The 71,778-nt window shown below is 43.4% G+C and overlaps 2 protein-coding genes across 4 annotated transcripts in view; one reads left to right on the top strand and one right to left on the bottom strand.

Moving 5' to 3' along the window:
• Positions 1 to 27,772: 27,772 nt before the first annotated feature.
• PLAT (plasminogen activator, tissue type) lies at positions 27,773 to 50,471 on the top strand. 2 transcript variants are annotated; one of them, XM_004441199.3, is made up of 14 exons: positions 27,773 to 27,871; positions 38,354 to 38,451; positions 39,412 to 39,454; positions 41,147 to 41,284; positions 41,671 to 41,781; positions 42,158 to 42,332; positions 43,009 to 43,100; positions 44,311 to 44,485; positions 45,014 to 45,099; positions 46,441 to 46,636; positions 46,749 to 46,885; positions 47,058 to 47,198; positions 48,076 to 48,242; positions 49,571 to 50,471. In XM_004441199.3, exons 2-14 carry the CDS (start codon positions 38,377 to 38,379, stop codon positions 49,727 to 49,729), a joined length of 1,695 nt encoding a protein of 564 aa, XP_004441256.1. In that variant the 5' UTR covers positions 27,773 to 27,871; positions 38,354 to 38,376; the 3' UTR covers positions 49,730 to 50,471. The 2 variants fall into 2 exon arrangements, with proteins under 2 accessions (XP_004441256.1, XP_087274705.1); XM_087418579.1 differs by lacking the exon at positions 27,773 to 27,871 and adding an exon at positions 36,595 to 36,728.
• A 2,744-nt stretch (positions 50,472 to 53,215) lies between these two features.
• The window catches only part of AP3M2 (adaptor related protein complex 3 subunit mu 2), an 18,883-nt gene continuing 320 nt past the window's right edge, over positions 53,216 to 71,778 (bottom strand). The window contains exons 1-8 of one of the 2 annotated variants that reach the window (XM_087418580.1): positions 71,248 to 71,778; positions 67,858 to 68,029; positions 64,861 to 65,013; positions 59,126 to 59,211; positions 58,476 to 58,609; positions 56,987 to 57,194; positions 56,572 to 56,716; positions 53,216 to 55,401 (exon numbers count right to left, since the gene is read on the bottom strand). The exon at positions 71,248 to 71,778 is cut by the window's right edge and continues 320 nt beyond it. In XM_087418580.1, the coding sequence (XP_087274706.1) occupies positions 55,301 to 55,401; positions 56,572 to 56,716; positions 56,987 to 57,194; positions 58,476 to 58,609; positions 59,126 to 59,211; positions 64,861 to 65,013; positions 67,858 to 68,029; positions 71,248 to 71,520 (1,272 nt within the window). In that variant the 5' untranslated portion in view covers positions 71,521 to 71,778 and the 3' untranslated portion in view covers positions 53,216 to 55,300. The remainder of the gene's footprint in view (positions 55,402 to 56,571; positions 56,717 to 56,986; positions 57,195 to 58,475; positions 58,610 to 59,125; positions 59,212 to 64,860; positions 65,014 to 67,857; positions 68,030 to 71,247) is intronic. The other variant, XM_004441198.3, reaches the window with a different exon arrangement.

Genomic DNA, 71,778 nt, shown 5'->3' with positions numbered 1-71,778 from the left:
GGAATGGGGAGTTCTTAATTAATGGGAACTAAGTTTCAGTTTTTCAAGATGAAAAGAGTCCTGGAGATGGATGTTGGTGGTGGTTGCACAGCAATGTGAATATTCTTAATATGACTGAACTGTACCCTTAAAAATGGTTAGAGTGGTAAATTTTTTTTTTTTTGATGAGGAAGATTGGCCCTGAGTTAAAAATCTGTTGCCAATCTTCCTCTTTTTGCTTGAGGAAGATTGTCTGTGAGCTAACATCTATGCCAGTCTTCCTCTATTTTTTGTATGTGGGATGCTGCCACAGCATGGCTTGATGAACGATGTGTATGTCTGTGCCTGGGATCAGAACCCGCAAACCCTGGGCCGCCAAAGCGGAGTGCGTGAACTTAAGCGCTATGCCACCGAGCCGGCCTCAGGATGGTAAATTTTATGTTATGGATATTTTACCACAATTAAACATTTTTTTAAAGTCCATGCTAGTTCTCCTCCAATGTAGGGCCTACCTTGTTTCTCAAAAGTGTGCCCCATAAATCATTAGTTTCTTAAAAGTTCAGATTCCTGTGCCTCATCCCCAATCTATAGGATCAGACTCTAGGCAGAGGAGCCCAGGAATCTGCTTTTTGATAAGTTCAGATGATTCCTAAGCCCACCAGTTTGAGAACCACTTCCCTACAACCAACTGGGGAACACAAGCGATTTCTAACATACACCCCTCTGCCCAGGAAAAGTGAGGGCTAGGACTTGGAAACAAAGTGAAACACAAAATCATCTTGCTTTTGCACCACAGACATGGTCTGTCCACAGCTAGCTCCCTGCCTTCCCCGCCCTCACCTGGAGGTTCAGGATGCTCCTTACAGCTGGGCCTTGTACACAGCTGACCTGAGTGTCCGGCCTGGTTCTTATGTGAGGTCAGCCTCTCTAACCTGATAAAGTGGGGGGATAACAATTGCCTCACAGGGTTGGCATGAGGTTGAAATGAGACATACATACAAACTCTGCTTTAAAGTAGTATGTAAATATAAACTATTATTTTCTTGGAACTGTGAATAAATCATTTTGGCAACAACACAGTCTCAGACCAGTCTCTTGAATGCAGCGGCAGACCTTCCTCAGTAGAGTATCAAGTAGCGTGCAGGGAGGGCGCTGGTGCGCAGGCCACCTGGTGCAACGGAGGAAATCGTCCTGGTTGTGTTGCCTCAACCCGGGTGCGGCCCTCCAATCCCTGGCTCGAGTACAAGGAGCAGCCCGGGGTGGCTGGATAATCCATTGATAGCTCACAATTTAACATAGAAAATTAATTGTAAATTACTTTTTTAAATCATTGTTAATCCAACACAGGAGTATAGTAAAGAAGATTAAAAGAAGCAAAGGAAACTTGGCACATTAAATTCAGGCCTGTTTGCTCAAAATATAACCTGCAGCATCATATGTGTCAGAGGCACCGCCTGTCCAGTCACATGTCCAACAGCCACAGCGCTCAGAGTGCCGAGGACACGTTCACCCTTACTTTCTAAACAGGAAACACTATGGACTCTGTTTTACTATCTTCTTCTTCCAATCAGGATAATTAGCCACCTTGTGCAGAGTGGGGGTCAGACTAGAAAACTACGGAGCTTGGAGGAATTAACCCACTCAAATAAAATTACCCCACCAATGTGACAAACAGATGGGGCTGGATTCCACATTTTGGATGGATGACCTCAAAGCATGACAAAACTCCCAAATAAAATAATTAATACATTTTATGAAAAGTGTCCATATATCATCAATGGAACCAAAAGCTGATTGCCAGAAGTAGTTACCCCGTGAAATAATAGAAAACCTGTTTTGGAGTTTAAATAGACAATAGGGTATACAGCCTAGACGTGAGATTAGAATACCCTGATGGGGTAACTGCTAACAAAGCCAGATATGCTCAATGATTGAAGTCCTCCATCATATGAGTTCAGCCCAGTTTCTATCTATATTCCAATTTTTCCAATATGAATGTATTAATTTTCCAAAATTCTAGACCACATACAATTCTAACAGCTCAAATATTACATATCCAACTACAGATACTCTTAAAATTATCAACTAAAGAACCAGGGCTGTTTATTCTTATTTTAATGTTCTGAACACCAGTCCATCACCATATTCACTTGCAGTTATAGACCAGGTTCCTGTCATTACCGAAGTTGCTAGTTGTCTAGTTACTAGCATTGTCTAGTTACTAGTTGTGAAGTTACTAGCATTGTCATGAAGTTATGCTAATTGTCATTCTGCTGTCTATCACATTAATTAACAGTTATTATTATTATTATTAATCCTAACCACAACTCAGGGGAGTGGGGGGACATAAACACCCCAGACATGTTCTGGGCTTCTGAGAACAGAGAAGACCCGTGCCTACGTCCTGAGTGACCTGCCCATCGTCAGCAAGCCTGGTTCCACAGCAGTCATGTGAAAATGGCAACTAGGTGTGTCCTGTCCCCAGTGTCCCTCAGCCGTCCTGGAGAGCATCAGAAGTAACTGAGAGAGGCTCTGAGGACCAGCAGGAGTCTCTCAGCAGGAATGAGGGGACACCATTAGCAGATGTGGCACTCGCTTTATAAGCCAGAGGCCATGGAACTGTGGGCAGCAGCAGCAGATGGTGCAGAGAGTGAGGACAATGACCAATGACCAAACAGAATGGGTTGACATCTTTGAGGAGGGTGGCAGAAAAGAGTATGGACCAGAGTGTGCCCCCTCAAACTCAGCCACAATTAATTGACCGATCACGTATATAGAGCTTTCACTACACCTTTATTATTTCTCATAGGGGCCCTACCTCCTTTGTACATCCACTTGATAGCATCTACCTTAATATCTCTAATTTTTCTGTTATTTCAGTGTACAGTGCTGCTGTAAGATGAGGCTTGCTAAAAATGGCATTTAACACTTGCAATATTGGTTCTGTTCAAAATCTTAACTGTTTTTCAAAGCTAGAAATTTTTATCCCCCCCACAGGGGTAATGCACTAAACCATCCTTACTTTAAATTGACGCTCATCATTTTGTCAGATTAATGAGCCTCTCTACCCCATGGAAGTAAATCAGCTATCTGATCTAAGCTCGAATGCCACCCTGCCCAGTGCCACCCATTCTCTCTCTTCTGCTACCAGTAGTCACAGCGTTACTTTTTCCCTACTGCTTATAAGCAGATGAGCTTATATTTCCATATTAATTCCCCCATAGTCCGCTACAATAGCTGAGCCTTCCTGTTTTTTTTTTTCATTAGTTTTGGATGTGTTTGTAATCACTCACTGAAGCACTTTTATGATAACTGCTTTAAAATCTTTGTCAGATGATTCTAACATCTCTGTCATCTCCGTTTTGGCATCCATTGGTTGTCTTTTTTCACTCAGTTTGAGATCTTTCTGGTTCTTGGTATGATGCGTGATTTTTTATTGAAACCCAGATATTTTGGGTGTTATATTATGAGGTTCTAGATCATTTTTAAACCTTGTGTTTTAGTTTGCTGCCTCTGACAGCACTCTGAGAGGAGAAGATGCTGTCTCATTACAGCCAGGAGGGGGTACAAGTCCCTCTCAGCCCATTTTTCTCCTTATTTTGAAAACAAAAGCATTTTATGGTAATTTTCAAACAGAAGCAGAGAAAACAATGTAATGTACCACATCTACACATCACTCAGCTTCAACCTTGACGACATTTGGCCATTCTTCCGTCTACTTCTCACATCTCTCTCTCCCTCTTTTTTTTTTTAAACTTGGATTATTTTAAAGCAAATTCAAAATATCATATAATTTCACCTATAAATACATCAGAATGCATCTAGACAGATAAAGCCTTTAAAAAACATAATCACAATGCTATTATAACACATATAACAAAATTAACAATAATTTCTTAATGTTCCCTAAAACCCAGTCTGTGCTCAACATTGCCCAATTGCATCTGAAATCATTTTTTGCGTTGGTTTGCTTGAATCAAGATCCAGATAAGGTTCATATACTGCATCTGGTTGATATCTTAAGTCTTTTTAAAATTGGTAACAGTTTCCGATTCCCATCTTTTTCCCCAGGTCATGTATTCACTTAATAGAACAGGCCATTTGAACATAGATTTTCCTTTGATGGATTTGACTGATTGACCCCTTGGGTCATTTAGCATGTTCCTCTCTTCCCTCTATTTTTTTTTTATTGAGATGTAACTGACAAGTCTCATTGTATTAGTTCAGGTGTACAACATAATGATTCCATATATGGAGGCGTTGCAAAACGATCACCACAGTAAGTGTAGTTAACATCTGTCACCACACATAGTTACAAATTTTTCCCACTCAGCCAATATTGATTCCGGAGGGTGAGACTCTTCTTTACTTCTGGGTGGGATGGGAGTTCCAGCTCCCCACGTGGTCGCCTGGTCTCCACTGACACCAGAGTTGGTGGGTTGAGCTTGTTACCACTGGGTGGTGGAGAAAGTCCTTTTCTTCACTATGCTACACTGACAGCTCCCAGGAGGGAAATGTAGGAGTACCTCCTTCCAGCTGCGGATGGGAGAGGTCTAGGATCCCGCTCAGCCTTTGCTGGTGTGGGTGGGTGTGGGTCCATAGTTTTTCAGTGATGTTTGGCTAGGGTAGAGGTATTGTCTACAGGTTTTCCATCTTACTAGGCTGCCCCTTCCCTGCTCCTTTGGCTATAGAGAGCAGACTATTTTTTTTTTTTTTCTGTCTGCACCCATTGGCATTTCAGGGTAGCTCACTTCTTCAACTCCAAATTGGGGATATTTGAGGCAAAAAGAAAACCCAGGGAGGGGGGCTGACCCAGTGGTGTAGTGGCTAAGTTTACGAGCTCCCCTTCGGCAGCCCGGGGGTTTGCAGGTTCGGATCCCAGGCGCAGACCTATACACCACTTATTAAGCCATGATGTGATGGCATTCCACATACAAAATAGAGGAAGATGGGCACAGATGAGGAAGATTGGGCACAGATGTTAGCTCAAAGCTAATCTTCTTCAGCAAAAAGAGGAGGATTGGCAATGGATGTTAGGTCAGAGCCAGTCTTCCTCACACTCATACACACAAACCCAGGGAACCCACCACCACCATGTTGTTCCTTGGGGCTTGATCTCCCTAGCCAGTCTGTCCCTTTAAGTTTGTTTTATATATAATGTCCAGAGTTTCTAGTTATCCAGGGTTTCTAGTTGTACTTAGCAGGAGGAAAAGGGAGAAACACATCTACTCCATCTTCCCAGAAGCAGAAGAACTTGCCCGTTTTTAATACTGCCCATAAGAGATATATTATAACAAGACTGAAAGAAAATCACAAATGGCTTCTTCATCAGCATCCGTAGCAGCAGCACTAATTCAAGTATATGAAGATTTATAGGGGCAAAAGCTCTTATAATCTCTCACGGTTTAACTTTTATATTGTTTATTTGGTACTTCAAATCATAAGGAAACTCCTGGTAGTACTATTTATTTGTGTGAGGATTATGAATATTACTACCAGTTGACTTAAAAACCTAGCTTTTTTCCTCCTGTTAATCTAATTGGAGCAAACTTGTAACTAATGCTTCTTTCTTTTAATCAAGCATTAATGTTTTACTGATAGGTCCAAATTTAGCAATTACAGCTCTTTCTAATCACAGAGAGTCATTATAATAGAAAATAGCATATGTATATGTCATTTTAATTGCACTAACCCATTTTTTCTTTTTTTTTTTATAATTTTATTTATTTATTTTTTCCCCCCAAAGCCCCAGTAGATAGTTGTATGTCATAGCTGCACATCCTTCTAGTTGCTGTATGTGGGACGTGACCTCAGCATGGCCGGAGAAGCGGTGCGTCGGTGCGCGCCCGGGATCCGAACCCGGGCCGCCAGCAGCGGAGCGCGTGCACTTAACCGCTAAGCCACGGGGCCGGCCCTAACCCATTTTTTCTATATATACATACATAAATTTATAGGTAATCTCTCTTCTACTCTGATAACTTAACCCTAAGATTATTTTTGGGTTCAAGTACTATACATACAATTTGAATTAAACCTTGGGTTGTGATTCTACTAAGAGAAGCTTATTATTTCTTATCTACTAAGAAAGATTTTAAGAATTTCTATTTCCTGTTACTTTAGGTAATAGTGGGTTTTTTTTAGACTTTATATATGGGTAGTTATTTTTTGGTCTTAGGAGCCAAAAAGTAGGTGGTACTCCAAATTAAAAAGTATTAATATGTTTAATATGTTAATAATAATAACCTGATGATCACTTTTCCTACATTATCCACACATTCAAACAAGTCATATCAATATTAAAATTATCTTAAAGTAACTATTTCACATGACTTTATTTATTTATTTTTTAAATAAGATCCAGCCTTTATTTTGAAGGAAGATCATTTCTTTTGTGTGTGTGTGTGTGTGTGTGTGTGTGTGTGAGGAAGATCAGTCCCGAGCTAACCTCTGATGCCAATCCTCCTCTTTTATTGCTGAGGAAGATTGGCCCTGGGCTAACATCCATGCCCATCTTCCTCTACTTTGTATGGGACGCCGCCACAGCATGGTTTGATAAGCGGTCCGTCGGTGTGCGCCCGGGATCCAAACCTTCAAACCCCGGGCTGCCAAAGTGGAGTGCGTGCACTTAACTGCTGTGCCACCAGGCTGGCCCCTCACATGACTTTATAAGCAGTCTTGTCCCTGGTCTTACATTTACTAATGCAGGTCAGATGACCATCATTTCATTTTTTTTTTTTAATTTTTTGTTTATTGCAGTAACATTGGTTTATAACATTGTATAAATTTCAGGTGTACATCATTATACTTCTATTTCTGCATAGATTACATCATGTTCACCACCCAAATACTAATTACAACCCATCACCACACACATGTGCCGAATTATTCCTTTTGCCCTCCTCCCTCCCCCTTCCCCTCTGGTAACCACCAATCCAATCTCTGTCTCTATGTGTTTGTTTATTGTTGTTATTATCTACTACTTAATGAAGGAAATCATATGGTATTTGACCTTCTCCCTCTGAAGATGAGCATCATTTCAAATCTGCATTGACCAATAATCCAATTATTAGGCTAATCATAAATGTTAAATTTGATTATATTTCAGTAATCTTTATTCCTACTGCCCTTTTAATAACATAGTCAATTCTGAAATTTTTGAAATACTTAAATATTAAGCAATTACTTAAAAAATTTACCCTCATTTATCATCACTATATCAAATTACTCCTAACAATATTTTCAAACTTTTTATTGGATAAGAAGGCATAGAAGTCAGGTCATGTTGTTAATTGGTTAATGATACAGTCAAACAGATGCAAACACAGCGTCCCCTCCAAGCAGTTCTCTGTAACCATTTTGAAAAAGTCAGCTTTGGGCCAGCCCCGTAGCTTAGCAGTTAAGTGCACGCGCTCTGCTACTAGCAGCCTGGGTTCGCATCCCGGGCGTGCACCGACGCACCGCTTCTCCGGCCACGCTGAGGCCACGTCCCACATACAGCAACTAGAAGGATGTGCAACTACGACATACAACTATCCACTGGGGCTTTGGGGAACAAAAAAGGAGGAGGATTGGCAATAGATGTTAGCTCAGAGCCGGTCTTCCTCAGCAAAAAGAGGAGGATTAGCATGGATGTTAGCTCAGGGCTGATCTTCCTCACACACACACACACACACACACACACACACACAAGTCAGCTTTGAATCAGGTGTTGAAAAATTTATAATTAACTCTATTTCATAAGTTGTTTTTTTTTGTTTTTTTTGTTTTTTTTGCTAAGATTCGCCCTGAGCTAACATCTGTTGCCAATCTTCCTCTTTTTTGCTTGAGGAAGATTAGTCCTGAGCTAACATTTGTGCCAATCTTCCTCCACTTTGTATGTGGGACACTGCCATAGCATGATTGGTGAGTGATGTAGGTCTGCACCCAGGATCCGAATCCAGGAACCCGGGCCGCTGAAGTTGAGCATGCGGAACTTTAAACCCTCGGCCATGGGGTGGCCCCTCATAAGCTTTTAACTAATGTTTATAATCAACCCTACTTGGCTACCCACTTTAGGATTACTTGAAATACCTAAGAAATCACCCCAGTTTGGCCTTTGGACACGACTGCCTGCTACAGTAGAAGTCTTCCACCATTCACAACCTTACTGCTTTCCAGTAAAAGAGTAGGAACAGGGTTTGTTTACACTAATCTGAATCTAATATCTCCTAGAGAAAATGAAATAAAAACAAAACACTTAAACCCTAAACCTCTGTTTGTGAGCCCAGGCAACACTATTTATGGCAATCTAAGTTCTATAAGAAAATAGTTGCTTTTTCAACTTTTGACCTTCTAGGAGTAGAAATAATTCCAATTAGAATTAATCAAACCTAAAAAGATGTCCAGATGGCAAATAAGCATAAAGGCATTGCAAATTAAAACAACAGTAAGATACCACTACACATCTGTTAGAATGGCCAAAATCCAAAACATTGACAACACCAAATACTGGCAAAGATATGGAACAACAGGAAATCTCTCATTCATTGCTGGTAGGAATGCAAAATGGTACAGCCACTTTAGAACACAGTTTGGCAGTTTCTTTTAAAACTAAACATACTCTTACTGTATGATCCAGCAATCATGCTCCTTGGTATTTACTGAAATGAGTTGAAAACTTATGTCCACACAAAATCCCACACCGGATGTTTATAGCAGCTTTATTCATAATTGCCAAAACTTAGATGCAACCAAGATGTCCTTCGGTAGGTAAATGGATAAATAAACTGTGGTACATCCAAACAACGGAAATTTATTCAGCACTAAAAAGAAATGAGCTATCAAGCCATGAAAAGACATGGAGAAACTTAAAATGTATATTACTTAGTGAAAGAAGCCAATCTGAAAAGGCTACATACTGTATGATTCCAACTATGTGACATTCTGGAAAAGGCAAAACTATGGAGGCAGTAAAAAGATCAGGGGTTGTCAGGGGTTAGTAGAGGGGGAGGGATGAATAGGTGGAGCACAGAGGATTTTGGGGTAGTGAAACTATTCTGTATGATATTATAACAGTGGATACGTTTGTCCAAACCTATAGACTGTACAACATCAAAAGTGAACCCTACTGCAGGGGCTGGCCCAGTGGCGTAGTGGTTAAGTTCAGCACGCTCCACTTCAGTGGCCTGGGTTTGTGGATTCAGATCCCAGGCACAGACCTACACCATTTGTCAGCCATGCTGTGGGGATGACCCACATACAACATAGAGGAAGATTGGCATGGATGTTAACTCAGGGCAAATCTTCCTCAGCAAAAAAAAAAAAAAAAAAAAGGGAGGAGGGGAACCCTCATGCAAACAATGGACTTTGGGCAATAATGATGTGTCAGTATAGGTTCATCGACTGTAACAAATGTACCTCTCTGGTGGAGTATGTTGATGGTGGAGAGGGGCTCTGCTAGTGTGGGGGCAAGGCATATATGAGAACTTTCTATACCTTCTGCTCAATTTTGCTGTGAACTGCTCTAAAAATAGTCTATTTTTAAAACATTTTAAAGAAACCATTGGTTTTTCAACTCTCTGCCTGCTAGGACTAATAATAATACCAATTAGAATTAAGCCAATGTACTTAAAATCCTTTACATCTAAACATGGTTTTTTTCAAAGCGATTTTGTCCATGTGCTTGGCCTCTACTAATCACAGCTTTGATGATGAACAAGACGTTTGTAAGCGTGAAGGCTTATTCTCATCCTTCCTTTTTACTGTGTCATCTTTAGTAGCTGACAGCCTTGCTTTAGTTGAATGCCTTTTCTGGTACATTTTTAAAAATTATAAATATTGAAATATTTCAACCTCTAGGAAAGCAGAGAAAATAATATAACAGACAGCTATATATCCACCACTAATTTAAAAAGAGATGTTGCCATTTTGCCATATCTGCTTCATTTGCATTTTTAAAAGACAAAGTACATTACACTTTTGATGGGACATATCACACACTATTTGTAAGCCTTATCACTGCGTGTACCATCTCTACTTTTTTTCCTTGCTCAGCAAACTCGTGAAAAACCAGCAACCCTGTTGGAGAAGATTCTTCTTGGTCCTGATCCCTTGTTCAAAGCAGTCTCTAAACTGAATTATAGAGAGCTGGTATCCAGTTCTTTCTTTAAGATCATGCAACCTAAAATTGCACTTAATTCCTCTTCAATAAAACATCATGACAATGAATTCATGACTACTTGGTCCATAGTCACACATAACTGTGGTTTTATCAGTTGGGTATCTTTTGTTTTAGTGTTTTTTTTTTTTTTTTCCTGCAGGGAAAGATTCACCCTGAGCTCACATCTATTGTCAATCTTCCTCTTTTTTTTTTCCCTCCACAAAGCCCCAGTGAATGGTTCTATACCCTAGTCCTTCTAGTTCTATGTGAGCCACCACCACAGCATGGCAACTGACAGACTAGTGGTGTGGTTCTGCGAATGAACCCAGGCCACCAAAGCAGTGAGAGCGCCGAACTTTAACCACTAGGCCATCAGGGCTGGTTCTGTTTTATTTTGTTTTAATGTAACCTTAACACACAGACAGAAAAGTGTATAAATTATAAGGGCATAGCCTGACAGCACCCAGATCACATGGTATCTTATTAAATGAGGGAGATGCTGTAATCCAGATACGGCCACAAAAACCTAAATACGGTTTAAGAACTCGCAGCATGTAATCTATAAATGCTACTTACTTAATGTTTGTGAGACATAAAATAATATAAATCCTTGTTTTATCAAAAGTAACATATAATAAAGATATGCACATGGGCACAAATGCACGTGAGTTAGTTAAGTATAAACTAGAAATAAATATAAAATTAATTTAATTTAATTAGTTTACTGCAAACCCTCCCACCTCCCTAAATTACCTAGCCCTATTACTTTTAATATCTTGTTAGACCTCTAAAGTAAGATTAATATTTACAGAAGCAGTAGCTATTATCCTGTATTAAAAAAGATATCTCCAAAGAAGATATACAGATGGCCAACAGACACATGAAAAGATGTTCAAAATCATTAACTATCAGGGAAATGCAAATCAAAACTACAATGAGATATCACCTGATGCCCGTCAGAATGGCTATAATTAACAAGACAGGAAACAACATGTGTTGGAGAGGATGTGGAGAGAAGGGAACTCTCATACACTGCTGGTGGGAGTGCAAACTGGTGCAGCCACTATGGAAAACAGTATGGAGATTCCTCAAAAAATCAAGGATAGAACTACCATATGATCCAGACATCCCACTGCTGGGTATTTATCCAAAGAACTTGAAAACACCAATTTGTAAAGGTACATGCACCCCTGTGTTCATTGCAGCGTTATTCACAATAGCCAAGACTTGGAAGCAACCTAAGTGCCCATCAAGGGACGAATGGATAAAGAAGCTGTGGTATATATACACAATGGAATACTACTCAGCCATAAGAAACGATGAAATCCAGCCATTTGTGACATCATGGATGGACATTGAGGGTATAATGCAAAGTGAAATAAGTCAGAGGGAGAAGGTCAAATACCGCATGATTTCCTTCATTAAGTAGTAGATAATAACAACAATAAACAAACACATAGGGACAGAGATTGGGTTGGTGGTTACCAGAGGGGAAGTGGGGAGGGAGGAGGGTGAAAGGGATAATTCGGTACATGTGTGTGGTGATGGGTTGTAATTAGTATTTTGGTGGTGAACATGATGTAATCTATGCAGAAATAGAAGTACAATGATGTACACCTGAAATTTTTACAATGTTACAAACCAATGTTACTGCAATAAACAAAAAATTTAAAAAAAATAAAAATAAATAAATAAATAAAAGACAAATTTTAGGTATAAATAATTATAATAATAATTAATTATAATAAATAATTATAATATAAAAATAAAATAATTATAATAATAAATAATTTAAAAATTACTAAAGTATCCTATAGAATTTTTACCTTGGTTTTACATTTATGTAAATGACCTGATTTTGCTTCAATACAGACACAGCATACAACAGCTTCCCGAGTTAATTTAGCTTATATTAAAGCCGGGCACCGGAAATGTCCAGAGCGGCTTTTACAGACCAACAAACATAAAGGTTGGGCCTGATTTTATTGCTGTCAGCAGAGTTGCATGGGCAAGAATCCACACACCAGGAAGAAGAGCCTGTAGGTCACTGAAAGGCCCTAGCGCATAGAACACCATAAGGAACTCACCACATCCTATTTGACGACGTCCCCATGGAATCAGCAGTGCTTTTTTAAAAATCAAGCAACAAATGAGAGTTTGACTAAGCTGTCCTTAGAATGGTAAATTTCATCCTAGCAATTGAGTTCATACAATTGACTAAACCAATACTCCCCAGTGTAAAGCATGTCTAATATTTCAAAAGTAGAGTTAAAATTCAACTGAATTGTGGCTAGCTCCAGCTGAAATAAAAATGAAGATGCTTAATTTTTTCCTTTTTTGGGGGAGGGTGGGGAGATTTCAAACATACAGAAAAGTTGAAAGAATGGTGCAATGAAAATCCATATCCTCTCCACCTAGATTAAACAATTGCTAATATTCTGCCATATTTGTGCCCTCTGTCTCTTTCTCTCAGTCTCTCTCTGTCTTGATAGATTGATCAATCCATAGATAGATAGATATGCAGTTACCTAATTTATGTTTATGTTTTGCTATGTCATTTGAAAGTGAGTTGTAGACATTGGGACCGGAGGACAGGTCATCCCTAAATATTCCAGCAGGAATTTTCTATGAATAGGAACGATCTCCTACATAACTACAGTACTATTATCACACCTATCACACCTAAACAAACTAATAATCATTCCATAATAACATCTATGTACAACCATATTCAAATTTCCTAAATTGTCCAAAAAATGTTTTTATAGCTGTTGTTGCTTCATCATTGCTTGTCACATTTTCTTCAGTCCTTTTGGTCCAGCAGTACTTTCACCCTTTTTTTTTCCTCAATGACCTTGGCTTTTTGATGCATCCAGGACAGTTGTCTTGTGGGGTGTTCCATTGTCTGGGTTTGCCTAGATTGTCTAATTGGTCTCTTGATGTCATTTAACTTTTTCTCCCTCCCCTGTACTTCCTGTGAACTGGAAGTCTGATCAACAGCCTTAATTTAGACTCAGATTAAATATTTTGGACAAGAAATACTTGATGGGTGATATTGTGTGCTTTTTGCATCACATTAGGAGGCACATATAGTCGGGTGGTCCCCCTATTTGTGAGGATAATTTCAATCACTTGATTAAAGTGATGACCACCACTCTTCATTTTAAAGGTACATTTTCTCTTTGCAATTCACAATTTATCTGTGGATGGTACTTTGGTGCCATGAAAATACTCTGTTCACTAATGATCTTTCACCTGATAGGTTTAGCATCTATTGATGATCGTTGATTGAATAAATTATTACAATTGGGGTTGAAAATGGGTGATTTTAAGAAAATGACTTTAATATTAGAGACTACATAAGTCAAGACCCTGACAAGAATTAGATACTTTCCCATGCTTCATGCTAAACTAACAGACAAAGCCTGTTTTTGCCAGGAAACTGCTGGTAATGGCTTAAAACACAAATAATGTGTGCTTCTTCTATCTCTCTGAGAGTCTGTCCTATAATTGATGTTCTCCTGTAAACCTCAGCTTATTTACTCTCTATATCAGCAAAGTCTTAGTTGAGTAGAAGAGTAAGCACAAGTATAGTCATAAAACTGTGAGGAAAGGCACAGTATTTGGGTTAAGAATAAACAAGCTACATTCTCTAGTTTAGAATACGTGTTTACGAAAGTCTTGGTTAAATAGTCCAAAGGAGATTTAATAATTAATAAAAACAGTCTATAAAGCACTCATACACCACCCCTCTCTCTCTATGAAAAATCTATAATTCATAATGTAATGTATTTTATTGGAACTTATGGAGGAGATGAGTCAGAACGTGGCAAACAGATTGAAAGGTACACTTGGATGAATCCAACTATAGCTCAACCCAAGCATTCATTTTACTTGGGGACATTTTGGGGGACACCTGATTACTCTGAGCTCACTCTAGTCCTTTCTTTCTTTTTTTTTTTTTTTTGTGAGGAGATCAGCCCTGAGCTAACATCGTGCTAATCCTCCTCTTTTTCCTGAGGAAGACCGGCTCTGAGCTAACATCTATTGCCAATCCTCCTCCTTTTTTTTTCCCCAAAGCCCCAGTAGAGAGTTGTATGTCATAGTTGCACATCCTTCTAGTTGCTGTATGTGGGACGCGGCCTCAGCATGGCAGCGTGTCGGTGCGCACTCAGGATCCGAACCCAGTGCCACCAGTAGCAGAGCACGCGCACTTAACTGCTAAGCCACGGGGCCGGCCCTCTAGTCTTTTCCTAAATCTAGTTAAACTGTGCTTAACATTTCCTAAAACATTCATGTGCACTCATAGAAGTGAAAAAACATGGGGGATTTTTAAAAAGTGCTAAAAGAAAAGGATAAACAATCAAAGTAATTATAAAAGTTAGCAAAGACCAAAACTTACATCTTTGGCATAAAAAATTAACCAGAACTATACACCCCAGATCTTATCAGTTTAAAATCCCGTAACTAAATGAACAACTCATGAACAATTAACAGAATGAAGTCACCTATGTTGCAAAATCATGAGAGGATTTATTAGTAAAGGGGAGAGGCCAACTCTACCTCTAAATAGTCAGTTGTCTAAAACAGAATTAAGGTTAAACTTTAAATACGCTTTTAGCAATAATAACTTCAAGGTTATTATGACAGAAAAAGAAGGTACAGTTCTTTCGAAATAGGAAATATTCTTTGTTAATAAATAAAAATATGAAAAATTCCTACTAGGCATAAGAGAAGGCATCAAATGGCTTAATTTCAGTAATTAACCAGCACTCTTAACAAAGTATTGGACTAATCTACATATTTTAGAAGAAATAATACTTACGTAAGTTAGAAATAAGAAAATCAGATTTCTTAGCACACTGTCATTTAGAGGAGAAGTAGGATAGAAGGCTGGAAAGGTACAATGGGGACCAGATAGGAAAAGCCTTGAGTTCTAAAGAGTTTGCACATTCTCCCATAGGTAGCAGGGAGCCAATGAGTGGTTTTGAGCAAGGTGACAATATGAAAAAGGCATTGTTGGGAGATGATTGGGAACAACTCTCTGAGAAATAATGACTAATTTGGAGCATCCAATATGTGCCAGGTTCTGGTGGATAATCTTTCTCGAAGCTTCACAGTCATTCTGCAAAGTGAACATTGTCCCTGTTTTACAAAGTGAAGAACAGGTTCACAGAGCACATATCTTACCAGAGGTCTCACTGCTGGCAAACTGTGGGACTAAGATCACAACAAGCACATTGACCCTGAAGCGGGCATTCTTTCCTCTACTCCAGGCAGTGGTGTGAAGAGAGTACCGGCCACAGCTAGCAGTGCAGAAACCCTGCCTTCTGTGCAGAGCCTGCTGGCCTGGCTGAGGACGAGGGCCGTAGGATTTCTGCTGTGGTTCCAGGGACAGTGGTGCAACTAGGGGTCCTCTTCCTCCTGCCCCATCCCTTGCCACTTTGCTAGCTGTGTGACCCTGCCTTCCCTCTAAACCTCTAAAGGCTTGGCAAAGGAATGAAGAAATAGACCACAAGATATACTTAGCCTACGTAAGATGGGAATTTCAGGGGTGAGGTATTTGGCTCTGACCCTCAAATGTGTCATTTAAAGATTTTTCTACTCTCACTTCCTTCTTACCTATCCAACTAGCATCACCACTGAAAGTCTACCTATCCAACTAGCATCACCACTGGAAGTCTACCTAGCCAACTACCATCACCACTGGAAGTCTACCTAGCCAACTACCGTCACCACTGGAAGTCTACCTAGCCAACTACCATCACCACTGGAAGAAGGCATGGGGCAGATTCATGCAAGGGAAAGAATTGGGAAGGGGAGAGATTTGTGGGAGTTGATAATGTTTTCTGGACTCAAAATATAGCTGGATTCAGAATATATAAAGAATATTACTTTAGAGGTTATTTAAGGAACGGAAATGGGGTTAGTGATCATTTCTGAGTAAAGTTACAAAATCATGTTCTGGTGTTTCTCAAACTTAAGTATGCATCTGAATCACCTGGGGCTTTTATTGGAATAAAGATTCTGATTTAGTAGGTCTGGGGAGGGGCCTGAGATTCTCCCACTTGGTGCCCATGCTGCTGGTCCAAGTGCACACTGTGAGTAACAAGGAGCCGGACTTCTGTAAAGGACAAACCTCTGTCAAATGGCTTCAGAAGGCCTTGGTGTGGAGCAAAGGTGAAGACCTAAATAAAAGACATTTGTATAAATGATATACTTCAATAGTAATTATTTAATTCAACAAATATTTATTGAGCACCTACCAAATGCCTGGCATATTTGGTGCAGGAAAAAGAGGACTGTTCTTGCAAATTACTCTAACTTTCAGAGGGTGGAATTAAAGTACCAAAATGTTCAGCAACTAAGCTACCAAGTAAACTTGGCAGAGGGAGGAGATGAGCCAGGGATGACTCCTCAGCAGGAATCTGTGGAATTCCTCTCACGTCATGACCTCAGGCCTAGAGAACAGAGCACTCTAGGTGGGCCTCGGCCAAGGTGAATGGAGCAGAGCAGACAAATACTCTGCCCCAAAGGCACTCCCTTCTCCGCCCAGGGAGCCAGGCCCTCCCTGGCTCACAGCCAGCCACGTGGGGACGCTTCAGTGCCCAGAGGGGCTGGTGGCCCTCCCTGCCTGACCAACGGGGTGAGCAGCTGACATCCCTTCTCCTTGAGATCCCCTCCCCGAACCACCCAGGATTTGACGTTCTTCCCCATAACCGTTAAAGTCCCGTCAACTCCGAGAAATTGTGGCAGGGGGAGGCCACCGGCCTCGGACGAGGGAGGAAAGGCTCCTTGGCGCCCAGGCCTACATGGGGCAGCAGTGTGGACAGAGCCAACTGCCTTCTCTATTACTACACACTTGTTCCCCTCACTGGACTGTGAGCCACTTGAGGGCGGAGTGAGCGTCACTTGCCTCTACACCCCTAGCACGTAGCACACTGCCTGGCACATAGCAGGAATCCAGGAAATGTTTGAGGAGTGAAAGACCGAACACATAAATAAATGAATGCACGTGTCTTCTTCTGTCTTCTGTCCCCCACACCCACTGTGCGGCTTGGATTTAGAGGCATAGGATTTGTGTGATCGACTCCAGGTTTCCTGGAGCCCAGTAAGTATATCAGAGCGAAATGGTGAAATGGTGAAATAAAGCAGCTTATCTGGACCATGAAAAGCTGGATCGTGTATGAGAGAGTCACCCTCTCTGGAAAGTGCTCCTGAGGACGGCTCCTAGAGCTGTAGACGGACTCTACGCACAGGAGACCAGCAGAGGCACCAGGCAAAAGTTGTGTGTCCCTGCTGCTGTCTGAGGAGGAGTCATACAGCCAGGTCTTGCAAAGAAGGAAACAAGTGGCCAGATCAGTCTGTCATGAAAGTGACAGCGACTTCAGTCCTTCAATTGGTTGGGGCTTTTTATACCTATTTTTGTGGTAGGGTCTTAACTGAGGCTTTCTTCAGATAGGGAGCATCTCTTACAGTGCAGCCATATTGAAGTTCATCTGATGTCATGTTGTTACCAAGCAAGGGCTGTCCGCCCAATGCGCACAGAAGCCGACACCGTGGTGCCCCAGTCTGTGAGGGAAGAAGCAGTTTATTATGCGATTGAGTGGTAAGGAGACGGACGGAAAGGCTCTCAACTCTGTCTCCCAGACCGGGGGAAGGGGGCAAGGTTTAAGGGATCAGGGAGGGCAGGCTGGTATGCAGAAGTGCTGGCAAGATAAGTTTCGATTGGCAAATCAAAATTTCCTTGCTGCCCCTGAAAAGTAGCTTTATCATTCTTTTGTTAAGATGAGGTCAGCACAGCAAACAAGGGTAAAGTTGTTCTGTAGATTTAAATCAATGTTTCTCTACTGATAAGAGTCTAGAGATTTAGTCATCCTCTCCTTCCTGGCACAGAGAGGGAGACACCCTTATAAACGGAGATTTCTCTTATAAATGTAAATTTCCCTTACAAATAGGTAACTTCTAGGTTTTCAGAGCTTTCCCTGTGTCTGTTGTTTCTTAAAAATAATCAGCCTAAAACGATTCTTATGCCAAAGAGGCATATTTTGGGGTGGCAAATTCCGTTCCTGGTCCTGTGGTTACAATGCCTTTGGAGCAGTAAGGTTTATTTCATGGTGTTCCAGAGAGAGCCCTGGGGTGGGTCAAGGACCCTGCGGTCCCAGTTCTACGCCAAGTGGTTGAGTACCTGTGGGTCCAGAGAAGTGAAAGTGCCACGTGTGGGCTAAACCAAGTGAAACTGAAGGCTTGTTCTAGTTCTCTAATTCTGCAAATCTGATTTGTTCTAGCTTTGGCTTTGGGAGTACAAGATTCCCTCCCATTCATGGGACTACGGTACAAGGATCTCTGTGCAGAGAGACTGGGGTGTGACCTCAGGAGGTAGCATGTTGTGTACACTGTTTTTGTCTACCTTATACCCCTTTCTGCTTCTTCTGGTAACAGTCCCCATTCCCCAAGCCACAGAGGTAGACACATGACCCAGGCTGGGCCGGTCCCCAGGATCTTTCTGCGGTCATGGACTGTAATGTCTGTGTTACCCAGAGGCGTGGAGCGCCAATCTGAGAGGAGCTGTCATGCAGAGAGAAGGGAGAGATGGCGAGCCAAGACTCAGGGTCTATGGCCCATCAGGCCAGCTTACTGGTTACCTCGGCCAATAAACCGCCTTCTCTGCTTGAGTTGGCTCATAGGGGGCCGTACCTCACAGCACATGGAAGAGTCCCGGCCTTTCCACAGCAGTTCAGGCAGCTGCCTACCTTGGGCCTAAAGTGCCACCCTTTCTAACACCCTTTCCATTCTCTCTCGGAGGTGTCATCTGGGAGCTTATGTCTTTACCAGGCAGTGTGACATTGAGGTTGCACAGGCAGACTCTGGAGTCAGGCTGGATTAGATCCTGGTTCTGTCACTTACTAGTATAGCAATGGGCAAGGGACTTCAGCTCTCAGTGTCTCTATTTCCTCACCTCCAAAATGGGGACAATCATATCACCTGCCCCACAGGATTGGATATATGTGAAGCACCTGCACATGGAAAGTGCCACGTGGGAGGGGACTGTTAATACTCTCCATCGTAACCCGATCCTCCTTTTAATAAAACTATAAAAATATTTTTTAAAATTATGGTCCGATCAAGGGAGCCAGAGGTGGTGAAATGTTTGAAAGCTTGGCAAGAGGGGTGTCAGTGGTCGCTCTGTTGGTTCTAGAAAGAGGCAGGACCCCGAGGCAGCCATTCCTTCCATATCATCAAGGGGTGGCGCGGCAGACCTATACAGAATCACAGAACTGTGCATTTGCAAATGGCCTAAATCCACTGGGAAATAAAAATGCAGTTTCCTAGGTTCCTGACACGCTCTCTCCAGTGGGACGTGCTGAGGTGCATTGATGGGGGACTCACGGACCTTTGACATGCGTCGCAATTGAGGAAGTTTAGACCATTGATCGAAACACGGTCTCCTTTCAGCACAGGAGGGCATGAGTACCTTAATAAACAATTGTGTTCAACTTTTTGTCCAACTCTCAGCCAGATAGGGCCACTTCAGATGTATTTTTATGTATCACTTTACCTTGAATCATTTATAGGAATTCAGCACTCAGGCACCATTTCCTGTTTGGGACAGGCAGAAGTGTTAAGGGAAGTGGTGCTGGTTCGCCTTACTAGCCCTCCGCTCCCTGTGCTGTTGACACCGCCTGCCCCCGGCCTTCCTGTAACCCCGCCGCCTGTAACCCCGCCAGCATGGCTGGATGATGCCAGAGTGGCCTGAATAAAATCCCATGAGGCCGAGTTGCCGGTGGAGTGTGCAGAGGTGGCTCTACTTCCGTCCCCACCTTCCACACCCCGACCCTACATCCTGGTGTACATTTATGAAGGTACTTCACAGGGAATAATGATGTAACTTATGTTTGCATAGCAAGGTCTCACCGATTAGCATTTGATCCTCCAAAACCCCTCTGAAAGTAGGTAGTGTTGGATTTCAGTCCCATTTTACAGATGAGGAAACTGGCTGGGGCACACGGCAAATGGCCTGGAGCATAGTTTGACCTCTGGACTGTGTCAGTGCTAATACAGGCTGTTGGAGCCTTTGGGCAGATGTGTCCTGGAGGTGAGCCTGTTTATCTCACCTGCCTCCTGCTGCCTCTCTCAGCTGGAGAGCAGCTTCCCCAGCCTGGCCCCGTGGCAGCAGGCAGGGCTGCTCCCCGAGGTGGAGCACATCATCCTCGGGCTCCCACATCCCGGCCGCTCGCTGAGCACAGGCCAGGGGCACCCACCACCAAGGGAGTTGCGGCCCAGTGGGAGGTCGCATCTACAGGGACAACGTTATGACTCTGGCAAGGGCACGCCTTTGGCATCTCTGGGGATGGAAAAAGAGTGATCTGTCCCTGGCCAGACAGGGCGGAGGCTGAGCTGCAGCTGCAGCTTCTCAGCGTTGATGCCCTCCCCCAACTAGGGGGCTGTGGCCATTTCAGACCAGGTTCCTGGGGGCCTGGGGGTTTCTGACTGGGGGTAGCGGGTATCTGAGAGGCCCAGGAGGAGAAGGGAAGGCGGCACAGGACTAGGGGAAGGGGTGTTCTCTTCCTACCAGTGAGGGAGACGAGCAAGAGGAAATACAACACACAGTCTCAGGAACATTCTGTGGAGACAAGAGCCTGGCTTGCTGGCTCTGCCTTGAGGACATGAGGAGCACAGGGGTGGCATATGCTACAGGAAGCCACTTGGCGTGTGAACCTACCACAACAGGATCCCTTCTGGCCAACACATCATGCGAATCTGTTTCTGATGTGGTAGCAGGACAGACAAAAACATCAACAAACTTAATCCTCATTTGAGTTGCCTCCTATGAGAGCCGATGTTGGCTTCTCCATTTGCCACCGACAGGCGGCCTGAAGGAAGAGTGTACCTCTGCTGGGTGGCGTCCCAGCTGGAGCCCAGAGTTTATTTCGGTTGACCTTGTTGGGCTCCCTCATACACTACTGAGCAGTTCCATGGCCACCGCCAAGTCCTCTCTGGGCCTCAGTTGCCTGCTCTGCGAATTGGGTCTAACGCCTTCTCTGTCCCTCTCGTAGGAAATCACATCTGTGAAGAACAGAAGTGATCAGGTATATGAAAGAGCTCTGTAAAGACGAAGTGCTGTATAAAGTTAGTCATTCGCCATGACCACAGGGTGTCTGTAAGGCAGGCTCGCCCTGGAAGCATTTGGCTTCTCCTTGTTTGAAGTCTCCTTCCTCTCTCTATCTTCTCTACAAAGAGTTGCCGTCCCCTAGGTATCATAGCTGGGCATGGTGGCATGAAGAGCCACACCATCAGCACCGCCCTTCAGGAATAATTTCTACCTTCCTTGATGACTCAGGTTACCTTTCACTTCCCCAACAAGCCGCTTCCTTCCCAGCTTCATGTTACCCCCCATAGCCTTCCCCGTTCCCCTCCTCCTGGACCTCAAGTCCCTCTGCTCTTCAGCACCACTCCTCCCTCTCCCACACCCCTTTGCCCTCTGCCAGCCTGGACTCAACGACCCATTTCCACAGTCCTGCTAACATGCTAGAAACTCACACTTTCTTTTTCTAAATCTGAGGTTCAGACCTTGGTTCTCTCAACACTCTCCTCTGAGGAACTCGCCCACTCCCTTGTTTCAAATATTATTTCAGTGCAGTTGCCTTTCAGATCTTCAGCTGCAACCTCCCCTAGCTATGAACTCTTTGCGGAGAGTGTGTGTTTTAACAGTTGGCGTCAAAGTGTTTTAACCTGATGTGTTCTTCACATTCCAGAGTAATTTCCATATTAGCCCAAGCACATCGAACAGTAATTTGAGAAGAGTAATTTGAGAAAAGCACAACTGACCTGTTACAGTTGTGGTGGTCATGACAGGTTGGTAAGCAGGTGTTCACAAAGGTCCTTCTTTTAAATCGGAGGATACGTCAGATTATTCAGATCAACAAGAGCTTGCTCAGTGCTCTGAGTTTGGCAACTTCCCTCAATTTCTAATAAAAGCTGTGGACTGAGCCACTCCTAAACCAACACAGTGATATAGGACAGTGTCATTTGGAGTGTGACTGAAGCCATCAACCTGAAATCAAACAGGAAGCCCTGTGCCTCGTAGATAAAGGAAGGCTGGGGAAAAATTGATCTCACCTTCGTTTGGATTGGTGCAAACCCCTTACAGGGGAAAAATGTACAAGTCAGTCAGGATGAGGTAAAAGAGCATCTCACTAAACGTGCATCACTTCCCTGGGTGGAGGAGAGGGCCGTGGAAAGCTACACCAGAACTGCATTCACTGGGCAAAAATGCCTGACTCAGGAAGAAGGCCATGCAGCCGGGAGTCCTGTGAGGCTGCAGCGGGAAGGTGGGTCCAGTGTAAACAGTGTGTTCCTGTCACCCCGAACGTGTGCGGCTCCCCAGCTGGTAACTAGGGATGCGAGAGCCTCCGCTGCGTAAGTCCCCACACCCGGAATCCACCCCCGGTATCAGGGATGAGCTCATCGCTGACATGAGGAGAGCTTTGGCGGCTCTCTCCACGGAGCACTTCCCAGACACAGCAAGGACCTAACCCTTTGGGGTCAGCAGGAGGGCAGAACTGATTGGGTTACCTGTGTCCACTTGGTTTTGGTTATTGCCGCTGTCGTTATTTTAAAACAAAAAAGGAATGACCACAAAGGCTGCAGGGAAACAAGTCAAGTATTTCAAATGAGGCTGCAAGGTTTGGTGACACTGGGTACAACAGGACCTGGCTTACAGAAGCCGGGGAGACTGGCGTTCCAGTAGCGCCTGGCAGCGCCTGCCCTGCGACTTGGGGCGGCCACGTGTCAGTGTCCTCGAGTGTAAAGTAAAGGGATTAGAAGAGCTCAATTTACTGAAACTTAACTGACCACAGACACCCTTAAGTCATAAGATGCTGATAGAATACTTATAGATATTGATTAGATAGGCTGTGCCTGGATAGAAGTAGATGGCCATAGATGGTTTCATAGATCAATTAATCTCTGCAAAAAAACCAGGGGCCGGCCTGGTGGCGCAAGCAGTTAAGTGTGCGCCCTCTGCTGCGGTGGCCCGGGGTTCACCGGTTTGGATCTTGGGCGCACACTGACGTATTGCTTGGCAAGCCATTCTGTGGCGGCGTCCTATATAAAGTGGAGGAAGATGGGCACGAATGTTAGCCCAGGGCCTCCTCAGCAAAAAAAGAGGAGGATTGGCAGATGTTAGCTCAGGGCTGATCTTCCTCACAAAAAAACAAACAAAAAAACCATAAAAATTAGATTCTTATGTATAATATGTATACATAAATATGATATTATAATTTTATATCAGAAATAGCTGTATTTTGCATTTTCAAGTAAATATTTTTTTAAATTGATAGACATTATTTTTAGAGAAATTTTAAGTTTACAGAAAAATTGAGGAGAAAGTAGAGAATTTTCCAATCTACCCTCCCCACGTCCCCCCCCCAGAGTTTCCCCCATTATTAATTTGCGTTTAGTGTGGTAAAATTGTTTTCAAAAGAAAAAATATTATTAGCATTGATTTTTTTCCCATACATGTGACACTAATGCTGCTTAGGAGACACTTTGAGAAAATTTGAGATAGATGCTCTTTAAGGTCCCTTTTGGCATCTCTGAAGAAAGAGAGAGGTTTTCCCTTGCAAAGGGCTTTCCATTTGAGGATAGATATAGAAAAGGGACAAAGTTGCAGAAAATGTTTGAGATGCCATATCACATCCCCAATAGCATGTCATTTGTCTCAAAGGGTTTTCTTTCCTGTGTTACCCCGTTAGAGCCAAATGGTAATCCTATGGGTTTATCACAAGGCAGCCGAAGCCCAAGGCAAACCGGCCCAAGTCACGCAACTAACTTCGGAAAAAGAAGGCAAACTTCCTGATTTACGGCTGCAGGCTCTCTCCCCCAGACCACACAGCGTGCCAGGAGAGAGCACAGGTGGACATGAGCTTACTCACCGCCTTCTAGAGGACCGAAACCTCAAGGCTCAGAAGGGCTAGACTTAGGACCGAAGACAGGAAGTTCTGCTGTAGAGACTGGGAGGCCAACCTGAGACCCTCAATCCCCTCCACGAAGTAACTGACGGAAAATGAGGTGTAATCAAGACAAGTCCCCTCCCAGCGCCTGTGTCAGAGAGAAACTTCTGGACACACTTGGACTAGCCTGGATCCAGTGTGGAGTCAGTAAGTCTCTTTCTATTAAAGCAGTTTAAAAGTATCGAGGGGCGGGCCCTGTGGCTTGGTGGTTAAGTGCGCGCGCTGCGATGCTGGTGGCCCGGGTTCGGATCCCAGGTGCGCATCGAGGCACCACTTCTCCGTTCATCCTGAGGCCGAGTCCCGCATACGGCAACTGGAGGGGTGTGCAGCTACGACATACAACTATCCACTGGGGCTTTGGGGGGAAAAAATAAAATAAATAAAAAATTTAAATGTATCGAGAAAGAAATTGAAAAAAGTCCACCCAAAATTACTGCACTCCCACACTTGACTTTTCTCTTCCAATCTTTATCCACACACATATGTGGTATTTACATAGTTAACATCACAGTTCACGCACAAATTTGTTTTCTATTTCTTTTGGGTAAGGTAACTGTATGATTGATTTTGAGATTCTATACAATTTTATTATAAATTGTCATATGGGCCGGCCCCGTGGCTTGGCGGTTAAGTGCTCGCGCTCCACTGCTGGTGGCCCAGGTTCGGATCCTGGGCGCGCAACGACGCACCGCTTCTCTGGCCATGCTGAGGCCGTGTCCCACATATAGCAACTGGAGGGATGTGCAGCTGTGGCATACAGCTATCTGCTGGGGCTTTGGGGGAAAAAAAAATAAATAAATAAAATTTAAAAAAAAATGAATTGTCATAATGGCTACACAATATTGTGCTATACTGATGCATTGTTTAGTACTATTCCCATATTTTTGGACATACGTTACTCACAGTTTTTAGACAGTCAAATAGTGTTTTGTACATATCGTTTTCTTGTATGGGAATTTTAAATTTTTATTTCGTTGGGCTAAATATTCAGAAGTTACATTGCTATTCCAAGGGAATAATCCACTTTTTACCTTTTTATTTTGAAATAATTTCGAACTTACAGAAGAGTAAGTTTGAAAGAATAATACAAACAACTCCCGTACCGCCTGGGGAACGACTGTCAACAAGAATAACCATTTTTAAGGGAATTTCCCATGCATTCGGCCTGTCCTATTTGACGTTTCTCGATGTTTGTGTGGAATTCAGGGCACTGGTACAGCTGACCAATGTAGGAGTCTCTAGTCTGGAGGAAAGCCTAGACAATCATGCCAAAATAATACCAATTTCAAATCCATTGTGATGTTTACTCCACTCCCTGAAAAAACAGATGGCTACCGAAATTAAACCTTCTTGGACTGTGAACAAAATCTCTGGCCTCTGGTCCAAAACCATCTTGTCCTAAGCCTCTTGCCCATCTCTTCTTCAAGTTTCCACAGACATCACATCATTTCTTACTCAGCCGACTGGGGTCTCAGCGTGGTCCTTGTTCTGGTGCCCCATCCCTGTGTCCACTCGGGTGATAATTGGCCCCCGCTGGTGACTCACGAGTTCTGCGGGGGAGGGGTCCCACCACAGAAATAGCACCCGGAAAGCTCTGCGTGATACTTCCTTCCAGTTTCCCTGTGCCCACTTTGTCTCCATATTATCCGGGCCTGGGTTTTATTTTTATTCCTTGCAAGCAAAGGCCTTTGATACAGTTTTCCCAGAATATGGTTTCACCAAGATTTATTTTCTTTTTTTTCCCCACAGCAATCCCTTGACTACAATCGAGGCCCCATTGTCACTGTATCAGCCTCCCTATACCTACCTCCTCCTTCTCAGGCTTCCGTGGAGTCTGTGAAAGGGAAAACAATCTCACATTTAATAGGAACACAAAGGCCCCAGTTCCTAGGACTGAATCATTTGGGTGTATTTCAGCAAAGCTCAAGGACACCCGTGGGTGACCTGAAAACCCTCCTCTCTCAGTCTCCTGTGCTTGGTCCACCCCCTCCCTCAAGACCGAGGCCCGAGGGCCACCCCGGAGCCTAGCAGACAGCCCCGCCCCACAGGAGACTCCTTTGAAGGTTAACTGATCAAATTTGCATTTTAATTAGGGCTAAAAACCTATGGGAACTTGTTTCTAAAGGTGGGATTGTAGGCCTCCTGACAGGTGGGGTCCCTACTGTCCTCCTCAACCACTGCCCCCAACACTCCCCCCACCCCCCTATATTCACTGCTCAGGCTTTAGGACCCAATACCCAGACCACAGTCTCTCTGTGATCTAAGCATTTAATGTGATCATTCAGGAGCAAATTATCCCCTACAGGGGGTCAAATTAAAGTCACATAACTGGGGTGGCATGGGGGCGTAGTGGTTAAGTTCTTGCGTTTTGCTTCTTCGGATCCTGGGCGTGGACCTACTCACCGCTCATCAAGCCGTGCTGAGGCGGCATCCCATATAGAAGAGCTACAGCTCTGCAACTATGATATACAACTGTGTACTGGGGCTTTGGGGAGGGAAAAAAAGAGAAAAAGAGGAAGATTGGCAATAGATGTTAGTGCAGGGCCAATCTTCCTCAAAAAAAAAAAAAAGGAGATTAGCCCCATCTCCATGGGACAGGGCCACCCTCCGCTGCAGCTTCTCTGATCTCCAGTGCTCAGCGTGATTGAAAAGCTGAGTGAGGTCACATCCCTCATTACTGGTACAGCTGATTCAAGCCTAGCCTTCCTCCTACACCATGCTGCTCTTCTTCATCAGCCATCTGCAAGGTGATAACATCAAACAGGTTGTCTATTTCTAAGATCATTTACATTTAAGAGCAAACGCTAGAACTCCGAAAAGCTTCCGTCAGTTTAAGGGATGGATGGGTAGTGATAGAATTTCAGGCAAGGTTGTGCAGAACAGTTGAGGCCGAGTATTGGCTCAGGGCCCCTCCCCATCCTTTAGTCCACAGTCCCACTCAGGAAGGCTGGCGCTGAAAAGACCTCAGCGACCACCCATTCCAGACTTTCACTTTACAGAGAAGTGAAATGATTTTCTCCAAGATTACAGAGCTGGGGAGTGGACGGGCAAGGTGCCTGGTGAGGCAGATTCCAGGCAGGGGCACTTTCCACTGCTGGTGAGCAGGTGAGCCCTGCCTGTCTTTGCTCACTGCCCCACCCTTCTCCTGAATGCTCCAACCTGTCATTCCCTCTGCCTGAGGGCAGCCGGTCCACCTGTTCAGTCCTTCCAACCTCGTGTGTCCAGGGGAATGAGTTACTGCTGGAGATTCCAGAAAAGCCCCTCAATCTCCTCACAGTGTGTGTGTGTTTAGAGCTGTAAACACTTCTTTTCATGATAGGAGCTTAGAGCCAGCTGTTCCTGAGGGTCTCTTTTAGGTCACTGAGACTAGGATTCGAAAGAAAGATGATTCTTCATGTCCCATCCAACTCCCGAATTCCTGTGATTCGATGACATCAGGACTGTGAATAATCAGACTGGCCCGAAGCCAGGATGGGTAGTGCTGTTTCCATCGTGAACTTCCTCCCCTCTTTATGGAAACAGGCCCGCCCCGGTTTGGCTCCCTTGTGGCCCTGTCCACTGGGCATCCTTCTGCTGCAGAGAAACCCGCCCACCCAGGGCCACCGACCCCACCCCCTGCCTTGAAATTTAAAGGAGGCCAAAGCCGTGCAGGGAGATCGGGAGCTGAGGTCCTGCAAGAGCCCAGGGCTGAAGAGAAAGCCTCTCCGAGAGAGGGAAGGAAGGCAAGGAGTGGCTGGCGGTAGGTTGAATTCTGTGCCTCTGTGTCTGCCTTCTCCTCTTTTCTCTCTTAAAAGTCTTTCCGGCAAACCAAGCCAGGGAAGGAATGCCTAAGTGAGGGACCGGCTTTATAATTCGGGCAAAAAGAGGACAAGCTAGAATCCGTGCCCAAAGGGAGATTTCTTCTTGAATCTGCATTCAATTGGGACAGGCTGAAGTGTTTTGGAGGGGTGAGGTGGTCAGGGGAAGAGAGAGACTAGGAGGGAGGTATTTCTTGGAGAAGAAATCTCTGCTTGCAGAGTAAAGAGGAAAGTGAAAAGAATGATACAGAAATGCTCTCAATAGACAAAGAAAGGATCTCATGACTAACGGGCAAGAAATGTAAAATCAGCTGCCTTGGGGACACAGGGCTGTCAGGGCCAGAGGGTCCTTGGGGATGTCTGGCTGCCTCTCTCCCAAAATGAGCCTCTGAAGGGACTGAGGCTGGGGATGGGGTGGAGAGAGACTTACCTCCAGAGCATGATCAGCTGAGATGGGAGTGCTGGGAAAGAGATGGAGGAGAATGTTATAGAAGGGTCTCTGATCTCCCCCCAAGCCCCACATCTCCACTGGTCAGTGTCGTCCTCTGGCTTTTTGCCCAGAGTGAGGTCCTCTTTAAGGACTTTTCAATTACAGGGGAAAATGCCTTCAATGTCTTTTATTCCTGAAGCTCTCTGCAGGAGGCATAGGAAGGCTCTCTAGATTTTCACTGTTATTATCTTTTTCTTAACCTCACAGCGGGGGAGGGAGGCAGGCAGGCAGGAAGGAAAGGAGGAAAACATGCTGAGCTCCCAGGTAACTAATGACAAACTCAAGCCCCAAGAAGTGCTTATTTGGTGGCCAAGTTGGAATAATAATGGTGGTCTCCTGCAGCTGATTAATGAGAGAAAAAATTACATATATGTGTGGGTGCATTTGCAATTCCGTGAAGAAATTCTGGAAATCCGACTGTTAAGCGGAGTTCCCTCAAAGGGACTTCCTAGCAATTCTTGCCCATGGGCAGGAAGACTCATCCTGGGATCTAGACACCGACTCGTCCAGAATCAATATATGACGGTCAGTGTGAGCTGAGTGCTTCCTGTGAGAGCAGAGCCAGACTCGGGGCACCAGCAAGGACGCCATGAATACTGAAATAGAAATAGCTCCATCCTACCCATCAATTTATTTTACCTAAGATGTTCTCAGAGACGCCAGCCTCGAATCTCTGGATCTCGTCAAGAGCAAATGATAGCTACTCTCTCTGCCCGAATGGCTCAGTCTCTGTCCAGACTCCCCCAGATCGTCTCAGTTTGTTCTGTGATACCTCGTATCAGCCTCACGGTGTCTGTGCTGCATCACTGGCCTGGGAGAGCACATGCCGCCAGGGCGCAGCTGAGGAACAGCAGTGATTCTGTTATTAGTTTGTGCTCACTGAGGCAGGATTCCGGGACTGGGCTTTTACTTCCCCCAGGGCCTAACATGTTGATGAGCAGAGTTGATGGTCAGTGCATTTCAAACTATTCTAACAAGCAGCCCAGCCACACCTAGCAACCATAACCATCCAAGGCTTTTGTAAATGAGTGGCTGGGACCACAGAGCATTTGGGGGAAACTACTGTGCTTGTGAGGCCTTTACTTAGTCTGCCAACAGGAGTTTTTCTGGTCACATGGTTTTACAGCAACTTAAGGGGGCCTTTGGCTAGGATCAACATTTGGAAGGAGCAGTGCTGGCTTCGGGGCTTCCAAAGCTTCTGGAGTGCGTGCAGGTTATTTTTGATCAGACAGCTGAAGTGGCAACCTAGTTCATAGCAATGGTAGTGGACTTAGCTCCAGTCAAAATTCAAAATCCATGTACTTCTCTGAGACACGAGTATCTGCTGGTAAGGAAAAATTTGAGTTTTTAGTTGAAATGTTCAGTTTCACCTGGTTATTTGGCATTGTGCCTCTGTAGTCTCAGAATAAGATTTCTATTTTCTGTGAGTGATTTTCATCTGTTCTGATTAGATGGCTAGGATGGACAATGAGTGACCAGAATATTCTGTCCATTCCTTCTTTGGGCCATTTGCTTTGCATGGAGAAAAATTCTGTCCGTAGTTTCAGGCTATAGACCTCATCCTTGTCAACCAGCTTATAAAACCATGTGTTGGGTCTCAAATCAAACCAGATAAAAAAGTGAGGATGATTTAGACTCATAGAAAATTGGAGTTAGAAAGAATCTTAGAGATCGTCCGGTCTGGTCCAACCCCAAGTCCAGCCACATGGTCTTCTGATATTGGCTTAGGAGTCTACTTACATATAAGGACAGCACATTTTCTTTGTGATATTTTGTACATTTTATATTCCACTGTCCTGCCTGGGAAATAGACTTCTGTAAAAAGGGCTGGAGGGACAGATAAACCTCTTGGTCACCTGAAAAATAAGACCTATGACAGAAGGGAAAATGAGCCAGGCACACACAGGCATTTCATACATGTTTTTTGAAGGGATGACTCAGGCAAGTTCTGGTGCTGATCACGATTACCCAGGAAATGCTAACCAGCCATTCTTCCTATAGAACTAATGCAATTGGGTGTCCTTAGCAGCTGCCCACCACCATCCATGTCAATGGCCATTATCTGAAGATGACTGTTGGCCAGCAGGCCCAGCTGAGGTGCCCAGGATGGCTATGCGATGCTCCTGACACATACACCAGTGGCTTGGAGGGTTTGTTTGGGAGTTGACCTACAAGACCTGATTCCACCTGGAGCCTCTGAAGTGACCACTTCAAGGTCAGACTAACCCCAGATACTGGGAGATTTTTGTATGAAGAGGCTTTTCTGTTTATTATACAGTCACAAATATTCCATTAACTTATGACTAGGCATTAGGGAGTCCTCCCCCAAAGGCCCTACATCGTCAGAACTCTTGGGCTTTCCCAACCACACTTCCTCCTAGGAACACCCTTGAAGGGAGAGTCTGGGGTGTGAGAATCATACTCCTTTGCCCGAAGAAAAGTGTTTTTGCCACAAAGTAAGGGGCTCTGGCTGCTCGCTGTTGTCACCCTGGGCCCCAAGCAGTGGGCCCCTCTTGGGGATACGCTCTGTAAGGAACACCCCTTCATTGCCTGGCTAACGCCTACTTTTGTTCAACAAACAGCTTATATAGTATCCATTCCAGAAAGCCGCCCTGACCGCCCCCCACCTCAACATGAGTGAGCTGGATCCCCCTCCTCCACATTCCAGTAGGACCCCTTCTTTCTCTGCACTCCCACCTCCCATGCCCACCCCCTGCATATCCCAGCACTGATCATACTGTACTAGGATTGTCTAGATACTTGTCTGTCCCCTTCCCCAACTATGAGGTTCTGAGGATAGAGCATATGTGTCTTTACACCACAGAACCTGTGCCTGGTGCGTGGTGGGTGCTCAATAAATGTTTGATGGTGAATACGGAGAGTGAGTGAATCATCACCGGGGAATTCAAGAAAGGAGGACATTAGCCTGAGCTGGGGCTTGAGGTCGAGGTGGATGGGATGGGGGATCTAATAGACGCTGGGAGGATGGCACCCAAGGAGGTTCTCAAACCCCTCTGTTGGAGATTTTTGCATGAACAGTTTGATGCGAGCTGAGTTTCTTGAAGGTAGGGGACAAGGGCTTTGGTGGGGAAGCTGAACCCAGCACGTGCTATGAATAATCTAAAAGAGAGAGACTACCAGTCAACTCGATCTCTGCCAGCTATTTACGTTTTGTCATGTTCATAGAAAAGAGAAACTTGCTTTATTTTGCCTCATTGTAGCAAGAGCCACTGTCTGCCACCTGGGCTGCAGAGAGAAAGGGAAGGCTGGTATGTTTTTCTGGGAAGCTCCTGTCTCCTTATTTTTCCAGTAAAAGGTCTCTGGTTTTCAAACATCCATGTGTTCTGCATCAGATGGGCCTTATCAGTAGCGAGGGCCTGTTTTCCATCTGTCCTGGCCGCTAATACTAGCTTCCTCCGAGAGTCCAGAATAGCCCTGGCGTGTGCAGTATGAATAGGCCTGGGAAAGGCAAATAAAAAAGCAGATTAAAAGTAGGATGAAAGACATCACCCCATATTCAGGAAATAATGGCTCCTGTTAATACTGATCTGTACACATAGATGCAGGGCATGAACTTTTATGTCAATTGTAAAGGATCAGGTTACAGGTTATCACAAGATGTTCAGATGATCTAGGAAACAATATGGTATTAACACTTGAACATGACAAGGACCCCAAAGAGTTTGGCATCCCTCTGCCATGGCAACTTGTAGTTATTGTTCCAGGGAGAAGCTGTGAACTTTGGTGCTCCCAGTTCTGAAGGATGACATGACAGTAAGTACAGTTAAGCCTCGGTGCACTGGCCGTGGAGTAGGGCCTTTACCTGCCTCTTCTCTAGTTGCTGTAACAATTCAGCAAGGCAGAAATGATTAGCCCATTAGGAAAACCAGGAAACCACACAACATGTAAATGGTAGTTGGAGTTTGAAGTTGAGACTCCAGAGGCCATGCTCCATGCATTGTGACATGCTGCTCCTCTCAAATAGCAACTTTGAGCACACTGAAAACCTTCCAGTCCAGCATCAGGACACAGTAAGGAGTAGTGGAAAGAGTGTTGGGTTTTCAATAGAAGAACTGGGTATCCTGGGTTGAGTTCCAATGCCACCTCTTACAAGGTGTGTCACCTTAGGGCCGAGTCCCTTATACTTTTTTGAAGTTCACTTCTCTCATCTGTAAAAACAAGATAACAATATCGCCTTAAATGACTCAGTGGATTCCTGGCAAGCGTTAAGTACTCAAATACCTGTTGAGTAAGTGGCATTACTCCACACACATTTCTCAAAAATATACTATAACGTCACTTTCAGGTGAGCCCAGTAAAATGCAGACAAATTCATGTAATGATACAAGGAAAGCTTCCGATCATTTTTTCCCGGTTCAACTGTGTTGAAATCTGGAGGTAGACTGAAGAATTATCAAATTATTGCATATTTAATTATTTTGTAGTGATGTTTGCTTTCGGGAGTGGAAGGCACATAGGAACTACCCTTGTTGCTTAACAAGACACTCCTTTGGATTAACATCGATTGCAGGGTTTAACAGATTTTAACAGATTCAGACATTGGGATTAACCTTTTATTACACTGACTAAAGAAGTTAGCTTTTCCCAGTTGAATCTTGTTTTTTCTTCACAAGGATCTAAGTTTATTAGGAAAGAATTTCTTTTGTTTTTATCGTGGGAGGAAGCAGGATAGTAGGAGGATGTAGGATTGACTTCTATTTTCCTAGACCCACAACTGGGCCTCCCTTAGTTCCTCCAGATAACCAAGATTACCTGGCAGAGGGTGGAGAGTTGAGGAGATGACAATGCTCAGTATAGATCTTTCTGAGTAGCCAGGTCAATGTCGTATAACTTAAACACAGGTCATATGCCTATAGTTTGAAGATGCTTTGGGGAGAATTCTGCCCTGAGTAGTTGAGAGGAGATGGGGGGGGGGGTGCCAGGAGAGGATTCTATTCTATTCACATCATCGGAATTGATCAAATTAGGTCAGAAACAGACTCTTCCTCTCTTGTCCCCTAGTTATAAAGAGTTCTGTTCAAGAAGAGAGAAATAAGCTTTGGCACATAGAAAATTACCTTTTTGAAAAGGTAAGAATTGCTTATATGATGGCAGTTTTTGAAACTGGTTTTTATTCTGAGAGCAGAGCCTCTATAAAAGGCAGGACCTGCCTAAGTGGGGCCGGAGCTATGAGGCCAAGGGCTCCCCTCCTGGGCTCTGGCTCTGGCCCAAAAAAAGGGGAGCTTTTGTGGGAGCTCACCACCCTTTCCAAGCCTGGTGCTTCCTCCCATCTCACCTCGTCTCTTGTCCTGACTCTAGCGATCTGCCTTTGCCGTTCCAAGGAGTTCTGACCATTTCTTTTCTAATTTGTTGGCATCGCTTCTGGGCCATGGTGGTTGGGGGTTGGAGGGAGAGTGGTGTTTGTTTTAAAGCCATGAGTCATTTTAGGGGGTTGGTACTCTTGGAGACTAACTCTCTCTTATTCAGATTTCCAGAGAAGCTTTGCAAAGCAATAGTAACCCAAGAATCTCCTTTACCAGAGACTAAGGTAGCAAAGCTTGCACATGGTGTAAAATTTGATAATAGTATCAACTTACTTTTGTCTTTCCCTTGCAATTTCCATCCTCCTCCAGCTTGCTCATGTTTCTGACTTTTTCTTGCTGGCAAAAGTAGAAACTGCAAGTCCTCAAGTTCTATAGCTTCTGGGGCAATTGCACTGCTTGTACCTAGAATCACAGAACTTGATTGATTGATTGACTGCATTTGTACAGTTCCTTTATTACAAATCACTTTACAGCGTGTGAGTGTTTACATGAAAGTGCTTATACCCACTTATAAGGGTGTCACGGTTTACACAGCACGTGCACACTCATTACGTATCATTTGTTCTCACAACAATGGAAACCACAGGATGTTACCCTGCAGGAAACTTGGCGAGTCCAGCCCGCTTGGTTTTGCATCTCTGGGAGCAGATTTTACATCTCAATACAGAAGGAAGAGCAGCACACTCATGTCATCCAGTCATTTTAACCTCACGTGAACAAGCGTGTCAGTCCCTGTCCCGAGAGCAGGCCTTTGTGGGGGAAGACGGAGAAGGCAGCAGGACAGTGGAGGGAAAGGTCATGCAAAGGGAAGTGGAAAGGCACTGAGGACAGCACTTCACCTACAGTCCCAGCTCCTTCCTTGAGCTGTCCTGCCGTCATCCAACAGCTTCACTCAAACCACACACGAATGATTATTGACTGGTGCCCATCTGTCAGCATCCCACCATGTTACCACTGCAGAAAGGAACACTGAGTTTCTGGCTGGCGTGATCATTGATTTCTCAGCCACAATGCCATGCCTACTTGGCTCTAGAGTAATCCTCTCCCTGGTGACCAGACTATTGTTCCCGATTTTCCCTAGAGCAGACATCACCTGCGGTCGTTCAGAGGGGCCAGTGAACAGAGTCACTCTGTTCCTGCAGCCAGCAGGACCCAACACGGCTTCCAGGCAGCAAGGTCAGAGATGCTCTGGAGGCAGATGAGACTGCCGCACGTAGCTGTGTGGGCTGTGTCTCGCACGAGGGTGCCTGACATCTTCGAAATCAAGGCCACACTTTACTTGCCAAGCTGTATGCGCTGTTTTTGCTAATTTGCACAGATTCTTTGTCAATTTGCCAAGCTCTGCATCTGCTGAACTCCATCCACCAGGGAGAGTGCCTTTTGTAAACCTGCAAAAATCAACTTTGTGTGCTAGGGTGGGCCTGCCAAGGCTGGGGCCTTGGGACCTTGGGGACCTCAGGCCTAATGGCCGTTCCACCGCTCCTCTCACGCAGTGATGCTCTCAGGGATTCAGGGATTCCAGTCTAACTGAAGTGAGACATCCTCATGGATCTTCTTTTTCCTTCCTTCTCTTTCTTTCCTCCTTCCTTCCTTCTTTGCTTCCTTTCTTCCTCTCTCCCTTTCTTCTGTCCTCCCTTTCTTCTATCCTTCTTTCTTTCCTTCCTTCCTCTTTCTTCCTTGTTTTTTTTTTAGTTCTTTGATTCTGGAAAACTATTAAATACAGCAAAAGGAAGAGAATACAGAAAAAAATTACAAGTATCTGTATTTATAAAATGAGCCTCTGATGGACTTCTGACACTTATTCCTCAAATCTCATCTCTGACCATGCCCCCCCATGAGCACCTGGTTCTTCTCCCTTTGATGGGATCTGATGGTCCACAGTGTGCAGGTCTGTGCTGCTGTGGGCCCCGGGCCCTGAGTTCCTGCTATTCACTCTGCTCTTTGACCAGGCACTGCCCCCAGACCTCTACACCCAGCTCTTTAACAAAGGCAAAACAAGGACACATTTTCCCTCCCTCGTCTTTCTCCCTTGTCGTGGACTCTGCTGGCAGGATGACTCATTTCTTCGTCATCCTCTGACCCGTTGGGCCTGTCCATCTGCTCTCAACTGCCTCCGTGCGGCGGGGAGGGAGCTATCGCTGTGTGTGTGCGACTCACTGGCAGTAGGTCAGCTCGAGGCCCAGCAAGGCCAACAGAGGTGAGGAAGACAAGGACTGATAGAGGACAGACTGTCTCTAACCCTCCCAGGAGCAGGAGACAAAATCATGCTCCTTCCCCTGGTGCTGATTGCTTAGTTGCCAAGGGTTTAACTGGGTGTAGCTGCTGGAGCCCTTACAGCCAGCCCCAAGGCACGCCCCGCCTCCCCGCCTGGCCCCCTACCCATCTGTCCAGGGCCTGCAAATGCGTTCATACTGCACTTCTCACTCTGCAATTCTCCAACATCTAGAATCGTGTTCCGTTTAGGAGGACCTTGAGTTCCTGAAATAAAACAGTAACCTGGCGGGCATCCAGAGAAAAGCCGAACCCAACTGCCTGGGCTTAGGGGAATGAGTGTGTGGAAAGGGCTGGCTGGTTTGGCATGCATGATGAAGAAGAGTTATGTTCCTCTTCCGGCTGGTGCTTCATTTACTCACTCATTCATTGTTATATTCAGATTTCTTCATAAAGTCCTGAGAGTTTAGAGCTCTCCCAATCCTCAAGGCTTGGCTAAGATAACAAAGAGCGGGACAATCTATAAATATGAGAAAAAGGATTAACATCAGGAAGAAAGAGGGGGAACACATTTAAGAAGATCTATTTTAAAAGGTTATAAGTAATGGGATAAAGTTAAGAAGGAAAATTTAAGAGGAATTTTGGGAAATTTTGAGAAAGGGGAAATTTAAGGAAAACAAAAAGAAAATCTGGAACAATTCCCTGTCACCAGAGGTCCACCGTGTGCTCCTGTCTTGGATGGCCTCAGCTTCCTACTTCTTTCTTCTGAAACCGGTGAGTAGTGGCAAGCTTCCTCCTAGGAGCGAGAAAAGGGCCCCCACCCTGCCCAGGAAGCGGGCCTTGGGCAGGCCGATTTAGAACAAAGGCCAGATTCTGCGCTTCTTTCTGTTTCCTTCACAGGGGGAGGGTTGGCAAGACTGCCTCTGAGCCTCTGCCCTGGCTGCCTTTTCTCTCTGCCTGTCACCAGGGCCTGAGAAGAATCATGGGGCATGCAGGGTCTCCCTCCCCACTCTTCCCTTTGTTTTCATCCTTTCTCTGAAGGGAGCTTGTGGCCACGTGAGGGGAACAGCGCTTCCAGCAGGGGAGTTCTTTGTGAAGAAACAGGGAAGGAGCCAGAGCCTCAGCCAGGCTGGGATGGAAGTCTTGGAAGCCTCTGAGCCACAGGGCCCTTCGGGTCCTTGGGATTGGGGGAGGGGTGGGACCTGAAGTTGTTGTGACTGAAGGGAAATGAGTCAAGGGAAGAAATGTCCCGATTTAATTCTCGTGGACGCAGGAGCCAGTAGGCCTGCCAGACCACAAAATAACAGCGCGACCAACTAACCTACTTGGAGTTGCTGAGGGCAAGACCTCTGGGGGAAAGCACATGGAAACCAGGCACTTTGAGTCCAGGAAGATCTGAGTCTGATGACCCCAAACCAGATGCCTCTGCTCCTTGCAGTGAATCTGCACTTTGCCGGGCCTGTCTGTAAAAACAGGCAGACAGTCCGATGGAGTGGGGGAGGGGTGCGGGCTGGCGGCGGGGGGTCCTTGCCTTTGCTGGACAAGGAGGCGTGGAAGTCATCAGTGGAAGAGCTGAGGCGATCTGAGGTGGGCTGGCTCTGTGATGTGCCAGCAATAAAATCCCCATGGTTCCCTTGGAAAAAGTCAGAGAGGGGACGTTGCTGTGGCTCCATCTAGCCAACCCCAGGAAATGAATTCACTTCCAGAGACACCAAACCAGCTCACTGTGGTCCCCGGGGGTGCCAAGAAGGGCCAGAGATGGTCTCACCCTTCGGCCCACAGAAATCTCTGGGCAAAATCATCCTCCAGCAACACGTGTCCATCAGTGGATGAAAGGATATGCAAAATGTGGTCTGGACAGACAGTAGAATATTATTCAGCCTCAAAAAGGAAGGACATTCTGACACATGCTACAACATGGATGAATCTTGAGAACATTAGGCTAAGTGGCATAAGCCAATCACAAAAGGACAAATGCTGTATGATACCACTTATATGAGGTACCTAGGGTTGTCAAACTCATAGAGACAGAAGGTAGAATGGTGGTTACCAGGGGAGTGGGGAGTTGTTGTTTAATGGGTGCACAGTTGTAGTCTGGGAGGTGAAAGTTTAGAGCTGGACTGCAGCGATGGCTGCACAACCACGTGAATGTGCTTAATGCCACTGAACCGTACACTTAAAGACGGTTAAGATGGTAAATTTTATGGTATGTGTATTTTACCACAATAAAAAATATACGTGATAAAAAAAAAATCTTCCAGGCACTTGTCACGGCATTTCCTGCTGTGGGAGCTGATGCTGCAGGGCTGCGACCGTGATAGGTCACAGGTTCTTGAACTTTGTCGTACTCTTTAACCTCACACATCATGTGATTAAGCATTTTTTCCCTCTTATTCCAGAATTTAAGGGAGGCTCTGAAGAAATGGTGAATAAAATGAAGAGAGAGCTGCTGTGTGTGCTGCTGCTTTGCGGAGCAGTCTTCATTTTGCCCAGCCAGGTAGGTGTGCAGTCCACGTGCGTGCCCTGCCCCTCGAGGCTGTGGCGCTTCCAGATGCTCCTCAGCGTAACCAGGAGCCCCACGGTGGGGATGGAGTCAGAGTGGAGGGGCAAAGGGACAGAGGGTCAGCAGAGCCACTGAACACACACGTCCACACTCTGTGCCTCAGGATTGAGGCTTCCGGCAGCAGAACCCTGTGCTCTTATTCTGACTCAAGTAAACAGTTCTTAACTCCACTCCACTGCCTCTGAATGCCTTCTTTGGAGTGTTTTTATTAATCCATGTTTATTTATTATTAATCCATTATTGATTTATTAATCAAACAGAACATGTTTGAATGAATCCATAAAGTATTTCTAAAAGACAACGACATGGCTGTGAGCCGTCAAAGCAGGCACGCTGCCCTCGTGCTGCTTACTGTCTAACTGGGACGGAAGCCGCACAACACACGTGCTCTCTGAAAATGCCCCGCAACAAAGGGCGTCAATAAGGCCCACTGGGCAGTAGCTGAGCAGCAGGACCTTAGGGAAGGGAGAGTCAAGGATGGCTACATGGAGGAGATGGGGTGCTACAGCTCCACTGTCCAATACGGTAGCCACTAACCACATGTGGCTATTTCAATTCAAAATTAATAAAATTAAAAATTCAGTTCAGTCACACGAGCCACATTTGAAGTGCTCAGTTGCAACATGTGTCTAGTGGCTACTGTATTAGCACAGATATTAAACTTTTCCATCATTCAGAAAGTTCTTTTGGACAGCGCTAGTCCAGAAGGAGAGGAAGAATTAGACAAGAAGGCAAGAAATGGACATTCCGCCGGGAGCCACTTATCCGAGGGGGACTCTCTGGGCAGGCAGCATCTGATTGGCAAGTTGATGAGTGGTCTTCTAGTTTGGTCACCTTTATTCTTAAGACACCCAGCATGTGCTGATCCTTCCTCCACCCCTGGTTTCTTTGCAGGAAATCCACACTCGATTCAGAAGAGGAGCCAGATCTTACAGAGGTAAGACGAAGCTGAGGTGGAGGGGAGTGGATGGAGGCGAGAGGTAGGGTCAGGGCTTAGGGGCTCCGGGTGCTTCAGGCTGTCGGGGGATTTCTCTTCTACCCACCACCTGCCAACTTAAGCTACGTGAGGGTGAAATTTTGCAGGTAGTTCTGCAAAGGTGCCTGAGTCGTCCCTCCATCACTCACTCACCATCCACCGAGGTAGTTGAAGGCAGCGAGCCAGGATCTGAGGACAGGAGCAGGTGTGCTCTCAGGAGAGGGGTGTCTGGGGGTCACAAAGCTGGTGGGCGCCTGCAAGCCCAATGGCCCGACGTCCTGTTACACAGATGAGAAAACAGAGCCCAGAGAGATTGAGCAGCTTGCCCGAGGCCGCACTGCTGCCAGGCCGCAGCCGTCCTGGTTCTCTGGGATCTTTTCCTGGGCTGTGATTCCATCCCGCCGGAGTCTGCTCAGTATCTTTGTTAACTAATGTCTCTGTGCCTCCTTTTCTTTGGGTTGGTAAACAGGGATAGCTGACCTGGGTCACCTCATAGAAGTGCACGTGTGGAAGGCTTTCTCTCTTTAAGAACATGTCTAGAGTTGACTCCAGAAACCCGAGGAACACTCCCATTAGGATTCCAGGACTGAAAAATTCTAATAGCCCGATTGTCTTGACTCTGATTTCAAGAACTGTAGGCCCAGGTTCAGGTCCAAAACTACCACCTGGGGCCCTCTGGAAGACTTTGCAACTCCCCTCTTAAAGGGGAAGTTTCCCGGAGTGAGTCACACCTTCACACTGACTGCCTTCACTGTTGGACAGCACAGCGTTTCCTACGAGGGTGCCCTGACCCCAACAGACCCTCAAAAGAAACAACAGCATGATTTACAAGGAGAACAGGTTACTTCTTTAGTTAATTAAAAGTCAAAGATTTTTTAAGTTGGCATTCTGGTTTGCAAACAGAGAGAGAGAGAGAGAAAGGGAAAGAATATTAATGGAAGTGCTTCAACTATTTTCATTACACCAAAACCACTAATGGAAGTAGCACATTTTCTGCACAGACTAAAATGTCAGTTTTCTTTGTTTGGGGCCAGAAATGCATCATTTCAGTGTGGTAATACTCATGTGGATCAAAAACTCTGGTAGGCAAGTATATACCTGTCTAGATATATATATGTATATTTTTGTGTGTGTGAGGAAGACTAGCCCTGAGCTAACATCCGATGTCAATCCTCCTCTTTTTTTGCTGAGGAAGATTGGCCCTGGGCTAACATCTGTGCCCATCTTCCTCTGCTTTATATGTGATGCCGCCACAGCATGGCTTGACAAGCGGTGCGTTGGTGCGCACCTGGATCAGAACCTGCGAACCCCAGGCTGCCGAAGCAGAGCGTGCGCACTTAACCCCTGCGCCACCAGGCCGGCCCCTATACATGTGTATATTTTTGATGAATCAAAATGAAAAATTAGAGTATCACTCAAATTTATTTTGACAGATAAATTCTTTCAAAACAAGGGCCCATCAGAGGAAAAACAATAAAAAGGGTCTTTGGTGACAAAGTACTAGGTATTTGTTGTCTTCTAGCTGGGAGCAGGAGAGGAATAAAGGATTGAGTATATTGAGAGGGAGGGAGGGAGTTTCTCAGCAGGACCCAGGTGGGGCGTCCGTTTCTGGTGAGATGTGCCCTAAGGAGGCCAGCCTGTCTTTCGTTACAGTGACCTGCAGAGATGAAAAAACACAGATGACGTATGAGCACCACGAGTCGTGGCTGCGCCCCATGCTCAGGGGCAACCGGGTGGAATACTGCTGGTGCGACAGCGGCCGGCTGCAGTGCCACTCGGTGCCCGTCAAAGGTACGCACTTCAAGCCCAGGCTCTGAGCTTCAGGGCGCAGGCTCATGGGCCCAAACCCTGTCTTTCATGGTCCCCGGCTGTTCAAGTCTTCACATGGAGATTCCAGCACATTCTCCCTTAGGCGAAGGTGAAGGTCCCAGCAAAAAAGGAGCCAGACTGTGTGACCTCAGGCAAATGCCTTCACTTGCCGAGCCTCCGTTTCCTCCTGTAAAATGCGGAGAATCATAGTGCAGACTTTGTGTTTGCTGTGAGGATTCGAAGAGTTAATTCTTGTAAACTGCTTAGAATAGTGCCCGAAACGTAGAGAGAGCACTCTTAAAATTTTATCTCATACTATTCTTGGAGCTACTTGGAAAGTAATTAGTCTCCTTGTTTACACTGCGCAGGTTGCAGCGAACCGAGGTGCTTCAATGGGGGCACGTGTTGGCAGGCTCTGTATTTCTCAGACTTTGTCTGCCAGTGCCCTGAAGGATTTGTTGGGAAACGCTGTGAAATAGGTGAGTAGTAGGTGGGGGGGTGGGGGGGTGTGAGAGGAACTAAACTCCAACTGCCAAATCTACCCAGAAAGGAGAGGAAGTGTGTGGTGACAGGGGCAAGTGTCGGGGTGGGGATGGGGAAGGATCATCCAGGGGTTGTTCAGGAACCAAAGTGCTGGCCCAGGGGGCAGAGCCTTGGGGGCGACTCCGGAGTCTGGCTCTGCCACCGGTCAGCTGGGTGACCCTAGCCCCCCATTGACCTCCTGTGCCCCAGTCGCTTCAGCAGCCAGCTGCTCATTGGCTTGAGGTGATGACAGGGCAGACAGGAAACCCCTCTGAAAAACTAAAGGAAAGGGGGATTCTCATGTGAGGTGTCACGTGTCCTGCTTTCAATCAGATGCCAGTGCCACATGCTACAAAGACCAGGGTGTCACCTACAGGGGCACGTGGAGCACAACAGAGAGTGGGGCCGAGTGTGTCAACTGGAATAGCAGTGTACTGGCCCTGAAGCCCTACAACGGGCGGAGGCCAGACGCCATCAAGCTGGGCCTCGGGAATCACAATTACTGCAGGTGAGAGGGTCATCTCCCAATGGAGAAAGTTTTTCTCTGGTGAAAAGCTGCCACAGTGGGGAAAAGACCTATATCAGGTCAGTCAGGGTTCTCCAGAGAAACAGAACGAAGAGTGATTTATTTTAAGGAATTGGCTCACATGATTGTGGGGGCTGGCAAGTCTGAAATCTGTAGGCAGGCCAACAAGCTGGAAACTCAAACAGGAGTCAATGTTGCAGTCTTGAGGCAGAATTTCTTCTCAGCTTCTGCTCCTTCAGAGGCAGTAGAGGCCTTCAGCCTTCTACTGATTGCATGAGGCCCAACCACATTATCAAGGATAATCTCCTTGACTAAAGTCAACTGATTGTAGATGTTAACCAGATCTACACAATCCCTTCACAACAACACCTAGATTGGTGTCCGATTAACTAACTGAGCACTACAGCCTAGCCAACTTGACACATAAACTAACCATCACAGTCCACCCCTTGTCCACTGGGCCCCACACACATCTCCTTAAACCATACTTAAGCTGCAGATGAAGATAATAACTAAGTCATACTGCCACCTAACATGCTCCAAGTATCCTGTGTACAACCCAAAGGGCACTGACTTGCTCCAGAAGAAGGTGTAAAGTCCTTGGGTCCGAGGAGGCTTCACTTTTAACCTCTCTGGCCTTCCCTGGCTGATTTTTCAGAAATCCAGACCAAGACTCGAAGCCCTGGTGCTACGTCTTCAAGGTGGGGAAGTATAGCTCAGAGTTCTGCAGCACGCCAAGCTGCCCCACGGGTAAGTGCATCCTTGCCACCCTCCCCTGTGGTGACACGGGGAGAAGAGGCCTGGAGGACAGGGCTGACAGTCTTCCTATAGCTGGTAGCTCATCATTTTGGTTGCAGAGAGAAGAAAGATAGGAGATTCAGGTCCTCCCCCAGGCTTGGCCTCTAACCAGCTATTTGTTTGACCTTGAGCTGACCTCTTTACCCCCTGACCCTCAGTTTCCTCATCTGCAGAGAAGATGGGGCTGCATCAATGGTTTCCAGTCCTTCTGAGGATGAATGGAAATTCTCCCTTTGTGACTGATGGGCTCATTCATTTCTCAGTCTCTCTCTCTTTAAAGACTTTTAATGTGAGAAAATTTCCCAGATTTAAAAATTCTAAGTTACAAGAAAGTACTATGAATTCAGTGGTGCTTTCAGAAATAATTTTTAATTACCACAATAGTGTGAAAATTATGTTTTAAAGTTCTAAGTATACATATAGAAAAATAACGTGCATTCAGTCTACAGGTAACACCGATCTCTCTGGGAATTTGAGGACTCTTTACAGTAACTCTAAAGCATCCTCCCCATCTCCCAGGATCTGGTCTAGGTTGGGACTCAGTGGTCTAGATGATCTTAAAGATCCCTTCTAATTATGCTGTTTGTGCATAGTGGTATATTTTGTCAGTTTCAAACGGGGAGGAAGGAGGGCAAATGGGAGAAAATAGGCGGCACTGGAAAGTTCCTCCTCTTTCTTTCTTCTCAAGCCCAACAAACCCTTCAGAGCACTGGCAGACAAAATCTGAGAAATTAGGACCTGCTGATATGTCCCTCTGTTGAAGGACCTTGGTTCACTGCAACCTGTCAAGAATAAACAAGGATAAACCCCTAATTACTTTCAAAGCAGCTCCAGGAATAATCACCACTAGTTGAATGTTGCACCCTTTCCTGCCGAAACTGAATATACCCTCAGAATCCCTTTCAACATGGCAGTCTAGGAACCCATATCCGGCTGATGGCAGTTGGCACACCAGATGAAAGCCTTTTGCCACCCCTATGAAAAAGGGCTTGAAGAAGAGGAAAAGGGGAGGTGGGATGGGATCACACCCTTCTCACAAGTGGGCTGGCTGCCTTCTACTTCTCAGGCCAGCAGCTCCACTTCAGGCCCTGCCGCAAACCCCAACTTGCCTGCTTTAGTATTTAATTGGTTTTGTTTCAGTTAGAGATTTCTTTTGTTCCAGAAAAAACTGGGGACTGCTACACTGGAAGAGGGTTAGCATACCGCGGCACCCACAGCCTCACCACATCTGGTGCCTCTTGCCTCCAGTGGAATTCCATGATCCTTATAGGCAAGATTTACACAGCCCGGACGACCAATGCCCAGGCACTGGGCCTGGGCAAGCACAATTACTGCCGGTACGTAGCACAGGGTCCAAGGGGTTCATGTCTGGGCAGAAGGCAGGATTAGGGCATGGGAGGGGAGAAGATTTGATGCCTAAAGTTATATGAAAGACCCAGTGGGTTGGAAGGAACTGTGGATATTATCCAGTCCAACTTACTCATTTGCTAGAATAACACCTATTATGAAAAGCAAAGTCCACCAGTTTTTCAACCCAAATCCCAAGTTAGAGGTGCTGTCCCATAGCCACTTAGTCTTCATCTGCTCCATTCTCACGTGGCATATTTAGCCTAACAAATCCTAAGAGTTTACTCACATCACAGCTCACAATTCCTCCCAACATCCCTGTGAGATGAGAATGTTATGCTGCTGATAGAAATGCGAAGCTGAAGTTGTTTTCCTATGGCAGGCTCTGTGACAGAGCCAAGTCTAGAACTCAGGGTCCTCCCTCCCAGCTCAGTGTTTTTGCCATTGGTTCGCTGAGCCTCCCTCCCCTCTTACGTGGCTCGCGATGTGATCAAAAACCTTGAACTCCTTTCATCTAGGAATCCCGATGGGGATGCCAAGCCTTGGTGCCATGTGCTGAAGGACCGCACGCTGACGTGGGAATACTGTGACATACCCCAGTGCCGTAAGGGCTGGCCCCTGGCTGCCTCTCTTTACCTAGCCTCACTTCTTGACCATTTCCTCAACCACTTCTTGCGGTTCAGACTATGCAGCTGCCACATTTTCAGGAAGGCCAGGCCTTGGTGGGGAGGGGGCTTCTGTGACTGAAGCAATGATGGCATGGCAACACTCTTGGGCAAGTGTCCACTTCCCGTGCACGAGGGTGTTAAGGAGGGGAAAAAAGAAAGACATGAACACATCAATTTCTCTTAGAATTCAGTAGGCTCTGAACTTTTCTCTCTAGCTGCCTTTATTAAAGATGATGATGATGGTAGTGGTGAATCTGAGGAGGAGAATAGCTCAGGTATATGGCTCCCTAGATAATAAAGTGCTTTCACACATCCTCCCAACAATGTAGTGAGAGGTAATCTCCCTATCTCCAGTTTACTGAGTAGGAAACAATCTCTCGGAAGTCACGGGGCCTGCCCAAGCTTGCTGGGCTCTGAGCGGTAGAGCTGGGAGATCCCACATCCTCTGACTCTAAGGCTTGTACTTCTGTGAACTCCTCCACTTTTCTCACAGAACCCTGTTAATCCAGGGGAGCGGGGTCAGTGACAGGGGACGGGAGACAGAGAGAAAATTCAAGTTAGCACATTTGCTAAAAAATGAAACTTCAGTTTGGAAATTGTCTGAGAATAGATTATTATTACTCAGTTCCTCTGAACACATAGATCAGCCAGAATGTTCCTCAAAGAACACAGAGTCTAACTGAGCAGGTGAGACACAAACTACCAGTTAACTCACAACCGACATGCTCAGTGAGCAACATCAGAAGCTTGCTCAGAGCCTAGTGGACTGGGAGTCTTAGGAAAGCTTCACGAGGAGGTAGGACTTCACCTGGGCCTTGAAAGATGGGTAAGATTGATTAGATGGAAAAGAAGTGGGGTAGGCATTCCCCAGGAGGAAGTTGCAATGCTTCATTATTTCCTAAGCCAGGAAGTGGCTACAGGAAAAAACTAGAGATAATGAAACATAGCAGAAAGATCCCCAGTTTTGGAGTTAGATCTGGTCTAACCCAGGCGCCATTGTAACCTTGGGCAAAAATTTCTCAGCCTCTCTGAAGTTCAGTGTTGTGAGGATTAAAGATAATGTCAATACAGTGGTTGGCACATACCATGTACTTAACAAATGAAAGCTGTGGCTTTTATGACCATGGAGACTGTGAGATCACTCTGTACCCACCTGTGGAAGTGCAGTGAGCCTGCAGAAACTTGGGGTTTCAAGAGAAGAAACCAAGATGGGTGCTCAAGGAATTCACCTCAGGACCTCAGGTCTGATCTCCCTTCTCTGTCCTTTCTTCTCCCAGCCACCTGTGGCCTGAGACAGTACAAGCAGCCTCAATTTCGCATTAAAGGAGGACTCTACGCGGACATTGCCTCTCATCCATGGCAGGCCGCCATCTTTGCCAAGAACAGGAGGGCACCAGGAGAGAGGTTTTTGTGTGGGGGAATACTGATCAGTTCCTGCTGGGTCCTATCTGCTGCCCACTGCTTCCAGGAAAGGTAGAGACCTAGAAAACCCTAGAGGTTTTCCTACTCTCTAAGGCCTTGAAACCAGGCCCATTGGAGGAAACCTCACAGCAAGAAGAGCGTCCTAAGGCCATTTCTCCATTAGGTTTCCTCCCCACCACCTCAAGGTGGTCTTGGGCAGAACATACCGGTTGGTCCCTGGAGAAGAGGAGCAGAAATTTGAAGTAGAAAAATACATCGTCCATAAGGAATTTGATGATGACACTTACGACAATGACATTGGTAAGATGACATTATTCTCCCTGCTCCTTTTCAAACTTCAGATCGCACAACATACTCCCATACATATGCGCCTCCTCTTTCCGAACCCTCACCCTCTCCTCCATCTTCCTTCCCTAACATCAGAAGCAGCTCTTCACGCTGGGCTTTTTCTCTGTCTCGCTCTCCCTCGCAGCCCTGCTGCAGCTGAAATCGGATTCACCACAGTGTGCCCAGGAGAGCGACACCGTCCGCACCGTCTGCCTGCCTGAAGCCGACCTGCAGCTGCCCGACTGGACGGAGTGTGAGCTGTCTGGCTACGGCAAGCACGAGGCCGGTACGTGGAAGGAAGTCTCAGCCCCGTCCTGTCTGTCTGCAGGACAGCATGGGTACAGGTGCTGAGCACACAGAGGAAAAAGTGGTCACGGGAGAGGTTCTACCTCGGTCCAGACCCTGTCGCTGTGTAAATGTAGGCAAGTCCCTATAGAGTGATAGGCCGTCGTCTGCCCTCCCTCCCTCACAGGGTCCCTGTGCAGGTCAAGGAGGGTCTCAATAGTACAAGCACTTTGAAGAGCTTCAGATTTCAAGAAGGTTCTGATAAGAAGTGGAGTGCGGTAATTAAGAGTGTGGGTTCTTGGACTCTGCAGTCGTGTAGACCTGAGTTCAAATCCTAGCTCTGCACCTTGCTAGCAGTGTGACCCCGGACATGGATTTTCATTTTACACTGCTCCAAGCCTCAGTTTCTCATTGGTAAGATGGGGATAGAACTAGCTGCCTCATCAGATTATGAGGATTCAGTGAGATATTAGGTTAAACCAGTGGTTCTCGGCTGGGGTGACTGGCCCCCAGGACACGTTTGGCAATGTCTGGAGGCCTTTTTGACTGTTAGAGCTCAGGACGGAGGTTTACACTGGCACTAAAGAGGAGAAGCCCTGGATGTGGTCAGACATCCCCAGGGCACAGGACAGCTCCCACAAGAAGAATTATCTGGTCTAACATGTCAATACCGCTAGTACTGAGAAGCCCTGGGTTAAACTCGATAAAACTGCTGGGTCAAAACAATAAACTATAGGCAATTTCATAGGATTCAACCTAATGTGTGTAAAAGCTTGATAAATATTAGCTATTATTGGAAAATTTGGCTTTTTCTTTCCAAAAGGTTTACAAATAACTTTCCCTAAAACCATTCAGTCATTTTCCCTCCTCTCTTTCAGCGTCTCCTTTCTACTCCGAGCGGCTGAAGGAGGCACATGTCAGACTGTACCCATCTAGCCACTGCACGTCACAGTATCTGTTTAACAGAACCATTACAGACAATATGCTGTGTGCTGGGGACACACGGAGCGGAGGGGACCAGGTGAACCTGCATGATGCCTGCCAGGTAACCATGAGCATCTCTCCCTACTCTGAGCCCAACCAAGGGTAAAAATGCTCCTTGGCCAACAGGTTCTTTACCAACGCAAAAGTTATAGCCAGAATGAGGCGATTTCGTCTTGGTGAAGCGCTGGGGATTCTAGATGAGGGCCTCAGAGAATAAAGCAATCAGAGAAAGACCAAAGTTACCCAAAGTTAAGCAATCTAAACTGCAGGAAATATCCCCAGTGTCTGCACAGGAAACTCCACCTGGTACAGGATTTCCTGTCAGCCCAGGCAATTAATTGACTATTGAAGTGATGGATAAACGAACACAAATTAAGAAATTCTTGACTTCTGTAGGTGCTGGAGAATTGGAGTCTGCTTTGTAGAAGGGGAAGGAGGAACAGCAACTTACTGGGAGGTAGAATAGGGAAGACTTGTGAGAAATAAGTTTTAAAAACTCATATTCAGCCCCAATACCCTGGGAAAGCAAACTATTTTAGGTTCTTTGTGTTGGCATCCTTATCAGAGTTAGTACTTCTACTTCATGATAACAAGACACTTGGATGTTTGATACAGACCAACCTGCAGTATTAGGACCTAAATAGAGCCAAGGAACTGTTATTGATGAGACATTGTCAAGCCTACATGTGCCAGGCTCTGCACTGAGGGGCTGCAGTGACGGGGTTTACAAAAAGAAGTAAGGCCAGGCTCTTGCACTGAAGACTTTGTGGGCTTTGTTCTGTAGGGTAATCATACCAGCATTTCCCCACCTTGGTTCCTTGACAGGCCTTTGGCCTCTTTTGAATCGTTTCTTCAGAAACCTCAGCTGTACCACCCAGTTCAACAGTCATAAAAAGGTTGTGTGCAAAGTGAAACCATGATCTAGCTGCAAGCTTCAAGTTAAAACAAAAACAAAAAATCATTTTGATTCAATAAGACGATAACAGCTAACAATTAACAAGAGTTTTACTAAATGTCATACATCATTCTCAGAGCTTTTCGAGTTTTCTCCCAATTAATTCCCATAACAACCTTATAAGGTAGATAGTATTATCTCTATTTTACAGATAAGAATATTGAAGCACAGTTAGCCTAAGGTCACACAGCTAGTAAGTGGTGGCATTAAAACCAGGGTTGAAGCCTGAAATGTCTAAGCAATTATCTCAATTCTACTTTACAGTGTAGACACAATCTAATTCTCTAGAGGATTAAGATCATTGAGAGAAAATTTTCCCTCTCTTAATCAAGTACTTTGAAGAATACAATATTAATGCTACAGTGATTAACCTTAATTTCCCCCCAAAGAGTCTGCATTTTTTGCAAACAACTAACCTGCTGTCTCTTTTGCAGGGTGACTCAGGAGGCCCCTTGGTGTGTATGAAGGACAATCACATGACTTTGGTTGGCATCATCAGCTGGGGCCTTGGCTGTGGGCGGAAAGATGTTCCAGGTGTATACACCAAGGTTACTAATTACCTAGACTGGATTCAAGACAATATGCGACCATGACCAAAGAACACCCAATTCCCTGAAATCACAGGAGACCCCTACTTCTTCCACTTCAGAAGACACCCCAAGGCAGAGTGCTTCCTTACACAGATTTCCCCATGAGCCATCACACAGGACAAGTGGGTGAGAAGTGGTAGGAGAGGGGAGAGGGCATATTTTCACAGGTACTTCCCATTTTGGAAGTTTTCATGGGTTCAGGTCTGATTTCAGAATGTATTCTGTCAGACCAGAAGACAGATAAATGCCAACCCCTCCTGGATACTGCCATCTAGGGCAGAAGAGAGGTAGACAAAAGCCCAGCCTCTAATCTGTCAGGATGAGCAGTTTTGAGATGGGACCACACAGATGAAAGTGTGTCTCAGTAGGAACAAGTAACCCAGTCCTTCAGGAAAGAAGGATTGCAATAGAAATAGAATGTTTATAGTCACAAGGAAGTCCAACAGGGGCATCCTAAAAATGGATGGGCTGGCTGGCCAGATCGTGTTCCTCAAAGCCATCCTTGAAATCATTTGCCTTTCCCCTTTCTCCACCCTACAGCTCTTGGAAGGAAATCCTTTGTGTACAGTGTAAATCTTTTTTCTTTATAAACTTTATAATAGAACAGGAGACTTGTATCGTTTTCATAACAGATCAACTAGGCTTTAGCATATTTATATCAATCCATTTTAGTTTTTACTTTCTGTTGCCACAACCCTGTATTATACCATACTGAAATAATAAATTCAGATATATTTTTCACATACTTTCTCAACTCAGAATGTTAGTTTTGTTACATACGCAGTATCCCACAGCTTATTTGTTCACGTTTCTCATGTTCACGTTTGTTAAATCATTTGAAGTATTTCCTTTCATTCGTTCAACATTTACAGAATAGTGCTGCATACAAGGCAATGTGCTAGGTGCTGTGGACAGTAAACAGGGGGAACAAAGGAGGTCCTGGTTTGGCAGGAAGATAGGTATTTAGAGAAATAACAAGGTAGAACAGAGATGGACCACAAAATGGCAGAAAGAAGCTTTTACTGGAATTTAGTTGCAGGAGGGATTAGGGACTCTTAAGGAAGAAATAGAATTAGGTAGGGCTTTCAAAAATTGGGCGAGACTTGGACTGGAGAGGCATGGGAAAGGCATTCTTGAGGCAAGGAGTATCACAGCATGAAAATATAGAGGACTGGAGAGCAGAAAAGGCAGTGGGAGTATGGAGAGGAATTGAGTAGTACAGTGCATCTGAAGTGAAGTTCGTGAAGAACAACATAGGGTGAAATTTAGATTTTGGGGACTTGGAATGCCAAACCGAGTTTGGACTTAATTCTGTAGGCAACAGGGAGCCGGTGAGGTTTTTGCTTATGGGAAGTGATGAACAGAGCCTGTCTTAGGAAAATTAAGCAAGCGGGGTTGGAGAGAGAGCAGACTAGGTAGGGAGACTCCCTGGCAGAACCATGGTAGCACAAAGGAGAAGTGAGCGGTAAGAACCACCTCAGCGTGCCTCTGCTGACACAGCAACACCCCAATGGGTGGTTCAGACTAGAAGCTAGTATTTGGGCCATTTTTCTTCCCCATTCTATTTTGCTTTCCTGTTCATCTGAAAGAATTAACTCCCAGACCAGTCTACACAAGTATGTTACTTACATAATGCTGCTTTCTGCTTCCCTTAGACTACTTTCTTAACTACTCTTGAGGTGTAGGCCATATTCCTGGCTGCTGCCTGACAGTTTTGTTATCACTGACACCCCAGATCCAAGAATAGATCTGATGATGCAACGCTTGCTGTTGGGTATGTGCGGACAGTTTCTAGAAGAGGAGAAAAGGTGGTCGTAGATGTTTCTCTCTCGAGAGCGGCTGTCAGAATTGCTCAGTATAGAGGTTCTTAGAAGAAAAGTAGTTCCAACTCACAAAAGAAAGAGACTCCATAAGCCCAACAGCTTGATTCAGGGGAAGAAAACCAGCTTCCCTGAAATGCTGGAGGCCCTGGGCCAGTTAACTCAATGCAGATCACAGAAACTCCCGTCCCAGATGTCCTGACCTCAGACTGCTCACGTACAAGTTCCCCTGTGCAAGTGGCAGATCTTATTTTAGACAGATGTGCATCTCAGCCATTGCAGAGAAACACGGCTCAAGGACGGCAACAGACAAGACTCCAGCTACTGCATCTCTGGCAGGAACTCGGCTGCTTTCACCCCCGGCCCCGCGTGACAGGCTTTCCTTCAGATGGTCGGGTTACGGACATGAACTGAAGCAGTAAGGCCTCCCGGAATGGAAACGCGGGGCTACAATCCCTGGGATTCCTGAGTGGAGTCCTGGGAACCAGAGACTGGATGAAGACAATTGCTCAGAAGAGGCCACTGACTGGGCTACACAGCACATTCATTTAGAATTATACTAAAATACACTCAAAGAGCAACACATCCTTACCCAGTGCAGGTTAGGACATTCAGGATAAAACGTCTGGAAGGTCAGGGGAAGGAAACGGGTATTAGGGGAAATTAATAAATTTCCTTATTATCCTCAGCTGGTTAATAAAACAAACAGATGCTAATAGACCCAAAGAACAAGCACGGTTCTCAGGTAATTGTGCAGTTAGTCTCAGTGGGTGAAGACTGGCGGGACTCAGATGGTTGATACTGCTATCCTCCTGGAGCCCCAGTCCTAAGTCTGGTTATTAGAAAGAGTGTCATAAACTTCTGGCTCCACAGTGAACTTCGAAAGCCAAAGACTCACTAAATCCCCAGTATTTGGGATCTTGGGGAAAGTTGCCAATTTAATTCCTCTATTAAAGGCTAATTTAAAAAATTAACCTCATTGCTGGCCCTGAGTCACCACCTACTGGCCACAGAGGAAAGCACAAGTATTACAAAACTGACTTGGTCACACCGCAATGCTACCAAAACAGCCAGGCCAAGGAAAAGAGGTATTAACAATGACTATGATGGGTAGGAGAGAGTATTGGTGAACATTAAACACTTGTGGTTAGTAAACAGAAAGAACTCTTAAAGTTTCTTCACGACCATAAGGGATTTACAGAAGGAAATTAGTACAAATATGGGATAACAACTAGTGTCTAAGCTTTACAGAGACTCCCAATGTCCTATCTCCCAAGAATTCTCCACTACAATTAAGATTTCTAGGATCTTGAAGCCCTGTTTCATGCCTGAATTAATCAACCTAGAAGATCAACAGAATGGAGAAAGCACAAGAACAGATGGCAGCAGCTTTAATGGGTTTGTCCTTTACACACTGGAGAAAAATAATTTGATTGATCCCGACCTTTGGTCTCACCACCTTAAAAATGACATTAATACCAGCATCCTCTATCTTCCAGAGGTGACTAGAGAATCAAACTATACACAGGGCTTTAGGTCTGCTGGTTGAAAAGTACAAAAGCAGTAAGAGGCCCCTGAATTGATTTATTTCTTACTGCTTCTACTGAGGCATGCATGGCATACCCATAGCATTATCATTAGCCCTAGTAACAAAATATAGGACATGGAGGACTGGTAAAACTCAACTTTATTAAGACTTGGAGAAGATACTTCTATACACGTCAAACATACATGGAACCGGACAGCTCAACGGAGACACCCTGCACTACTTATGCTGACACACGGCTGGGTGGTGGCAGTGATGCTCCACTGTGCTCCAGAGGCCTGCCACACAGGAGAGGGGAGATCAACTTCATATGCTAAGGCCCGCAGGTCCCATATCCTACAGACTTTATTTCTCCTTAAGTTCTTCCCTTGAAATTAGGATGAGCTGTCCTGGAGGAAATAAAACAGCTAGATTTATAAACCTAAAAATATTCAAGGACAAGATTGTATGTTCCCCTTGACCCAGGAAACTTTAAAAGCCTTCAGAGCCCTCAGGAGAAGTTATTTCAACTGTTCTGGAATCCACAGGCAGAGATGTTCCCCTACTCTGGCAGTTGTGTATATGGGACACAATGAGCCAGGACAAACTCTGGAGTGATGGATACAAAACACATCTGGTTGTATACACACAATTTATCCCAGAGAAAATCCACAAAGCAACATTACTCTGCAGCAAGAACAAGTCCAGGAAGTAGGAAGACAAAACTAGCAAAAAAATTGCTTAAGTATTTGGAAACAGGGCTTTAGAGAAAAACCGTAGGGTTTGGAGAGCAGAGGTCTTCATTTTTCTCCGTGCACGAAGCAGAGCACTATACCGCTTCTTAAGCTATATAACAACAACAACAACAAACCTGTCTTTAATACATAAATATTTAAATGAGTAATAGACACATTGAACTAGAATAAAAATTACCCATTGGGAAAGCCTAAGGTACTCCTTCAGTTTTATTCAAAGATTTAAGGGATTTATTTTTGCCTTAAAACAAAAAGGGACTGGTAGATATCTATTGTTAAGAAATCTATTATAGAGTACAAAAGACTCTGAGGGAATAACCGTACTGGGCAGTTTCAAGGATCAGCCATGCCCTCAAGGGGAAGCATTCTTTTCACTTAGGGTTACTGATGGAAACATTTCAGCCGGGAAGGCTTAGCCTCTGGCACCAGTCAGCACTGACCAATGGAAATAAGGAATCACTGGGCTATAGTCGTGGGACCTTTCATGAGGAATGAGCTGGCCATCGACACTCCAACACTAGGACACACAAAAGCTGGCTGCCCTGGGGATTGGGGACTGGCTTTTCTGAAACTCTCCTCAGGTTAACAGGGAAAAGGCTGGTTAATTCCGTAAACTAAAGTGAGTAGAATTCTTTTGGGTTAGGGAAAGAGGCATTTCAGGCAACCAACACCAGGAAGAGGGCAGGTCACCTTCTCACTGGAGATGACAAACTGGGTGCTAACAGCAAGCAGCAGTTATATCTGAAAACTCGTGATCAGACAGCATCACCATCTTTCAGGGAAAATCTGATTCTACTGGGGTTTCCATGTCAATAGTGGACTCGAATTTAAGAAGTTTCCAGTTCATTTCTAGAAGTATATTTTGTTTTTTTTTTTTGTAAAGGAAAGTAGAGGGATCAGAAAGAAACGAGCTCAACCCTATTCTTTCCAACCCTCCTTCACATGGAGCTTGCTGGCTTTTCGTGCCACTTTCCCTTCCGTACGTGTCCTCACACGTCTATAATACTGTTTCCTCTTTCTCCTCCCTCATGGGCAGATCCTTAACTGGCCTTTCCTTGACTAAGTCATTCTCTTTCAAGCTTTCTTTCTTTCTAATGTTTCTTTCCACCTTAAAAAAAAAAAAAGGAAGTCTTTCATTGGCTTTAGATAATTAAAGCCAAGCAAGTAACAAATGCTAGACTTTTTCTATGGTAACCACGTTACAAGCAGTTCAATATGGCATCAAGAATCTCCACCCTCCATCGCCATGTCTTCTCTGAGAACTGAGTTGGTGCTGACTGGGTGTCAGTTCTGTCCAGTTCTCCGTGGAGACCCGCTCTCCCTTGATTACTTCCACGGCACTGAAGGCTAAGGAAAAAGGGAGTGGGTGGGTCCAGGAGGGGACTGACCTAGGAGATAGGCTGACAGTTTTTACTTTTAGACAAGTCAGAAATGAAAAAGAGTTCGTGACTGTTCCCTTTGCAAATCTCTCCCTTCAGGTTCGAACTTGGAACTTTCCAGCTTTGGTCATGTATTTTATGCCCTTAAAGGGTTTGTACTTTTCTCCATACATATCCAGACGATTCACTTTGAGTCCTGAAAGGAGGGAAGAATAAGACATAAGCATTATTCAAAGGAAGCAGGTGGCATAAATGTTAAATTCATTTCACCTCAGACAGATCAGTGGGATAGTGATCAGCTGTAACAATGACCCAAAAAATACTTTCACTTATTTATATCACTTCTATGGAGCTGAGAGATTCTTCACTCTTGGTACATACACTGAATAAAAAATTGCTCCAACAAAAAGCTATCCATTAGAAGACCTGTTCTTGAAGTGGAATGGGCAGAAAGTTATACACAGACTGAAATGAGGGTAAGGAAAAATAAAGGCACTGTATGTTCTTCTCAAGTTATTGGACTGAATACATGAATTAATAATAACAACAAAATTAATGAATCAATAATGAAATAAATTGTAAATAAATGAATAATGAAAAATAGTGAATTAATAAATGATATAAATAATCACTGTATTAATCAAAAAATATTTTATACTCTATAGAGCTTTAAAGTTTATTAAGTGTTTTAAAATGAAAGAGCTTATAATTTAAAAGAATCCTAATCATTTAAATGAGACAAGGTCTGTTGGTAAAGAAAACTAGGAACTTAATATAAAGCTAAAGTCATCTACCATCTATCTTATAGGGTTGTTCTAAGGATTAAATAATAAATGAAAAAAGCCTAAAACAGTGCCTGTCACATGGTAAATGTCCAGTAAGTGGTAACTATTATTATCACTATCATCCTAATGTGGGTGTAGAGTATGGTGAACTGCCTTAGATAGGCCCAAGGGTTCCAAATGATAATAAAAGCACATGTGCAAGTCTTCTGAAATCAGGAGAAAGGAGGGGAAGTTATTCTTTTCAGTTACCAGCTGAGAATGCAGAAGCATTCCCATACTGAAAACCTTGGGAAGCTCAAATTAACGACCCTCGGATGACTCAACAACGCGTGTGAACACTTCTGTCCTCAATACTGTTTCTTCCTCATTTGTGTCTCAGACACCTTTATTCAGGTCACTTAAGCCAACTTCAAAGTAAGGATTATAAACATTTTCCAGAAAAGATTTGACTAAAGATCACATATCAGGTAATGAAACCACCATTGTAAACAGGGAGCCCCCGGCAGGCTTTCTGATGTCTGTGCCCTACTGGGGAAAGCCGTTCTGTCCTCCTCACGGCCCCTAAGCTGTGGGTCACTTACCAGAAATGGCCAGCTGCTGGATCTTAAACTGCAGGTTAATTGTGGGGTTCTCATCGGGTTTGGAAGCTCCAGCCTGAAGACTCACGGTCCCCTTCAAACTTGGTAGCTTTTGGGGATTTATTTTTCCTACATCCCAAGACAGTATCTTCAAAGAAAAAAACAAGTAGCTGAGTGGAGCCCTCATTGGAGGCGGCTGAGATCTCACCTCAGGGGGTCTGTTCACAACACTAGACTCTGCCGCTACGGTGTATTTCAGTAGAGCATCCTACTTGTTACCATAAACCTTCTCAAGCATTACACAATGTCCCTTTGATTAATCTCTCCTTTCAAACAAGGCAGAAAGTCTACATGGAGAGCTCCTGCAGTTATTTCTATCCAACACCAGGGATTCAAACCCACCTGCTTATTCTCCTACCTTGGTAACCGGGTCAAATGTGTGTGTCCCCTGAGATGGAGTGAGGCTCATGTTCAGGACCCCTTTGGGCATCTGGCTGGTGACAATCACTCCCTCTATGGTCTTCCCCATGGTCTGCTTAGGTCCCACCGTTATTTCAAAGCGTCCAAGTGAGCTACTGTCCCGGAAACTGATGTTATGTTTGACATACACTGGAATTGCCACCAAACTGGAAAAGAGAGACAAAAGCCCATTTCATCACTGTACTGGAAAAATGGCAACATTTCCTCCCTTTTCGCTCGCTTGGCAGCTTTTCTTCCCTTACCTACTTCCTTACTCCTTATCTTAAAAATTAAGCACAGATAAAACATAGTAATCTTTAATCTTTAATTTTTTTCTTTTTGTAAAGCTAAGATGCTGTCTAGTAAGTAAACTAACTCTTCTAATGACTGTTTGAATATCAACAAAATCAGAGTATACTAAGCCTACTATGAGAGAGGCATTACAAGCAAAAATTAGGAGTCATCACATTTCTATGTCTTACTTTGTGACATGTGACCAATAATTTTCTGTACTCAGGAGAGTAATATTCATACCTCATGGACCTTTTGTAATTTCTTGTGAGTGCTTTTACCTTACCTTGTCTGATCCTTACAAAAACCCGATGAGATAGGGTAGGTTGTCATGATTTCACAGAAGAGGAAATAGAGAAGTCACAGAAGAGTACTAAAGTAATAACAGTTCTCAACATCTGTTGAGCACTTCCTGTGTGCCAGCACCATGCTAAATGCTTCATCTCCATTATCTCATTTAATCCTCCCAATTAGTACGAAGTAGGTACCACTATTGCCCCAATTTTATAGATGAGCACTTATGTCCTTATACGTAACTGAAGTTAGTAACCTGCCCAAGGTCATATATCATAAGCACTGACGGGGTTTAGGTGTAGGCAGTCTGATTCCAGAGCGTTTGCACTCAAGCACTTAGATATTTTCCTAAATTATTTATTCCAAATCCACAGGAAGGTACTGTTGGCTCAGAGGTCTCGTGGCTCTCTTCAGTCTGCACACTTTCTACTAAGGGCTTCTAAAAACCCTTTGATTCCATATTAAAGAGATGTTCGAGACCAAAAGTCACTGCATTTTATGGTTTTTGATGGCATAATTTAATGCTCTTTTGGGTTGGGGGATTGAATACAGGTGTACTCAAATGTTCTTGTTTAGATAGATAATAATAACAAAAACAGCAGCCAACAAGGAGCACTCGCTTTGTGCTAAGCACTGTTCAGATTCTCTTATTTAATCTTCATAACAAGGTACTTTTATTATTTTCTACTTACAGGTAAGAAACAGACACAGAAAGGTTAAGCAAGGCCCCTGAGGTTACCCAACTAAGCACAGGAGCTGGAATTTGAACCTCGGGACTCGAGAGCCTGAGTTCTTAATCACTACGGATACTGCTGCCACATATATACACACAGAGTCCACTCTTAATTACGAGGGCCGCTTACTTCTGTGCACTGACATGGTAAGAGAGCAGGCGAAAGTTTCCATCAGGAGGGATGAAGGAGAGGATACGCTCAGACTCCCAGCGCTTGAAACGAACACAAGGATGGAAGCTGACATCATCCAACAACCTGGGGTTCTACAGTTACCAGGCAAGGAAAAGCAAGAAGTAGGAATTACACACCCATATTTCTTTCAGGAAAGTCATTTAGATGCTGTTTTTTGTTTTTTTTGTGAGGAAGATTAGCCCTGAGCTAACATCTGCTGCCAATCCTCCTCTTTTTGCTGAGGAAGACTGGCCCTGGGCTAACATCCGTGCCCATGTTCCTCCACCTTACATGTGGGACGCTGCCACAGTGTGGCTTGATAAGTGGTGTGCAGGTCCGTGCCCAGGATCCGAACCTGCGAACCCTGGGCCGCCAAAGCCGGCACATGAATTTAACCACTATGCCACCAGGCCAACCCCTAGATGCTGTTTTTATTAAAACACACACACACAAATTCTGTCGTTACTTATAGAAAATTCAAGCCTGGTATAAGCTTTGTGGCTGTCCTTAATGACTTCTTGTTCCATTCCACTCCCACCAGTCTGTCTGTCCAGAAACATATCATTTCTCATCCCAAGAAGAACTAAATCTCTAGTCGAGGATTTTACCATGAAGGAAAGCGTAAGGTCTGGCATTCCAGTCAGCTTGACACAGGCATCAATCACCCCCTGGATCTCAGCAGTAATAGGGGAACCTGAGACAGGAACAAGATAGAAAAGGTAAGCGGTTACTGAACACTCCTCTGTTCTTCCTAACTAACTTATTTCCTCCCTCCTTCCTTCTTTAACTTTCTCTTTTCCTTCCCAACTTATTCCCTTCCTCCCTCAGTCTCTGCCTTCTTTCTTTCTGTCCATCCATCCAATTCACCTACCAAATGCATTTGTTCATCCTTCCAAACATTTATCAACTGCATGTCAAGTATAAGACACTCTGATGAAGTAACGGGCATAAAAGATTAATGAGATAGTTATTAGTCTAAAGGAGTTTTCAATCTAGCACAAGAATCAAATAGAACATCATTATCTTAACCAATGGTTCAGAAAATTTCGTAACAGAAACTGCTCTCCCTAAGGTCACTGATGAGCTTTGCTGCTAAGTGGAATGGACACTTTCGGTCTTGCTCCTACAGGATCTCTCTGTGGCATTTGTCATTGTTGACCACTTCTTCCTCTTCAAAATGCTCCTTTCTCCTAACCACTCCTAGTTTTCTATTTTTCTAGCTCCTCTTCCTCAGTGCCTTCTGCAGGTTTCTCTTTCTTTGTACATCCTCTAAATGTCACAGTTCTAAACTCTTTTCTTCACTGGACACACTCTCCTTAAGCTACTTTACCTACTTCCCAAGGCTTCAATTTTCACTGGTGGCCAATTATTTCCTAATCTTTTCTCCAGTTCAGCCTCACTCCTGCCAACTGGACAGCTCCACTCGGATGTCCTGAGGCACTTCAAACTCTCCACGTCAAAAGGAGAATTCATTATTTTCATTCCCGGGTCTGCTCCTCCTATCTTCCACATCCTCCTGATGATACCCTCTATCTTGTTGCCTAAGCCAGAAACACAGTGCACCCTCGACTGCTTCTGCTTCCTCAGTGCCCATGTCCAGCCAATTCCAATTCCTCTCTTTTCCATGACTTCTGCCTCCTAAATCTGTTCATTCCTCTCCATCCTCACTACCATTACAGACATCTATATTTTGTGCCTGGATTTCAGCAACAGCCTCCTACTTTCCCTGCCTTTGGTCTTACCCCACTTCAAGTCAGTCTCTACACTGCAGCCAAACTGATAGTCTAAACTACAAATCTGATCACATTACTCCCCAACTTAAAACTCTTCAATTGCTCCAAATGGCCCACATTAAATGGCATACAAGACTCTTTATGATCTAGCCATCTAGTTGTGCGGTTTTTTTTTAACTTTTTCATTGAGGTAAAACTTACAGTAAAATGCAAAAATCTTAAATGTACAGCTCAATGAATTTTTAGATATGTACACACCTATGCAAATATCACCCACATTAAGATGCAGAACTTTCACAGCATCCTAGCACGCTTCTCTTACCCATCCTGATTAATCCAAGTCCCTAAAATTCTGACTACCGTTACCTTAGATTAAGTTGTACTGTTTTCAAACTTCATATAAATGCATATAAGTGTACATAATCTTATGCATCTGACTTTTTTGCTCAATACTGTGAGATTCATTCATGTTGTTGGGTGTATCCGTAGTTCCTTCTTTTTCATTACTGTATAATATTCCTTTGTATGACTGTATCAGAATTTATTTATCCTTTCTATTACTGATGGACATTTGGGTTATTTCCAGTTTGGGGCTAATATGGCAAGCTGCTATGCCTACTTAGTTTTAAAGCCTCATCACTTAACTTTTCTTTTTTTATTCCTCTCAATTCAGTCATACTGAACTAACTTATTTCCCAACAATATTTTATGCATCTTAAAGTGTTTGCACATACTTTGCTCCCAAATCCATGCAGGTCTTAATAACTTCTACTCTTTTTACTGATGAAGCGTGAACACTATCACCCTCTTTACACTTTGCTCTGGATGGGGTGGTGGGTAGGGTACCTCTCGTATGCTCTATCTTTTTACTTTTCTCTCCCCTCACTAGACTTTAGGTAAGCTTCCTGCAGCCATAGACTATGTTTTTTTTTTCACTCCTTTTGTCTCCTTTATTTGTACAACCTCATCACTGTCAACAAGAGCAGCTACAACAAAGACAGCTCATAATGAGGTCCAGAACTTTGTATACTGAACACAATTCAGAATTAAGGTTTTGGAAAGCCTTTGCTGCACAATTGAGAAATTATTAGTCAAAAAATGCTGAAAATATCATCATTATACCAAAAGTCAGCTGCCACCCACCCACAATTACATAACAAGAATCTCTGAAGGCCTGTCATGGGAAAGATGAAGACCTCCAGCTCCAGGCCAAGGGAATGCCACATAATGACCAACTGTCCCTGAAAATGACATACCTCTCTTCATTATTAACAAAGAATTGGTATTTTCCTATATTGCTTGGGGTGGGGTATTACAGGTATTCAATGACTTAATACTGGGTTTACTTTCCTCTTTGAGAGTCTCTATATCTCTTCTTCAAATATATAGTTGGTTTCTTTCATTTGCAGTGAAGGGATTCATTTCTTTCTCCCTTGCTTATCTCCAGGGGTCCTCGGCCTTTTCTTTCTCCATATGATTCTCATGTACGACACCTTCGCCTCGGTGACACCTCCCAGTACATCACTGTCATTTTTATTACATTATTGTCAGCAAAGATTCTCAATGGGGAGGGGGATGTGCATAGCTGGAATACCCCTAGACTAAATGCCCACTTTCTACTACTGTGCCACAGCACAACAGGTTTTCAGTAAGCATGTGTTGAATGAATGAGTTCACTAATGTGAAGAGAACTTTCTACAAATGTCTAAGCTCCATGACTTAGAATCCTATTAACCTAAATCAGAATACATAGAAAAGGAGGCTCCCTGAATTTTAGAGATTACAACTTTAGTTCTGCCATCAAAATTGGGAGTCAACTACTTTCAAAGGAAATCTAATCAACAAGAAATTAGTTTGTTACTTTTCTTTTTTATTCGATAGGATAAAATCTGTAAAACCAGTAGAAGTGTGAGACAAGCATTGGTCTGCCTGATAATATTTTTTAATGCTTTTTTTCAGCTTTATTGAGGTACAATTAACAAATAAAAATTGTATATATATTTAAGGTGTACCACTTGATGTTCTGATATACATTGTGAAATGATCACCATAATCAAGCTAATTGTGAAATGACCACCACAATCAAGCTAATTAACATATCCATCACCTCACATAGTTATTAATTATTTTTTTGTGTGGTGAGAGCACTTAAGATCTACCCTCTTAGTAAATTTCAAGTATACAATACATATGTGAGGTGATGGATGTGTTAATTGAACTTGATGGGTGGAATCTTTTCACAATGTATACATATATCAAATCACCAAGATGTACATTTAAATATCTTACAATTTTGTCAATTATACTTTAATAAAGCTGAAAAAAAGTATACAATACAGTATTGTTAACTGTAGTCACTGTGCTGTACATTAAATTCATCTTGCATAACTGAAACTTTGTACCCTGTGACCAACATCTCCCCACTTCCCCTCCCCCTGGCCCCAGGTAACCACCATTCTACTTTTTGCTTCTATGAGTTCGACTGCTTTAGATCTTACATGTAAGTGAGATCATGCAGTATTTGATTTTCTGTATCTGGCTTATTTCACTTAGCATAATGTCCTCCAAGTTCATCCACACTGTCACAAATGGCAGGATTTCCTTCCTTTTTTTATGGCTGAATAATATGCCTGTGTGTGTCAAATTTTCTTTATTCATCCGTTGACAGACATTTAGGTTATTTCCATATCTTAGCTGTTGTGATTAAGGCTACAATGAATGTGGGGGTGCAGATATCTCTTTGAAATACTGATTTCATTTCTTTTGGATATACCCAGAAGTGGCATTGCTAGATCATAAAGTAGTTCTATTTTTAATTTTTTGAGGAACTTCCAGACTGTTTTCCATAGTGGCTGCACCAATTTACATTCCCACCAACAGTATATGAGGGTTTCCTGTTCTCCACATCATTGCCAACACGTCATCTTTTAACTTCTTGATAATAGCCATTCTAACTGGTGTGAGGTGATATCTCATTGTGGTTTTGATTTGTATTTCCCTGATTAGTGATTTGAGTACCTTATCATATACCTGTTGGCCATTTGTATGTCTTCTTTTAAAAAATGTCTATTCAAGTCCTTTGCCCACTTTTTAATCAGGTTGTTTCTTTGCTATTGAGTTGTATGAGTTCTTTATATATTTTGGATATTAACATCTTATCAGATATATTGTTTGCAAATATTCCCCCCCTTTTGTAGGGTGGAAATACAAATTTCACTCTCATTATGCAGAAGTTTTTTAGTTTGATGCAATCCCATTTGTCTAGTTTTGCTTTTGTTGCCTTTGTTTTTGGTGTCATACTGAAAAAATCATTGCCCAGACCAGTGTCAAGAAGCTTTTTCCCTATGTTTTCTTCTAGCAGTTTTACAGTTTCAGGTCTTGAAAGTTAAGTCTTGAATCCATTTTGAGTTGATTTTTGCATATGGTGTGAGATAAGAGTTCAAATTTATTCTTCTACATGTGGATATCCAGTTATCCCAACACCATTTAATGAAGAGACTATCTTTTCCCTATTGCATGTTCTTGCCAATCTTGTTGAAGATCAGTTGACTGTAAATGTGTGGATTCACTTCTGAGCTCTATTCTGTGTCATTGGTCTGTAAGTCTGTTTTTATGCCAGTACCACACTGTTTTGATTACTGTGGTTTTGTAATATATTTTGAAATCAGGAAGTGTGAAGTCTCCAGCTTTGTTCTTCTTGTTCAAGACTGCTTTGGTTATTTGGGGTCTTTTGTGGTTACATATGAATTTTAGGGCTGTTTTTTCTATTTCTGAGAGAATGTCACTGGGATTTTGATGGGAATAGTGTTGAATATACAGGTCACTTTGGGTATTAAGGACATTTTAACAATATTAATTCTTTCAATCCATGAACACAGGATGCCTTTCCATTTATCTGTATCTTCTTTAATTTCTTTAATCAATCTTTTATAAGTTTCAATGTACAAGTCTTTCACTTTTTGATTAAGTATATTCCTAAGTATTTTATTCTTTTTATTGCTATTGTAAATGGGACTGTTTTCTTAATTTCCTTTTTAGATAGTTCACTATCTGTATTTAGAAATGCCATTGACTTTGTATGTTGACTTTGCATTCTGCAACTTTACTGAATTTGTTTATTAGTTCTAACAGTTTTTTGTTGAGTCTTTTTTTTTTTTTTTGTGACGAAGATTAGCCCTGAGCTAATATCCGTTGCCAATCCTCCTCTTTTTGCTGAGGAAGATTGGCCGTGGGCTATCATCTGTGCCCATCTTCCTCTACTTTATATGGGATGCCACCACAGCATGGCTTGACAAGTGGTGTGTCAGTCTGTGCCTGGGATGCAAACCGGCAAGCCCTGGGCCACCAAAGCGAAGTGCGTGAACTTAACTACTATGCCACCAGGCTGGCCCCTTTGTTGAGTCTTTAGGGGTTTCTACATATATGATCATGTCATCTGCATCATAATATTTAAGTTCATTCCTAGTATCTAGCACAGTGCCTGATACAAAGTAGGCTGTAAGTTAAAATGAATGATCTTGAATGAGGGATAATTCTGATGCTAGCAAGCATTATATGAAAGGGGCCTCTTTCTATTTTCATAATTCTGAGTACAGATTAAAAGCACCTACCTGATTTATCAATGATGGCATCAATCTCTTCAATCACATCAAAATAGGCCTCATTGTTGGTGTATTTCACTCCAGTCCGTCGCCAAGGCACCACTGACAGCTGCCCGGTGGGGAGCTGGTCACCCACATTGGTGCTTCCTGAAACAATGAATACTACTGCAATTTAATTCCAATTTGATAATCGGATGTAACCAATTATCTAACAACCATAGAACACCTCCCTAGAAATTTCTATGCTCCCACCATTCACGCACTCAATTGACGAATTTAAAAAGAGATGAGAATTTTCCCAACTTCTATATGGGTAACCCAGTCCATTTTAAAAACCTGTCGCCATCTGGTCTGCCTCCTCAAGCAGAATAAAGGTTAAAAATGTTACCTGAGAAACAGATATCATATTTCAGTTTTCAAAGTAACCTGAACTTGGTCTCTCAAATTCCATAATAGCTTGCAGCTTAAATAATGTATTGGCTTTCAGTAGGGATGGTAATCTACATATTGATATAAAATTTTCATGGGTAAAAACTGTATTTTAGTTTAAGGTAGGTTCTTAGGTACATTTATGCTAAGTATTAAAACACATATATCAACATAATCTCTCTCATACCAATACGAAACTTAAGAAAAGAATACAAATTAGATCTTTCCCTGTCTGAAAGAGTTTTAATCTAAAGAAAGAAACATTAAACATATGCATATATGCATGTTTATAAAACATTTCAGTTTTTCAAAAGCGGTTCTCAGATACCTTTTTCTAGATGTAAGTGAGATTCAGGAAAATGACTTCATAGTATTCATAAATGATTCGGGTATTAACAAAGCTTTTAAGGTTTAAAATGAGCCCAGAATATTGAAAAATTCAACAAATTTCTTTTCTTAAAAGAGGCACTGTACATTAAAACATATCATCAAGCTATAATAATTAAAGCAGTGTGGTAATAAGGCAGAAAAGCCTAAAAACAGACCAAGAATCTATAACGACTTAGTATAAGATAAAAATATCATTTTAAAACAGGAGAAAAGGATAAATTATTCAATAAATAGTGCTAGAAAAACTGACTGACAATTTTGGAGAAATAAACATAGAGCCTTACCTTATATTGTATGCCAAAATATTTTCCAAATAGATGAAAGAATTAAATCCAAAAATAAAACCAAAAAAGAACTAGAAGAAAATACACTTTTTAAAAACGATCTTCCCTTCTCCGAGATCAAAAAGGCAATCTCTTATGTTTTCTTTTAACAATTATAAAGTTAGTTTGTGTTTAACTCTTTGATCCAGCTGGAACTTATTATGTATATAGAATGAGTAGGGCGACTTATTTTTTTTCCCCCTCTATCAAAGCTGACTGTCCCAATACAATATACTTAACAATTGGCCCCTGGTCCACTGATTTGATATATGACCACATCTATCCAAATTCCTATAAAAGCAAGGGTCTATTTCTGGACTTTCTATTTTATCCCAATCATCTATTTGTTTATTACTGGGCCAATGCTATACTTTTAAAATTACCAAAACTTCATGATATATCTTGTATCTAATAGGACATATTTTCTCTCTCGCTTTTTTAAAAAAATATTTATTCTCAAAACTGTCTTAGCTCTTATAGCATATCCATTCTCTGAGTTTTGTCTCATGTACCATTTGAACTTAATATGTCTTGATATTTGACAGAGCAAATCCTTCCGATCCCTTTGTAATTCTGGACATTCTTGCATATTTATACTTTATAAAATGTATTTTTTCATTCAGCTTTGTCAAATTCCATGAAAACTCTTGTTTATGTATTAAGCAGGACACCAAATGTAAAACCTTAATGAAACAGAATGATTAATTTGACTAAATCAGAACATTTTAAATGTGGCTCAACAAACAACACCATGAACAATATTAAATGACAAGTGACAGACTGTGAGAAAATATCTGTAACAGAGTGTGCAAAACATATAAAGAACTCCTACATACGATCACGTATATTTCCAATATATGATAGTTTAATATCCTTATATGAAAAGAATTCTTTTAAATTAGTATGAAAAAAGAAGAACATTTCAACAACAAAAAAATGGGTAACAGATGCAAAAAAGATAATTCACAATAGAGGAAAAACAGTTGATAAACATTTGTACAGGTTTTAACTAACTTAGTAATAAAAAATGAGTGTGTCAAGAACAAGATATCACAAAACTATCAAATTGCAAAGTTTAAAAAAATTAATAATAAGATTGGCTAGGGTGCATAGAAATCGCTAATGAAAGTATAAATTGGTGTAACTTCTTTGGACAGCAATTTGGCACAATGCATTCAAGTCCTTAAGATGTGCAACCTTCTGATCCAGCACTTCCATTCTCAGCACTACAAAGCAAGCATCCTGGACGTGCACAAAGATCTCAGTACAAGAATGCTAATTCCTTATTATTTAAAAGAACAAAAACTCAGAAACATCATAAACAGGGACTGAGTAAATAACTTAGGGTCTATTCCATATGGCAGAAAATTGTACAGTTACTAAAAATGAGGTAGATGAATATTTATCGTAATGGGATAAAGTTCACAAAATATTGATAAAAGGTAAGTTTTAAATAATACATAAGAGTTGTTTAAAAAAATTCTATCTATCCATCCATTAGCCATCTGTCTGGAAAAGACAAAAAATGTACACACCAGTATGTTAAAAATGTGGTGGGATTAAGAGTTATTTTCATGTTCTTTGCGCATTTCTGTATTTCTGATGCTTCTATAATAATCACGTTTCTTCTGCAATCAGGAAAAAAATATTTTTAAAGGAGAACACTGCATTCTGTCATTGGAATCAGGATATTTCCTACATAACAAAAATACATTTCAATCATACTCCAAGACTTTAAAGAGCAAAATTAAAGGCCCTGGACATTTGAGATCCCCAGAGACAAGCACCCAAGACAATGCACGACACAGGACTGAGCCACACCCAGGACGGGGGCATCCCTCTGTGAGTTCACCCTTCTCCATACCTGTTATGGTGTTGACAACTGTGCGAAGAATAGTGGGAGGCTTTATCAGTTCTTTGAGGATGTTTGACTCAGTAGCCAATGGAAACCCATTGTCAAGCATCTCTTCTAATACCTCATACACCACAACCACGTTGTCTTTGATCACTGGCTCTGAACAGACTCCAAAATAATCCTGAAGAAAATACAATATATACATTGATCACTCAGAGACCTGTAATAAGTGAAAGACTGTTCCTGAAGAATAAAGATCTAGTCCCGTCCATATGGGTTTACTCAGTGTTTCTGGGACACTCTTTTATAAGGAGGGAATGAAGCATCACTGTAGTTGTCTTAGGCAGCCCAGTGTGGTAGAAAGAACACTGGACTGGCTTATAGTACTAGTGTCATTATTAACTTCTTTTATTAACTACAGTAAGTCATTTAACCTCCCTGGGTTGGTTTCTTCAACTAGATAAAATATGTAGAATACAAATCTGAATATATATTTGCTTATGAACAAGAATTTGAAAGAACTATGCAAAAGGATGATAACTGATATGACATAGATTGGACCTGAAAACCTTTTTAACCCTTATTGTTGTGCTATTCCTTAACATTCATGTAGCAAATAAGAATTGAGAGGGAAATGAAACAAGGCAGATGAGCTAGCACACCAGAACATGTCTTTGGATCATCCCTATTCTAAGACGGTAGGACTCTAAGAACGCTTTGTTCTTTCATTAACAAAGGCTACACTTACAGATACCAAGTTATCTGGGTTGTGGAAAAAGCACTGGATTCCAAACCAGAAGACCTGGGTTATAATCTTAATTGTTACTTACTAGATTAAGTCACGCTAACTAATTTGGGTCTTGATTTCTTTAACAGTATAATCAGGATAACACCACTGGACACATAGGGATGTTTTAAGAAGTAATCATGATTGATTAAATGATAATACGTGTGAAAGTGCTCCGTAAACTATAAAGCACTACATAAAATGTGATGCATGATGATAAAATGATTTAGAAAGAAATGCTTGTGGTCATTTGTTGTACCCTTCTAGCAATGTCAGTCACATCTTTTACTGGGTCTCTGAGACCGTCATACAACCCTGCTTGAATTCATCCACTGAAGGGAAATTGACTCCTTTTGAGAAAGCCCACTCAACTCACGGACAGCTCTGATTATTAGAAAGCCCTTTCTTTTGCTAAACTGAAATTTGCTTCCTAGATCCTCCTTACAGAACAAGTTTACATAACAGTCCCGCAGTCATTTGAAGACAACTACAAGCTTTCACTTCAATTTTTTTTCTCAGAGCCAAATTCCCTGTTTGATCCTTCCACTGTTCACGCTATGGTATGGTTTCTAGATCATTTTGTCATCTTCCCATTTCTAGTTTTCCAAAATTCTCCTCAAATTATCACATCCACAACTGAACACAGGGCCAGCCCCGGTTCCCTAATGGTTAAGTTTGGCGTGCTCTGCTTCAGCGGCCTGGATTTGGTTTCCAGGTGCAGACCTACAACACTCCTCAGTGGCCATGCTGTGGCAGTGGCCCACATACAAAATAGAGGAAGATTGGCAACAGATGTTAGCTCAGGGCAAATCTTCCTCAGCAAAAAACAACAACAAAAAACTGAACACAGACTCCAAATATTCTATAAATTACATCAGATAACGTCCACTATAAGAGCCATTCCAGTATCTGAGAGCGCTTAGGAGTCAGGAATGTGTTTCTAAAACAGAAATATTTCTTCTTAAAAAATGAGGATTTAAGGAAAAAAAGTTATACATTTCCATCTCGAGTGATTTTATTTTAAAAAATAAATAAAATACCTCACTAGATTTTATAAATCGGGCATAATGTGAACTGAGCAGTTGGAAAGGAGACCTCTAAGCCCGAGAAAAATAAGGCAGCCAGATAAGACATCAAAATCAGGTTGTATCCATTTACTTTTAACAAATGCTTCAAAAATGACAAGCTCTGAAGTGCCAGACCTCCAAACTAGCAACTTTACTTTTTTCAAATTCCTCTGTGGTTTCAATGAGATTAAACTTTTCTTACTTCCTGTCTTGTAATAAATTATACAATATCGCTATGGTGCTATGCAGCAGATGTCGAGTTTCACCGATCAGACTGTTGATCTTAGAATGGGGTAAAGTGTTGTATGTAGAAATCATACCAAGGCCCAGCTAGAGTGGTTTAGGATCATAACTACTGGGTTCTTCGACTCCAAGTTCTTCCACATAGCTGGGTTTATAACTGTTAGGTTTTCACTGTGTGAAGGAACTAGCCAGCCACATGAGAACTGGAATCCCAGAAGTGTACCACCAGAAAGCATTTGTGGGAAAAAATTATTAAATATATTTTAACTCTCTTGGAATGAAAGCTGTTCTAGACATGTGATATAGATGTGAATGCATATGAAAGGACTCTTTGATTTGTTTTTTAACTTTTATCGTAATGCCTGGGTCCTCATTCTCCTCTTCTCCAATTCCACAATTTCTGTATTTATGGGACTAATTCCAGACCTCACATGACATAGAAGTTAAACCAAATGGCCCTTGCTTCTCATTTATCATTTGAGTTATGCAAATAACTACAACAGTTAGAAGTTGAGCAATTCCTTTAGGAGGAGGATTCCACTATCTGAATCCAGAGTCTGGGCGCCTAAAGTCCTGTGCTGACATCCCTCTTCCCAAGATCTTCAAATCTGTTCCTGAAAGAAAAACTCAAACTGAAAACTGTATCTTGTAAAATCCGTCACTTCAATTCTTATGGGTACAGAAGATTTTCCAATCTTAATTTTGCAACAAGAGCTCATCACTAGTACTCATATGCTGTGGATAAGCACCCCAAATCCAAGATGAAGCATGGGTTCATAAATTACTCCTGCCAGGGAGAGTAAAAACAAGCATTACCTAGCTTTTTCTACATTTGAAAAAATTGTATCTTTACACAGTCATCGCTTTTTAATGCAACTCAAAACAACGGTTAGCAGCAATTTTTCTACGTTTAAAAAAATTGTATCTTTACACAGTCATCGCTTTTTAATGCAACTCAAAACAATGGTTAGCAGCAAGTCCACTATTTAAAATAAAACCAAACTCCTCTGATTTGTGAACAAAAAGCAGGACAATTCCGATCTCCAGAACTAAAATGACTGTACACAATCATACCAAGTAGTGTGGCTTTCTCATGCAACAGGTTCAAAAGATTTCAATTTGTCATTTTAGACGCAGCCAATTCAATGAACAGAAACAAGAAGCTTATCAGATGGGAGAGGAAGTAAGCAATCTCAGAGTTTTGATTTTTAATAGAGTTCCTTAACTGCAGCTGAATACAACGGAAACAGAACTTTATAGTTCTTCATAATTTACATGTATGAACCTCTCACATTCACGCACCTGAAATGTGTCCACCACTCGGTGAAGGAACTCAATGACAAACAGAGGCGGGACCTCCGTCTGGATCACAGCCACAAAAAAGATCTTGTGACGGTAAACACTTAGGAGATAGTGGTGAGGGGTTGGAATAACTGGAGGTACATTTTCTGCCTCAGTAGCTCTCTCTTGTGCCTCAAAAAAGTAATCACAAACAGAACGGCTGACCACACTTTTCCAATGTTTCTCCAGGAAAATATCTCCAGAGGAGTTGATCAAGAAAAGGCTATGAATCATGGTGGAGACTGTCAGTGAGAGACGAAAGTCTTTTTCAGTCTGAAAGCTTAGGACTCGGCAAATTTTCAACCCTAAACACAAAAGAAGCTATGGTCAGTTCATTCAACCAAAATATCTTCCCCATCTTTCAAGACTAGACTCAAGTCTCCCTCTACTGCATGGGCCTGAAATATCCCTCCCTAGAATTCCAAGGATAATTATCAGCCATGTCGTTTGTCAATCAATCATATACTGCCCAGTTATCTTTACTATTGCTTG

Source organism: Ceratotherium simum, chromosome 28 (genome assembly GCF_057802395.1).
Source record: "Ceratotherium simum simum isolate JZ-2026a chromosome 28, ASM5780239v1, whole genome shotgun sequence".
Classification (NCBI taxonomy): domain Eukaryota; kingdom Metazoa; phylum Chordata; class Mammalia; order Perissodactyla; family Rhinocerotidae; genus Ceratotherium; species Ceratotherium simum.
This window is presented reverse-complemented; position numbering and strand designations above follow the sequence as displayed.

Excerpts from the sequence above, each read along its gene's own strand:
- PLAT (XM_004441199.3), top strand. The coding sequence starts at position 38,377 with ATGGTGAATAAAATGAAGAGAGAGCTGCTGTGTGTGCTGCTGCTTTGC. Across the intron at positions 39,455-41,146 it reads AGGAGCCAGATCTTACAGAG|TGACCTGCAGAGATGAAAAA; the intron begins GTAAGACGAAGC and ends CTTTCGTTACAG. Across the intron at positions 46,886-47,057 it reads CACTTACGACAATGACATTG|CCCTGCTGCAGCTGAAATCG; the intron begins GTAAGATGACAT and ends TCTCCCTCGCAG.